The following is a 50,572-nucleotide window of genomic DNA, read 5'->3' as shown; positions in this document are numbered from 1 at the left end:
TTAAGAGTGGACCATGACTAGGATTTAATCGTATCCATTGGTCTAACTCTTAAGGAGATCATACCGCTAGGGGCAAATCCATCTATCTCTGCCCTTGGTCGTCGCCTGCATCGAGCTGGTGGTAGTTTCTGGCCAAAGGGGGACTGCATCAGGCAATCTAACAGCCTGGGAGGACCCCCAAGGTCATCCCTCTTCATCGACAGCCATGGGAGATCCTTCATAGTGATGCCGGATGTCGTCAATGACGTCGTCTGGTCGGTATAAAGAAGATGCTCAGATACCAAGATGATGCCAGACGTCGTCAATGATGTCATCTGATCGGGTATCGAGCCAATTCTCTAATACCAAAATGATGTTGGACATTGTCGATGGCGTCGTCCAATGGGAAATTCACTAAGGAGATGTAACTATGTGATGACGTGAATTCTAAGTGGATGTACGTGCATGCCCCGACTCGAGGGGAAATTTGCCGAGCTCTGAGGTCCAAGTGAACAGCCAATGATGGTGATAGTGACCTTCTGACCCTCGTCGGAGCAATGATAGCGACTAGAGCATCGAACAAAAAACTTTCGTTGGCGCTCGCACGTAATGGACGTGCTCAACCTATACCAAAGAATTCTCACCTATAAATTCTCTCACCTAAACTAACCTGAGAGCAGTAGAGTGAAGCCAAAAAATATTCTAGAAGATGTAATATAATTGACGAGCAGAAGGGAACGACGTACCTCAACAGTGGCAGCATTTGTCATCGACATTTTCATCGATGCACTAGCATGTACGGGTAGGTAGGTGGGCGCATGTTGTTGATGGGCATGGCTTCGCTTGACTGGCAACGGTGACGCGTTGTAGGAGCAGTATAGGAGACGGGAGATAAGGGATGAGGACGAGATGCAGTGATGAGTGGCACGAGCAAGTGACCAAGGCTCGACGGTGCGTCTGTAGTGATGGACTGGTGCAGTCGGAGCAGGTCGAAGGACACTCGTCAGCAAGGATTTTATTGTCGAGCAAAACTTGACCACAGGCAGTGGTGAGAACATAGGCGAAGACACCAGGCGTCACAGGCCAAAAATGCGACCGCGGGGCACACGGTCACCCTGAGCGTCGTCGCATGGTGATAACCAGCAAGTTAACATGAATAATTTATGAATTTTACATTATATTTATGTGTTTTAATGACTATATTTGCATGTTATCATATAAAAATGAAGATAAAACACTTACATTTGATTTTACTATTATTTATGATTTTTTACCATTTTTTACATGGAATTTAACCTCATTTCAGTGAAGAAATATTTTTTACAGGGCCATAAATACTTAGCTAAAGGTTGGTAAGGGCTTTCCTAATTTTTCTGGAATTTTTTCATATTTTTTATATAATTATTTAACCATTATATAGCCAAGAAATGATTTTTATATATTTAATTTATTTGGAATTTAATAATATATTTATTTATATATTAAGGGGTATCCACGTCATTCGCCTGAAATTTGGGCGAATGAATGGATGTTTATTATCAAATAATGAAGAGAGAGAAAATAATAACCATTATTGGCTAAATATGGCATCGCAAATCGCGATGCCATAAAAAGCCAATCATTAGCTCAATATATATATATATATTACGCAACACAGGCGGTGAGGTAATCATTGACAAAGGAATTGATAACCGCGTGCATTTAATGCACGTAGGAATCAATTCCGCATATTCCTCGTACGCGGAATCGAGTAGCCGCGTGCATTTCGATTCCACGTATTTTTTTAAAAAAAATGGTGGCGTCAGCTTTTCGATTTTCCGCGTGCATTTAATGCACGTGGAAAATCGATTAGAAAATATTCTTTAAACACTGTACTTTTTATTTTTTATTTTTTTAACAGCGCCGACAGGTGACGTGGCGTCCTCTCAGCCATTCAAAAGGAGCTTCGATCTCCAATCATTGCGGGTGGCCGACGCGGACAACGACGTGTCGACACGTGATCCGAGGATGGGGAAAATGAGAAAATCAATGCCAGCCAATAGAAAAATCCTATTTTTTTTAAGAAGATATAGAGATCCAATAGCCCAGATTTTTCCTCACTAAAACCTTGATATCTTGAGATCTAGACTTCTGATTGGGCTGAAATTTTGAGGGTAGGTTCGTCTTTTCTCCCTCGACAATCCAGATCGTTGGATCTTTAAATAGAGGTCTAAAAAAGAGCAAAAATCACTTTTTGAAGCTCTCTCCAAGGATTTGGCGAGGAAGGACACAAGGGATGCTTTGGAAGTCGACAGTTCTTGATTCTACACTCAAAGTTGTAAGTTTCTGATTTGCATTTCAATCTTCTTCTTGAACGATTCGAAAACGCCAAGGCATGGGCAAAATGTACATGCCCTAGAAGTTGGTTTTGAATGAAATTAGTACTGCATTTTGATTCTGATTCAAGATCTGATTTTTTATCCTTAATTCTACATCAATTTAGAACATTTCTGCTTCATTAGAATTTTAATTTAGGGTCAGATTTTATCTTTTCCCCAAATTCTTCACTTTCTCTCTCTAGGTTAATTTGTCTAGTTTCTCACTCTAGATTTCGATTTTTATTGATTAAGAATTTAATTTAATATATAAAAAACCTAAAAATAAAATTTGATTCAAAAATTCATCCATCTTGAAGTCCAATTATAAAATCTCTTTCTTGATTATTTAATTCCCAATTTTAATTCATAAAAATTGTCTTAAAATTTTATAATAATTGGGAAAGTAATAAACCGAATTAATCTGATCTTAAAATTGAAATATTTCTATCTTGAGGTTTCTGACCGAAATATTTAAAATCAAAATTAATTCTTACTTAATTTTGATTAATTAAAAACATTATTAAGCATAATAAGATTTATTAATTGCAAAATCAATTGATCTTTGAATTAATTCATTGAAATTGGATAAAAATTCTTATTTGTTGCCTCCCTATGGTTCGACCCCTTGCTTACTCTATATTCTATATTTAGTGATTAAGGGAAATTATAAATTTTATTGTATAAGTCTAACACCAAATCAACGACATATTTACGTGCTTTTTTAGGCTTATCACATGGGTGCAAAGAGGGTGGCCAGCAACATCGAGAGTTGCGTGGCTGCAACGATGGCACACGGCCCTTGCACCGTTGGTGGACCCACCCCGGCAGTTTAGATCAAAGGCTGGCAGGCGATGTTGATGACATGGCGGACTGGTAAACGCCCGCAGGTTTATGCCTCGCGTTAGTGTGCGCACGAGCATAAGCATTTTACCACCACACCACGCTGTAAGTCGACAGTGACTCAACGACGTAGCAGTTCACTAATCACACCGTACTAGTGTGATGACGACTGTAGACGATGATGGACGGCTCGTCACAGACTTCGGGACTCGACAGTTTGCCACAAAAATTCTGCAAATGTGCGGGTGAAACAGCGATCCACACTGTTGATCGGCTATGGCTTCCCGCACGTCGGATTGTTAGACTAGTGGGTGTGGTCGTGGCTTGGCTATAGATGGCCAGTGTTGACCCACGATAGAGTATCGGATCGCCGTGGAACCACACCAGATGTGCGGATATCACCACGAGAGTCCACGTCGGGGCAGCTGAGATTCTGTGTCTCACCGTGCACTCGACCAAAAGGTATCTATGACAACCCACCAACCTAGGACAATCGATGGTAACACTTTGTCATTGCCTTCTCTAGCTTCTCTCCTCTCTTCTTCCTCCTCCATCTTCCTTCTCCTTCTCTCTTTTCTTTTTGGTGAGACCTGGACGGTGGTAATTGCCAAAACACAAATCACAGATCTGAGATCTGGTCGGGCTTATCATGGCCTTATGTAGGGCCATGATGGGCCCTTTACAACTGGTTCAACAAGGGGCCCAACAAGGGACCCCTTTTACAAGAAATAAACTAAACAAAGGGGAATTTAAAGCGACACAAAAATTAAATGACATGGACGAACACGATGATACAGACACGAAAGGGCACCATGACCCCATCACCTAGGCCTTAAAAAGGGCACCATGACCCCAATTTGCACATCCTTCGACCGAGATCAGGGGCGGCAACGGGAGACCCATCCTGGATTCCCAGCCAAATGAGAGAGGGCAACAACTCTTCTAAGGTAGTGCTGGCTCAAGAAGGCACCAAAAGAGTTCAAGAGTGCCAGGGAATGTGCCAGCACAGAGGAAGATGACCTGAATCACACCAAAGTTAGGGGGTGGCGATCGGTGTCCCCATCCTCAACTTGCCGAAATCAGGACGTCTTTGGTGTATTTCTAAACTCAATGCAGTTGATAACAAGTTTACATATCTGAATACATAGATCTAGTCATAATCACAATCGAAGTCAGATTTCATCTTGTTCTAGTACTGCATCCTCTTTGAGGCATTTTATCAAGCATCTTTTAGGCATTGACAATTTCAACCTATTTTATAACAATTGTATCCTATAAAATATTTAAAATACCTAGTAAATATAACTATATATAGATATCATATTTCTATTATCCTAAGATAACTTTAAACATAAAATAACCAAAATACCTACTTACATTCCCTTTATATCAAAGTAAATACATTAAATATTTCCTTCTTCTCTACCTATCTCTCTTAATATTAATCTTAAGCTCTTAGCATATATCAATATTTCTCTAGCCCACTATATATACCTAATTAAATAATCTCTCCAATAAATCAACATTCTACTCCCATCCTTCTTATTATTACATCTTATTACAATAACCATTCCTATTAATTAACTCCTTGCATCTTATTAAGAATAAAATTACTTTTTCACTATCTAATTAAATCTTGACATCCATTATTATTATAACTATCTCGTATCTAATATATAACTCACTATTAATTAAATAAATAACATCCTAGGTCATATTCATACTATTTTACTATTCTATCTATCTTATTAGTTTTCGCTACTTTTCCCATTACCCAGACCAATTTGATCCTTAACTATAACATTCAATATCCTGCTTCTTTATTATGTCTAGTATCTACAAAAAGATATAAGTACAAAATTATATTGTCTCTTTTGCTTGTTCTCTCTCATATCAATTACTATTCATTATTATTGAATATTATCTTAAATTCTCTAATCCATTTGATACTACTACCTAACTACTAATTACTTATCTTATACTATATTCACTATATTTATTCCTATTATAACTCCCCCTTAACTGTAACTTAATTATTAAATTCACATCTAACAGCCAGTCCTTGTGGAGATGACCTTGCTCTTACTATACATCTGAGTTAATTTCTATTTGCAAACAAATTTATTTGGTTTTAGGCAAATAAAAATTGCAACGGCATTAAATATTAATACATGATTTGCCTTCATTACTGGGCATAAATCGTATGAGATCCCAGTTCAGGACAGAACCAGACCATGGTTCAGTTTAGAATGATATATAAATTATTCTCATTAATTTTCTCATTAATATGTAGACTAAACATAATTTAATGTATATTTAATTAATAAATATATTTTTATTTATGAATTTAATGAAACTCAACACCAAATATTATATTCTACATTAAATTTATTAAAATTTAATAGAAATCATAATTTCACTTTATGTTGAAAAAGATATGTTATCTAATCCAAAATTTTAGGGTGACATTGGATGATTTCAGTCCTAATGTTGAAAAGTAGTATGAATAGAAAGTTTCACCGTCTGACTTGTTGCCTGCTTCATAAACTGATAATTGTTTTAGTTCTTACATAACACTCTCTACAAATCTTATTGATAATTTTTTTTAAAGGGGTTATATCACGGCGTGGCCCGAACTTTTTCGAAAATTCGAGTTACAGCCCTTACTTTTTTTTTGCCGCGACACAGCCCGAAGTCCCATTTGGTCAGCAGCCTGTGACGTGGAGTCTACGTGGCTGCCAGGTGGAGTTCCGGCGGAGTCCACCTAGGCGGAATCCACGTGGCAGCCACGTGGATTCCACGTCACAACGCGATTTGAAGAAAGAAAGATTTTAGCCCGCCCAATGTGAGTCACCCGGGAGAGAGCTGAGAAAGGCGACGAAGGAGAAGGAGACGGTGGAGAAGGAGGAAGAAAGGGCGTGAGGGAGAAGGGGCTTCCGCGCTGATCAAAGCCGTCGGCGCCGAAATCGTTGTGAGCACGCCCTCGCCCTCGCCCTCCTCTATCGGCTGAAGCAGCCGCCCTACTCTGTCGCGCCGACGGTCCTCACCTACAACACCGTCATCAACGCCTGCTCTCGGGCCACGGAGGTGCCCTAAGATAAAGAGGAGATGGGCGAGCTAAATTCATGCTCTTCCATACCCATTCGTTCATTTGCGCTTGCTGTTCTAGGGTTCATTGAAATTTGATCTTCAATTCTTCTTCCTCGCCGATTCTTTTTTGCTTTGATCCACGAGTGATGGTAGACTACAGACTGACTGGATCTCAAATTTCAATCTCTCTCTCTGTAGAACTCTCGCATGAAGGAGAAGGGGGGGAAGAAGAATTCCCGCGGATCGGAGCATTGTCTTCAATTTGCCAAGAAATCAATTCTCCAGACGCAGCGAATTTGTTTTCATATGCTTTTTTTGTCAAATTCTGTTGGAAATTTGGTTTCTCGTGATTTGAATCAAGATTTATTTTTAGCATTACAGTTATCCGGCGGAAGGATCTGTTGATGAACATATTCATCTTTGACTGTTTAGCTTCTTAGTTTGATTCATCCTAGGTTTGACGCCTTCTTTCCGCGTCGCCTTTTCTCTTGGTAGATTTGTGCCTTTTCTCTTGCGGTCGTCATGGATTTAGGCTGCTTCAGGATTCAATTTCTTGCTTCTTTAATTGGTGGGTCTCTTTGCAGAGCAGATTCTTGTGAGGATTGAATCATTGACCCCCCGTTTCCCTCTTGGCCAATGCTGCAAGATCTAATGGAAAGAAAGAAGAACACGACGGATCTATTAGCTGCCGGACGGAAGAAGGTTTTTCTTGCCCCAATTCCCTTTCATGTTGCTTTTTCATTGTTCCAAGCATCAGTTTCTTGCTCTTTACGGATATTTCATGCTATTTTTCTCATTTTTTATCCTCATTTCTATTCAGTTGCAGCAATATAGGCAAAAGAAAGATCATAAATCTCCCATGGTTTGTCGAGCACCTTTGAAGATGTTGTTGCTAGAAATTACCTTGAGGAACGCCAAGCCCTCCAGAAGAAAGCAGAATCAATCAAAAAAGGAGAAACACCTCAGAATAACTTCTCCTGCCTTTCCCAGACGACTGATGATGTACATCTGATTGCAATTCTGAAGTCTCATCTTTATTTGAGCAGTGTCACTAAGGATTTTCTCCAGTCGCAGATTTCTGAGCTGGTCGATGAACTATAACTTAGTTCTGCTATTGAAATTTTACAGCCCCAGGATCTGGCCAAGGCGCATTACAGTTGAACATTATTTTTCCTCCTAAAGATGTGAACATGCCTTCATTTTATTCTCTTTCATTTAACGCTTTTAGATATGCATCTATGTCATTTGAGAATTTATTGAAAAACATATTTCAAATTTCCTATCTCGGTTGATACCGAAATTTTCAGGCAAGAAAAGCAAGTGAGTTGGCTGGATTCTGTGTTCTCCACAGATAAAAAACTCCAACGTAGGAGACTGAGTTCCCCACAGCCGGGCTGCATTTTGTGCCAGGTGAGATGAACAACTATATTGCACCATGCGTTTATTATTAATAAACAACATTTCAATAAAGTTAAACATTATTCTTGATTGACAATTTGAATTTAAAATATGTTCTTGCTGGGTGAGAGCAGGGGACGGTGAAGGAGGCATTGAAATGACGGGGAGCATGCAGCTTATCAGCTTATCAGAGAGCTAATGACGGAAAGCATGCAGCTCGACCATGCCTGGAGGTTGACCCAGCACGGACCGGAGGTGGCCCGGAGGTGGACCGGAGGTGGACTGCTTGGCTCGACCTTGCTCACCCCCTTTGATGTGCCCCAGGCGTTCAATGAGGCCATATCAATTAGTCTGCAAGTTTTACACAGAAACAAAAAACAACAGCCCAAGCGATTCTTCATTTAAGAGAGAGACTGCAATTTCCCAATGTCTTGTTAATCAAAAGAGCAGCTCAAGGAAATCTTCCTTTAAGAGAGAAAGAGATCGTAAAATTTTCAACTGTCACTAAACAAGATGTGAAAAATGAGAGAAAGCTGCAAGAATGGAGTTTGAAAGTTTTACATAGAGACAACCAAACAGCCCAAGGTAGTCTTCATTAAAATGGAGAGAGACTGCACAATTTTCCAAATGTTACTGAACAGAATGCTAAAAATTAATAGCAGCCCTGGGTAATCTTTATTTACGAGAGGGACAGAGAGAAGAACTTTCAAAAGTCATTGAACAAGATCTTAAAATTGACAGAGAAAGTTACATATGGGCTTCAAAATAAAGATAGAAGATCATCGGTATTTTGAGAAGTAGTAATGTATGTCCATCTGGAGAGAGAGAAAAAAACCCACATGTAGCTAAAGAATGCGGTAAACCATGAAATCTAGAGGGAGACACAGAAAGTTACATGAATCGAAGAGAGAGCAATAAAATATGGGCTTCAAGATAAAGATAGAAGATCATCGGTATTTTGAGAAGCAGTAATGTATGTTCATCTAGAGAGAGAGAGAAAGCAACCCACACGTAGCTAAAAAAGCAGTAAACCATTAAATCTAGAGAGAGATAGAGAAAGTTACATGAATGGAACAGAGAAACCCTACCTCATGGAACTCCCGTAGCCAGGAAGAAGCTCGCAACGATTCCCGTAGCCAAGAAGAAGCCCCTTCTCCCTCGCGCCCTTTCTTCCTCCTTCTCCACCGTCTCCTTCTCCTTCGTCGCCTTTCTCAGCTCTCTCCCGGGTGACTCACATTGGGCGGGCTAAAATATTTTTTTCTTCAAATCGCGCTGTGACGTGGAATCCACGTGGCTGCCACGTGGATTCCGCCTAGGTGGACTCCGCCGGAACTCCACCTAGCAGCCATGTAGACTCCACGTCACAGGCTGCAGACCAAATGGGACTTCGGGCTGTGTTGCGGCAAAAAAAAAGTAAGGGCTGTAACTCGAATTTTCGAAAAAGTTCGGGCCACACCGTGATATAACCCCTTTTTTAAATTACATAGATTTATTTTTCGTAAAATTTGAGGCAATTTAGAAACTTTACATAATATCTCATTTAGTGTAGATAATATTTTGAAATTGATTTGAGCAGTATAGGCCTCAATTTTAAGTATGTTTTTCACGAAGTCAAATTACAAAATTGTAGGATAATATACAGTTGCAGCAGTGCTCCTTGGCGCTCTCTATTGCATTTCAGATCTCTAATGTCAGGAGGCTTAGCAAGAGATGGTTTTTCCTCTCAGCTCTTTACTGAATGCTGGGTTACTTTTTATAGTGGTATGGTAATAAAAGGATCTTATTTGAATAATTATGAATTAAATAAAATAATAGAATGAAAAATCCCTCGATTTTGCTATGGAAAGTGTCATGACGTTGGGTTTTATCATGCAATGGGTCAATGACATCTTTTAGTAACTTTAGAGTACGGAAGTATTTCCTTGTCGTTTTATGACTTGTCACCTGCTTATAACATGCCACACTTTCTCATATGGAGAAACTAAATGAAAGTAAAAGTATCTGGGCCGTAATTAAAATTTTATTTTTGGTTGAACATTGGGTTGGCTGTTTTGGGTGGCATTTGAGAGTTTGGCCCACTCCATGTAGTTCTAGTTTCCTCCTCGGGGCTGCATTTGGTTCTCTCCTTCATCAGTACCGCACTACTTGTTGCCAGCCTTTTTAATACATTTATTTCTTACATTAATTTTATCACTTATATTTACTGCCCAAAATCACATTAAATATTATAAATCATAATACATTATAAAATTTCTACAAACTCATTAAAATTCCCTTAAAATTCTAAAAATATTATTTTAATTTGATGCATCGACTGTACACAAACAGTACAGAATTGTTCTAATGCATTCAAGGTATGATTGGATTTTGTGAATGAATGCATATACACTAATTTGATCTGTTTGTTTTACAATTTTAAGAACATGAACTATATTTATTATTGGGATTTTGGGAATTGTTCAGTGGGTATCTGTTAGAAGAAGAGAGCCAAAAGCCATGGTATTATGTCCTTGGTGAGCCATGCCAATTTGATGATTGTAGGACTAGTGTCAACATAACTTGAAGCCCTTTTTACTGGAAATGACTCCAAAAAAAAATCTCCGGCTTGCATCTTTAAGTCGTTTCAGCCTATTAAATAATATTGGGATATCTAAAATTCCCAACCTCTATCTAATTTCCATTTTAAAAGTATATTGGAGTAATATATTTTGTTTTGGATGAAAATAATATAGTTTTATTTCTATTCTTTCGTGCCTTTCTAATGTTTTCATGAACATTTGGAAGAGTCTCTAAGTATTTATATATATATAGATATATTTGAAAATTTTATTCAATTAAATGAAAAGGCTCAAAGATTAAAGTCAATTATGTTTATGTTGTTAACTTCAATCACATGGAATGAGTAAACCTAAAACCAATTACTCATACCTTAAAATGGAATAACTAAGGCATGATTCATTTATGTTCATCTCAAATAAATGGAATAAATTATGCTGTCAACATAAAAGGCTCAAAGAATAAGATTAATTATGTTTGAGTTTACAACTCATTTTGCATGGAAAAAGTAAACCTGAAACCTTCTATGCACAACTTTCATTTTGAATCACGAGAGACTTGAGGCAGTCATAATATGTTAATGTGTTGGTATTTATTTATAACCTCTAATGAGGAAATCATCACAGCTGGACAAATGAGGTATTGATGGAAAGATAAAGAAGAGCGGATTCAAAGTGAACAGAAATCGTGCAAATGGGAGGTTCAAGTATTCCGATCCAAGCCCATAAATTGTGACTTCATGAGGATGGGGTAGTTGGATGACTTTCTGTGTTTTGGGGTGGGGGTTGTTTGAAACCTCAACATAAATTCATAAATTTAATATACATGGAAAGAGGACTCAATAAAAAAATCTATAATCATCAGTATCACGAGATTTGGTATAGAAACCAGGGGAAAAAATATCAGAGAAATCGGGAAATAGTGAGTATTCAAATCAAATCACTGTAAATTTCTAATCTAATTGCAAAGTTAATTCTATCTAAAGCAAAATCAAGAAATAATACATTTTTCTAATGCCCTAATTAACTGCACTTAGGGTAGCTGAATTCAATATCTAATGTCCCAATCAATTTCTCTTAACTTACGCAAAACCATTCAAAAATAATATCTCAGATGAATCCCAGTCCCGAGAAGAAGTCATAAGGAGCATCGGGACCTATAATTATAGTTAAAAAATAATTACGTTAAAGATAATAATGCCTGTTATTTTCGTTCATTCATCATCGTCCGCCGTCCTACGCATCCGGACGGGACAGGTTTTCGTTCCGGGACGAGCTCTCCGATCGGGAACGAAGAAACCTTTCCGTTCGCGTCCGCAGTTAATAATTGACGGTTAATAGTCGTCCAAAGAGCTCGTCTGGTTCTTCGCCTGGTATTTTATTTGCCCGACGTGCTTCCGTCTTCTGTCATTTCCTCTCTAACTCAAATTCCGCCGGAGTGTGCAACCGAGAGCGGCGGATGGCGAGCTTCCAGGGTGAGTGGCAACCTTCAAATTTTGTGCATATTTCCTTTCAAATTGATTCCGAAAGCGACCGAAATTGCTCTTTAGATCCTCATTTTGTCGCGTGTATCCGATCCTTTTTGGTCTCCTGCCGTTGTTTGGACTCGGATTTCGAGAGAATTTTCCCTGAAAAACGCATGGATTCATCTCAGGTGACAAGGGAAGACCTTCCAAGAAGCAGAGGACAGCCGGCAGGGTGAAGTTTTGTTGCACGAGCTGATACCTTCATTTTTCTCCGCGGTCAGCCGGAGTGACAGGAATCTAAACGACTTTTTGAACCTTGTCCTTTGTTTAGGTCTTGGAAGATGAGGAGGAGTCGATGGGGCTAATGGAGGAATTCGACGAGGACAGTCGCGATTGTATTTTCTCTTCAAGCTTTCGTCTTCTACATGTTCGATCTTTTGTGGGTATATGATTGATCTGCTTAATTTGTAACGGGTTACGGGCTGTAGCTTATAGAGGGGAAGGGAAGAACAGGGACTTCACGAAGCTAGAGCTGAAGCCTGACCATGCCAACCGCCCTCTGTGGGCTTGCGCCGACGGGCGTATATTCTTGGAGACCTTCTCTCCTCTCTACAAGCAGGCATACGACTTCCTTATTGCAATTGCTGAGCCCGTTTGTCGGTATGCTGCAGCACTCGTATACTTTTTTTTTATAGCTCGCTCATTCTCAAACGATCATATTTCAGGCCCGAATCTATGCACGAGTACAATTTGACGCCTCACTCGCTGTATGCGGCTGTGTCAGTTGGTCTGGAGACGGAGACGATCATCAGTGTGCTAAACAAACTCTCAAAAACTAAGTTACCCCGGGAAATGGTGGATTTCATTTATGCATCTACATCAAACTACGGCAAAGTAAAACTTGTTCTGAAGAAGAACAGATACTTCGTGGAGTCGCCATTCCCTGATGCAAGTTTCTTGAAATCACGTCATACTTTCTGGATTATGAGGCCGATTATTTCCCCCTTTTTTTCTCGTGAAGTCTTAGAAATGCTCATGCCATGTTCTTTCAGGTTCTGAAAAGATTGCTCCGGGATGAGGTTGTCGCGCGAGCAAGGATCTCATTACCCGAGGTCCGATCCATGAAGAATTTTTTACGCTTTCAGATTCTATGGATGCTTCTATGAGCGTACTTTTCTGGGATGACTTCCATAATAAAGATTGGGATGATCAATGAATCACGTATTTTTTTTGCTGATAAAGTTATAGTTCAACGCTGCATCGTGTTTCATTTCAACATAGTTGCAGACATCTTGCATCTGAATGACCCTCTATGTACTCTAGGTAGGTTCCAACAATTACGCTTGTCTGCTTAGAGGAGTGCAGTTAACAGGATTTTTGAGGCGGAGTTATTTTTGAAGGGTTCTTCAATCAAAATTAGAGAAATCCTTTTGAAACAGTCTTAGTTTTTGCGGGAATCAGTTCCTTTATACTACTTGGTTCTCATTGTGTGACGGGCTCGGATGTTCAATCTTTTTTAGGCCATAAATGTGGTATCTATGAGTCTTCGGTGTTCGTTTCAAAAAAAAAAAAGAGTCTTCGGTGTTTTCTGAATATCTTTGTAGTTCATATTCCTCTGAATAACGACTCATCCTACCCCGTATAGTATCTCCTCCCAGTATATTTTATGATACTTTTGTTTTATCTTTGCAGACGTACCATGGAGATGGTGATGTTTTCACTGTAAGCAAGACTCTGAGTGAATCGACAAATGGTCATGAGGATCTATTGGGCGGATCAGACTTAGCTGATGTTGAGGAGAAGGAAAGCCATTCATTTGAAATCGACCCTGCCCAAGTGAGTGTTACTTTTATTGGTTTTTAATCACAAGAGTTTCCATGTCCTCATTTCCTAATAATTGCTAATGCAGGTGGAAAATGTCAAGCAACGTTGCTTGCCCAATGCCTTAAACTATCCCATGCTTGAAGAATATGACTTCAGAAACGATACAGTACGTCATAATCCCGTGTCATTCATCAATATTTTTCATGCAGCCTAGTCCGGGAAAATTTCATTTACTATGACGACATAGCTTCTAAATATCTTATTATGTTCTTGGATTTTAAAATTTTGGGAAGTGGGTGTGGTTGTTCGTTTCAGTCTCATAGTCTATTTCTTGAAGAACCCACAGCGGTATACTTTTGAAACGGAGAAATGGGAAATCGTTGAACTTTTTCAACGAGTTGTCTTTGCTAATGGTTTGGTTGAAGAAAGCTGTATGATGTTTGTGTCTAATATCTTATTTTCTCTTATGACACCTATGACATTTCTTTTCCTCTTCAGGTGAACCCTGATCTTAACATGGAATTGAAGCCTCAAGCTCAGCCAAGACCATATCAGGAAAAAAGTCTCAGTAAAATGTTCGGAAATGGTGAGTTTTTATTGATCTACTTCACAGAATTCCATTTTTACGATGCATACCGGTTAGAGCATTCAGATTACCATTTTATACCTCCTGGAGTATTCCATATCTCATTCACCATTTTCTTGCCATTTTTGCCTGCAATCTTGAATTCCTAACTGATTAAACTTCTAACAAGCACATTTATAACATATTAGCCTTCATTATACATGTTCCGTTAAATTGCAACATTTTCCTTCTTGTTGATGTTGATCTGAGTGTTACATTTCTTTACTTTCTCTCTCTTGTTAGCCCATTAAGGGCCCTCTCTAGTCAGCCCATTAGGGCTTCCTATAAAACCCTGTAATCTCTTTCATTTGCTATGAAGAATAGTTCTTTTCTTGTTTACATGGTATCAGAGCCCTAACCCTAACCCTAATCTGGGTTTCCTGGGCTCGACCTTGCGCTCCGATCTTCGGCGGTTCTCACGACCGCCTGATCTCGCGCTCCGGTCTCTCGCCGTCTCGCCCGGGCCTCCCAGCGCGCCGCTCTGACGTCCGCTGCCCCAGCGTCTTCCGCTCCGCGCCCGCTGCCCGGCCGCGCCGCCTGATTCGTGCCCTCCGGCTTGCGCCGCCCGGCTCGCGCCCTCCGGCTCGCGCCGCCCGGCTCGCCGCCCGCGATCGACGCCCGGCGCTGCCGCCCCAGCGATCGTCGCCCCGGCGCCGCCGCCCTGCGCCCGACGCCTCGGCGCTGAGTCCCGGCTTCGCCGTTCTGGCGCTTTCTGACTGTGGTCTACTCTGCTTTCATCATGACGCGAACCTGGTTGAAGCCCAGACCTCACCGTTACGCCAGACTCGACGCCAGTATCTACGCCACATGCATCTGCGGTGCCTCTCGAGCCCGGGAATTGTTTATCCTCCTCTGGACCATCCTCTTTGCCTCGGATGCCTCCGGATGGTATGTTTACTGGATTCAATCTCCTGCAATGGCGCCAGTACGTCCAGATAACTTTAAAAGGCGTCTCATGCGCTATCTTCTAGAAGACGGACCTTCGGACCGATCCCAAGTATTATGACTGGCTGGACGTTGAGGGTAGTTCATCGTTGGCTCTTGGACAGTATTTCACCTAGTGTTAAAGGTGAATTCATGTCTCTAGAGTCGGCTCGATGTCTGGGAAGCAGTACTTGAGAGCCACTCCAAGAAGCACAACATTGCGACTGCACGAATTGGTACATCGGGCCGCTAACCTGCGTCAAGGGGACCGGTCTATCATGGAGTACAGCACGGAGCTCATTTCGTTGTGGAATGAAATTGACTACTACATGCCGCCCGACCCCCATTCGGTGGACCGCCAATATACTCTTCAACCGGGTTTTCCAGTTTCTTATGGGACTGAACCGGAATATGAAGTTGTACGGGCTCAGCTTATTCATCGGGAGACTGGTCCTACCTTCAAGGATGCGCTCCATAGTGTGCGGGTTGAAGAATCCCGCTTTCAGCAGGCCCAGAACTCGGCTTCGGCACTTGTAGCTCATTCCTCTTCGTCTGCACGCCCATCGTTGACTCCACCACCCGGCTCTTTGCCACGTGATCCGACGGCTCGGACGGAGGATTCTCCAAAGGGTGATCCTTCGCTGTTTTGCAATTACTGCAAGAAGCGAGGTCACTCTAAGGAGACGTGCTACAAGCTTCAACGGAAACGCGCACAACCAAGCAACCTTGCTGCAGCCGCCTCGTCCGTGCCCCCCCCCGGGTCAAGTGCCTATGCTGTACGGTCTTCTCCCGACTAGTGCCTCGCCCGCTAGCTTCACTCCGGAAGAGATGGAGCGTCTACGCCGCTTGCTTGATCCTCCAGTCGTGGGCTCATGCTCCTTGGCCCACGCAGGTATGTCCACCAGTCTTCCCACACCTACATCCCCTCCTGGCCATTCTTTTTCCTCTTCCACTTGGCTTCTTGATTCCGGTGCCACCGCCCACATGACCCCAAATCCTCGAGCCTTTCAAACTTATGCACCCGTTTCTGGCACCTCCAAAGTTAAAACAGCCTCCGGCGATCTTCTCACCGAGGCGGGTATTGGTCGTGTGGCCCTTTCCTCTTCTATGCATCTATCTAAAGTTCTTCATGTTCCTCGCCTTACTCATCATCTTCTCTCCCTATCTAGCCTTGTTCGCGACTTGAAACAAGACCTTACCTTCTCTCCTAATTCATGTTTTTATCGTGATAAGGTGTCGGGGAGGACGATTTCCATTGCTGAGGAGCATGAGGGGCTCTATCTTGTTCGTCCTTGTTCGAGTTCTCTTGCTTTTGCTGCTGCGGCAGTTTCCCTTTCGACTTCCCACGAGCGTTTGTGGCTTCTTCATCGACGTCTCGGCCATCCTTCTTTTGCTACTCTTTATCGTCTCTTTCCTAAACTCTTTCAAGGCCATTCTGTGGACCGTTTTGTTTGTACTGCTTGTCGAATTACCAAACATCATCGTACCACGTATCCTATCTCGTCTTCTCATTCTTCGACCCCATTCTCCCTTATTCACACCGATGTGTGGGGGCCTTCCCCTATTCATAGTACTTCCGGTTCTCGGTGGTTATGCATCTTTATTGACGACGCTACTCGATTCACGTGGGCATATTTCTTGAAGAACAAATCGGAGATATCTCGTGTCATTCCTCAATTTTACTCCCTTATCCAAACTCAATTCTCTATATCCATTCGTCGCTTCCGCTCCGAAAATGCTAAAGACTACGTTAACACCACGTTAAGCACCTTCTTCCAAGACAAAGGCATTATCCATGAAACTTCTTGTCCCTATACACCACAGCAAAATGGCGTTGCCGAAAGAAAATTCCGTCACATCTTTGAAATGACTCGGAGCCTTCTCTTCCATATGCATGTGCCCAAGTATTTTTGGGGAAGCCGTCTCCACCGCCATCCATCTTCTTAATCGCCTTCCATCTCGAGTGCTTGACTACTCCACTCCCATTGACCGTCTTCAGCATTCCTTTCCAACTCTCTCTCTCCGAACTCATCTTACTCCTCGTGTATTTGGATGTGTATGCTATGCGCCCAACCACCAACTTGGTCGTGATAAACTTGATCCCTGTGCTATCAAGTGTGTGTTTGTTGGCTATTCTTCCACCCAAAAAGGCTATTTATGCTATCATCCACCCTCTCGTCGGTTCGTCGTCACCAAAGATGCCACGTTTGATGAATTGCTTCCTACTATTCCTCCTCCTCTCCTGAACCCTCATCGTCCCCATCTCCCTCCGATCCACTCGAATTCCTCATCCTCGCCCCTCGTCCCTCTTCACCGGCCCCGCCCGACGTGTCTCCGCTGTTGCTCCTCCAGCAATTGTGCCTCCCGACCGCCTCCGGCCGCCTCAGTCCTCTCCGTGGAGCCTCCTCCAGTATCTGCTCCTGCGCCGACCCTTCTGCTGCACCTTCTTCGATTCCTCCGCTCCTATCCGTCGCTGCCCGCCTGAAAAACGCTATGGTATTACCCTTGCTCGCCGCAAGCCTCGGCTTCCTTCTTCGCCTCCTGCTGCCCCGTCTCCCTCAACCTCCACCCTCCTGCCACCTCCTCATTAGCCGTGCTGCCCTCTTCCCGTTCCTCTCCCCTCTATCCGTTGGCGGAATCTATCTCCTCTCATCGCCTCTCACCCTCTTATCATGCCCTTCTCACCTCCCTTGATGCCACTTCTCTTCCCAAGACGGTGGACATTGCCCTTTCATTTCCGCATTGGCGTCAGGCCATGGCGGAAGAACTTCAGGCTCTTGCTCACAATGAAACGTGGATCTGGTTCCTCTACCGGCCGAAGCATCTCGTGGGTAGCCGTTGGGTGTATGCTGTGAAGCATAATTCTGACGGTTCTATTGAGCGCCACAAAGCCCGGGTTGTGGCACAAGGGTTCACTCAGAAACATGGCATTGATTATCAGGAGACCTTTGCTCCCGTCGCCAAGCTGAATACTGTGCGGATCTTATTGGCCCTTGCTGCGGATCAGGGCTGGATTTTGCAACAATATGATGTGAAGAATGCTTTTCTGCATGGAGAGTTGACTGAGGAGATCTACATGGCATTACCTCCTGGCTACACTTCCTTAGTGCCATCGTCTCCGCAGTCTGTTGGTTGTCGCCTGAAGAAAGCATTATATGGCTTGAAGCAATCTCCTCGTGCCTGGTTTGGTCGTTTCACGATGGCCATGCAGCGTCGTGGATACCGTCAGTGTAATGGTGATCACACCCTTTTCTACCGCCATTCCACGTCAGGGGGAGTCGCTATTCTTCTTGTGTACGTGGATGACATCATTATTACAGGTGATGATACGACGACCATTACTGAGCTGGCTATGTATTTCTCGTCGCAATTTGCTATTCGCCATCTTGGCCCGTTGAGGTACTTTCTTGGCATAGAGGTGGCCTATTCTTCCAGCGGGATCTTTATTTGTCAGAGAAAGTATACGGTGGACCTTCTCTGTGAGCTTGGAAAGGAGGACGCCAAGCCTGCTTCGACACCGATTGATGCGAACCATCGACTTGGTGCCGATGCGGATGAGGAGCTTGCTGAGCCTGGCCCATATAGAAGACTTGTGGGAAAACTGCTTTATCTCACCCACACTCGCCCGGACATTGCATATTCAGTGGGTGTTCTGCAGACTCCTCGCATGAGCCATTTTCATGCTGCTCATCGTCTCCTCCGTTTCTTGAAGGGCACCATTGGCCGTGGATTATTGTTTCGTCGCCATACCGGCCTGCGTCTTGAAGTCTACACCGATGCAGATTATGCCGGCTCTGTGGTTGATCGTCGGTCCACATCTGGGTATTGCACCTTCTTGGGCGGCAATCTGATTACTTGGAGGAGCAAGAAGCAGAAAGTGGTCTCTCGATCGAGTGCTGAAGCGGAGTTCCGTGCCCTCGCGCATGGTCTGTGTGAAGCACTTTGGATTACCCAGCTTCTTCGTGAGCTACGGTGTCCAGTTCCCTCTCCTGTCCAGCTGTTCTGCGACAACAAATCGGCGATTAGCATTGCTCATGACCCCGTTCAGCATGACCCTACAAAGCACATCGAGATCGATCGCCATTTCATCAAAGAGAAGCTTGAATCGGGAGATTTTTGCACGCCTTATGTTCCGTCCGCTGAACAGCTTGCAGATATCTTCACCAAAGGGCTTCATGCCCCTAGGTTTGAGGAGCTCTGTTCCAAGCTGGGTGTGGATAACATCCACGCTCCAGCTTGAGGGGGAGTGTTGATCTGAGTATTACATGTCTTTATTTTCTCTCTCTTGTTAGCCCATTAAGGGCCCTCTCTAGTCAGCCCATTAGGGCTTCCTATAAAACCCTGTAATCTCTTTCATTTGCTATGAAGAATAGTTCTTTTCTTGTTTACAGTTGAGAAGGATATTAATCATCCCTTTGTGTATTATTCAAATTTTTTTTTGTGCACACCTGCAAGGATTGCATTAGCCATGACAATAATTTGATGAATGTTCTGCTTAGAGGATGACTAGCGCGTGACGATGATGATCATTGTAAAATGCAGAAGAAAAAAATTCTGGATATGTGGTGTGGATAACGGGCATTTAATGCCCGGCCATGTGGGCGGATTTAATCCCACATGAAAAAAGGGAAACAGGGAAAAACGGAAAAACGGGAAAAGGATGTCTCCTCTTTGGTCTATAAAACGAGGAAGGGTCTCACTCTGGGAGTTTAAGACTGGTTAGCCTCTATATGATAGTTGGAGGGGTGATGTGGCTGAGGGACTAGTTTGTCCTTGCACACATCCACTATTTCCACAGTTGCCACCGTGTGCAAGATTCCACATAAAAGTTCAGTTCGCCTTATCCTGTTGTTTGTGTCTAATTTCTTATGATCTTCCAGGGACTAGTTTACACACATCCATTGCACATCACATCCACTCCAGTCTAAGGAAATAGGAGATCCAAATAATCAGCCTTATTATTGGCCCAATAAGGACTCATGTCTGTGAGTAAATAGAGAAGAGTAAGGACTCATCTGTTTTGTAGATTTTGCGATTATGTTTCAGACATTTAATGCTACATCTGAACCAGACATGTTGAAGATTTTTTATTATCTTTCATAGCCTCCTTAAAATTCTTGACGCAGATTCTATGTGGCAGGACGTGCAAGGTCTGGAATTATTGTACTCCCTTGTGGTGCGGGGAAATCCTTGGTTGGCGTGTCTGCAGCTTGCCGGATACGAAAAAGCTGCCTTTGTCTAGCTACAAATGCTGTTTCTGTGGATCAGTGGGCATTTCAGTTTAAGCTTTGGTCGACCATTAGAGATGATCAGATTTGCCGTTTTACCTCAGATAGCAAGGAGTCATTTCGTGGTAATGCTGGTGTTGTCGTCACAACCTACAACATGGTGGCATTTGGTGGAAAACGTTCTGAAGAATCAGAAAAGATCATAGAAGAAATCAGAAATAGAGAATGGGGATTACTTCTCATGGATGAGGTATTTCTTTCCTTCCTAATTGATGGCCTCTGCATTCTGGGTATATTTTAATGAATCTATCATGCTTTGGGGATTGTTAACTGCAAAAATGCCGATTTTTTGGGTTAGGTGAACTATTTTTAAGATAGGTGACCCATGCTATCACATGGTAACTAAACGTTCTCAACTTGTGTTGGATCCTTCTTTTGGGAAATGTCGATCTTAAAGGGCTCGCCACTTGAAAATAAAAATCGTTCTTATGGAATGAGCGGGCAGATTATATGGCCTTGGATAGACGTGTTATTTTGTCTGTAAAACTTATTAGCAAAACACTAAGGTGCTTTGTTAAATTGCAAGTATGATTCATATCTACGAAAATATGATACTCTCTATCCCCTTCAAGAAGTGGAACGAATGTTTCAACTCGTAGCTTTTTAACTGTTCGACAAACTAGAGGTCGTATGCATGTTTTATCACTAAAGCTCCACATTGTTCAATCGACCAAAATGTTGGTAGTGCGAGGATTATCTTCCACTTCCCGATTATAAGGTGACAATCTGATTTAATATGCTAGTGATAACTAGTGATCAATTTCTGAACCCTTCATTGAGGTCGCGTTTCTTGGTGTATAATCATCAATATTATCTTCATGGTAATGTCTTAACTTTAGTTTCTAAATTAGATTGAGTCGCAAGATCGACTCTTTTCTCGTTCTGAAGCATTAAAGTATGTCTTCATTCTTTTTTCTGTTTTTTTATTTTTATTTTTTTGGATTCTATTCATTCAAAGTAATTACTTTGCAGGTTCATGTCGTTCCTGCTCACATGTTCCGGAAAGTGATTAGTATTACGAAATCCCACTGCAAACTTGGGCTTACTGGTATGTTGCTGACTTTCTTCAATATACTCAGTTTCCGTGCTCAACGGCCGTTCTTTTCTGCTCTATGACAGTGCTTATCGCATCAGGAAACAAAATTATATGGTTTATTCATGACCATTAAAGTTTCAGAGCCTTTTGTTATGGTTTTGTGGTCTGCTAGCCCTTGATTTGAAATGGAATTTTGACATCTTTCTCGTAGTCCGAATGCCATTAGTTTTCAATTTGTATTCTTACTAGTGCCATTCTTGCAGCCACTCTTGTCAGAGAGGACGAACGTATTACTGATTTAAACTTCCTCATTGGCCCGAAGTTATATGAAGCTAACTGGTTGGATCTGGTGAAAGGTGGATTTATTGCTAATGTTCAGTGCGCAGAAGTTTGGTGCCCTATGACAAAAGAATTCTTCGCAGAGTACTTGAAAAAGGAAAACTCAAAAAAGAAACAGGTAGTTTTCGTTTATCTCTTTATTTAAACCTCTTTTGTGATACGTTTTTCTTCTTCTATTGTGGTTCGCTGTGATTAATTCTCTCTTTCAAAGGTCTTCTTTTTCGCCTATAAACACTTATCTGGACCCCGAAATTTAGTTCCGAGGGCCTCATCTTGAAATTTACGGGTTATTTGGTATCGTCTCACTTTCAAAATTAAAAGCGTTGATTTAGGAGTTTGTGGTGCCGATTCTTCACATTTCAAGCAGGTGTTGTTCTCGTGTATACAAAAACTGTAAAATATTATTTTTTTGATGCACAACTTTAATTATGTTTATTCCTCTAGTTATTAAGTTCTAAATATTTTACCTTCCTTCTGTAATTCTTATTAATTCTTATGCCTATTTCCTTTTCTCTCCCTGCCAGGCTCTTTACGTTATGAATCCAAATAAGTTTAGGGCTTGCGAATTTTTGATAAGATTTCACGAGCAGCAACGTGGAGATAAAATAATAGTGTTCGCGGACAATCTTTTCGCGCTCACTGCATATGCGATGAAGCTCCGTAAACCTATGATCTATGGTGCAACGAGGTAAAAGTTTATCCTTTTATCCATGAACGTTTCTCTCTCAGTCCTCTTTTTACAAAGTTCGAGTCTTTCATGCAGTCACCAAGAACGAACAAGAATTCTTTATGCTTTCAAGCACTGTCCAGACGTGAACACGATATTTTTATCGAAGGTGAGATTATCCTAGCCTTTCAAGTCTCAAACATTTTCCTTCATATTTGAGTCACGTTTGTCATCTCTATCTCACAACTATCATTCCTGCTCATTGATTGATTTTTATTTGGCAATCGTGCCTGTTCATTTGATTTCTGATTAATGGATCTCAGGGATGTCTGGCTAACTGCTACTTCGGGGGATATTGTTGTTATTTAAGTCCTAGTATCTTGAAAGCCTCTTTCCCCTGTCCCTGCAGGTGGGTGATAACTCTATCGATATTCCGGAAGCTAATGTCATCATTCAGATTTCGTCCCATGCTGGGTCACGGAGACAAGAAGCGCAACGTCTGGGCCGTATTCTGAGGGCAAAGGTACCCCCAACCGGGGAACAGTTTGGATTCGAAAAATTCCTTTAATCCAGAAAAATCTTTCGTGAAAAGATTTTAAGCATTTCTAAGTTGCCCTGTATGCTCTTTTACAGGGGCGACTGCAAGATAGGATGGCAGGCGGCAAAGAGGAATACAACGCCTTCTTCTATTCACTTGTATCCACGGATACCCAGGTTGGGTTTCATCGGTTCTCTCGGCATTTGCGTTGCAAAGTCATGAGAAGACAACTATCATGGACCCTTTACCCACTTCCACTAAAGTTGTCTATTCTTTCTGGTGGGATCAGGAGATGTTTTATTCAACAAAGCGGCAGCAGTTTTTGATCGACCAAGGGTACAGCTTTAAGGTACGTTTAAGTAGGTAGCATTTCCTTCCATCACAGCGATCTGCATCTCGTCCCCATTGCTGCCTCTGGATTTTCAACTTCGAAGTTGACTTTTTCTCATCAACCATTACTGTTGGTTGAGATGATCATTGTGGAGTCTTTGATTGGTCGAGTTGTTTAATTGGGATTTCTGGTTTGGATGTGTGGTTGAGCAGATTATTACGAGCTTGCCGCCCCCTGACTCTGGACCAGAGCTGAGCTTCCATCGCCTGGAAGAACAGCTCGACCTGTTGAACAAGGTTTCAGTTTACATCTAGATCGTTGGGGCTGGGCTGAAGGTCCGCCTTAATAAAAGGGCACCATTGATGCTCCCTTATTTTTCTTGCAGGTTCTAAATGCCGGGGATGACGCTGTGGGTCTGGAGCAACTTGAGGAGGATACAGATGGCATGGCTCTCCAGAAGGCACGACGCACCGTGGGCTCGATGAGTGCCATGTCCGGAGCCAGAGGGATGTTCTACATGGAATACAGGTGATGATGATTCTTGCTTGGATTTAGAAACTTCTCTGTCATTTATAGTTATGGATGTGGGGAAGGCTACTTTCTTGTTTGTAGGTTTTGTCGCTTATACAGACACTTTTTTTTGCAGCACGGGCAAAGGCAAGGGAGCGGGGCAAGGTCAGCAAAAGAAGCCCAAGGATCCCACTAAGCGGCACTCGCTGTTCAAGAAACGGTACACTTCTTAAGGCTGAGTCCATAGAAAACAAAATACCCCGTATGAAAGAAACAACATTAGAAAACTCCTCACATCTTCCGCAAAAGTGTTTGCAAATTACAATGATGTCTAATGTACATTAATTTACAAAAAATTGTGTGTTCAAAATCAACTTTTACTGTCTTCAAGGGGGTATGGTACCTATCATTGAGTGCCATGACTGAGTATCGGCTCGACTCAGTAAGTGTTACCTAAATTTACGAGAGCCCCCTCTAATGTTATCGTTGTATGAAGGCCGGATGTGAAGGCAATGCCATGTCAATCTCTAATTGGGATATTTCTGGCCCAATTGTCAAGGAGGTGTCAATGAGGTGGCAAACACGTGAGCATGGAAACCCATGTCCTCTAAATTATTGCCCGATTTAGGAACTACTTTCACACAGAAGGCCTTGTAAGTCCAAAACAATCATAAAAATATTTTTGAAAATAGGAATTCTCATGATTAAGGTCTTAATGGATTATCTAATCAATATACTCAGGTTTCATACAATATAGTATGTTCTTGATTTTCTGAAAGAACATAGCTTTATATACATGTGATTATAGGACTTATAATTGAATGAATTTACAACGTAATGTTTTATTTAGTCTAAATAAAGGATTTTAGAAAGGTAGACTTTCCGGGAAAGAAATTAATGGTATCCATGATTATTTAGCCCTCAAATTTAGGATTATGTATGGAGATTCAAAAAGTCATTTTAGTTGAAACATGCTACTTGGTTTATCCCAATTTAAATTACATAAAACTTAATGTCATCAACTGTACAAATTAGAACCAAAAAAAGAATAAAAGTATATCTTTGAAATGGACCTTTGAGGAAAATTCGTATTTGAAAAAAAAGACTTGAAAATTCAACTGCGTTATTCGAATGTGTTAGAAAATCAAATAAGATTTAGACAATAAGGTACAATAAAAACCCAAATTTTAAGAGTCTTAAATCCTTTCATATAACTAAACTTATAAACATGATAGAACCAAAATTGCTGTCAAACTCAAGGTTAAAAGCTTCTGACTTATACTGTAATATTTATGCTCTTTGTAACAAGCATAGAGAGAGTAAAGGTCAACTCTACAATCAGCAAGTATTAAAAAAGATAATTCTAACTTTAATTTCTATATTTAGTTTACGAATTAAATCTAATTTGATGAAAAATAATGCAAAATAACACTAGAAAGTAGGGAAATATTTATATTAATTAACATATTTTATCCAAATTCTATAGAATAATTTTGAGAATTTTCTGGAATTTTCTAGTGAGATATCAGGAAAAATATTATTGAACTCATTTGCATAAATTCATTTGCGTAAATGCTCTTGAAATGCAAGAAAATACTTAAACCTCAAGAAAACCCAAAAAAGTAAAAAATGCTTACTAATATTATATAAACTCATATATATATTCTGACTTATAAAAATATTTTCTTTATGAATCACTCCGTTCCAAAAAAAGAATAATTAACACCAATTCAGTCATATTTTCATGTTCCAATTTAACACTTCCCATTTTTTGATCCAGATTGAAGGAGAATATTAGTTACCAAAGATATGCGGAAGAAAATACAATATTATAATATGAACAAGAGATGTTTCTTGATCAATCCCTTTGTCCCTCACCTTAGTCTTCGAGAACAAGAAATATCAATTTTGAGTTTCCAATTGGTTCCTTCGGAATCTGGGGTCTTCTACTTATACTTATTCATTTACGGGAAAATATGTCTGTTGTAAAACACTTTTCACGTTTGGTCCATAGAGCACTTTTTTGTTTCGTCGTTCCTTAAATCCGAACCGAAAAATGGTTTTCATTTTGTGTGAATTCCCCAGGGGCTAATTAATCACTTTTTAGGCCCAATCTATTCCATCTCTCGAGCCCCGAAGAAAGCCTCTTGCTGAGGAAGATTAACACCATTGCATTTTGACAAAAGACCCATAGCCCAGTTCCATAGCTTTGCCGCAGGTCGTCTTATCATTCTTTCACGATTTAACATCATATAATTGGGAACATAAATTGTTAATTCACACTATTAGAATATCATTCTAGAACAATAATAAAACCAAAAAAATTTAAATAAATCTATAATTTTATATTATGACTTATAAACGTATTTTGTTTATGAAAGAACAGAAAATTGGGAAACCTCAGAATAATATTGTAAAAATATAAATGTAATTAAACATATTTAAATAAAAAATATAATTGATGAATTTCATATTTAAATAAAAAATATTTATTTTTATAAAAAATGTTAAGATACCATAAATAGAGAAAATTTAGAAGTTTGTCCTAAAATGCATTTATGACCATGTCAATGAAAATAAGTATATTTAAAAACATAGAATTAAGCTAAAAATATGATGTTATTTATGATTATTAAAACAACATATTGGGTGCCTTAATGTTAATATTTGATAGTTTAACATAACTATTTTTCATGAAAATTATATTATTAAAAAATACCAATCATACATACTTATCAAGCTTTTGATACCTCCCATCAAATTTTGTCTCTATAGCTAGGAAAAAGTTAATATATGCTATCAATACTACCCCTGTAAAAGATACTGTATTCCCTTTCAGTTATACATTAGCCCATCGAAACAAAGATGTTTTACAAAAACAATGTTATTCATTCCTTTATATGGTTATATCATATTATTATCTTATTCCACTATATAATTTCTTGAGTTATTATAAGTCTTTAGGGGTTGAGACCAAATATGACTATATTTTTTATGCAAATTTCATGTTATTTTAATGGAACGAAATTAGATTAAGGATCTACTTATAAAAGTTTCCCAGATACTTTCTCAGTTGGGGCATGATAATTTTATCAAGAGAATCACTCTAATTAAATTAATTCATCATCTATAACTTGTATTATTTTAGTAAACAATTAAGTTAAGTATTTATTATATTATTTTATGAATTATATTATTTTATTCTCTATAATTCAAATTTTGATTCATAAGGGTTAGAGAAAATTTAGACACACTTTAAGGTATCTATTTTTCTAATGTGGTACATAGAGACACTGGTATGTTTTTTGGAATGGATGGACTCTCCCATATGATAGTGGGAAAGTAAGGCTTAGTATTTGGGATGGATTGATCTTTAACAGCTAATATTGGCTGGTTTATGTTGCATTTTGTTGGATGTATTCCTCTCTTCATGTTGATGTTCTATCTAGTGATTAATTTTCTTTATAAAAATTGCTCGGTCTATTTACTTCTACATAGAGAGATAATAAATAGTCCCAAGCAAGTTTAAGTAAAAAATACAATAATTGGAGGAAACAAGATAACACCTGAAATTACTAGTGTAATTGGAAAGATTGAAGAGCTAATAGAAAACCTACCATGCTTTGGAGTATTTGGGGGAATGTTCCATGAAATACAGTAAGAATAATTATTTTTGAAAATATCAAGATTAATTTCTTCCCCAGATCAGTATCATGATAATAATATAATTCATAAATTATTTTAATCATGATGTGTCTCAAAACATATAGTGAAACTAAAAAAAGTGATTAGATCACATCATGATATGGTTTAGTGCACATGCAATCCATATTTAATCATAGAATAATTACAAAGAACAGATTTATCCATGAATACTTGAGGACAAATGATTACTCTGATTTTACTCCTAAGTTGTATGGGGTATTCTTTTCTATATTTATGGTAATTTGTATACTTATCCTACTTTACTTTCTTGAATTGTTGATGTAAAATAATAACTTCTTGGAGTTAATTAGATTACACTGAGGCATGGAAATTGTAAACACAGTATGGAGTAAAAGTAGAAGAAAGAGGTACCTTGATTTTTACACGTACTTGAGGAGAGGACTAATTACCAAGCTAGATCTGAAGGAAACTGATGCCGGAAGTCGTCGCGACGTCGTCCGGTCGTCACCGAGGGTAAGGGCTCGGTATTGTATCAAGTAACTAATCGGACTACGTCGATGGACGTCGTCCGATGAATGCGGGTGGACAGATGATAATGACGAGATAAATGAATGAAAGCCCTAATATAGTACGTGCGTGCGCCGACGAACGGTGATTGCCGTCCCAGAGAAATGACGGGTCACCTGAGTGAAGTCTGACGGGCCTCCTGAACCTCGCCCGAGAGGGTCGAGGGCGAGTACCTCGCCGAACGGGAAATTTCCCGCTGAAGTGCTCACACGCGTCGGGTATTCTCGACTCGTACCGGACGGGTAAAGACTCTCAAGAAATGTCGTCGTTGTCTCAACCTGTCTCACACTCACCTATCTAACCCGAGCGCGGTAGAGGTGAACCGAAAGTGCACTGAAGAAGGTAAAGGACGTAAAGGAGAGTGGGTGAGGGGAATACCGTCGTCGCGCTGGCGACTGATTCGTAATCGGAGGTCCGTGAGGACGCGGGAACCCGGGGCAGCAGGCAGGAGATGTCGAAGGTGGGGGCGCAGGAGAAACCGTCGCCGTCAGCAGCTCGCGCGTAGTTGAGGGGCACCCAATCGGGACGACGCCGACCGTTGGGTACGATGACGGGCACGGGCCGCACTCACTGAACGCTTACTGGCCAGAACGGGTCACCGCCGGTGGGAGGGTAGGGTGATCGGTTGGTGGCGTTTCGGCGAAGGGGGGAGCCGAAGGGCAGATGATGGGGAGAAGGATGCGTAGAGGTGGTGGGGTGAGGAATTAGGTGGGTGATCGTGGTAAATGGAGTTAGCGCGGCGGATAAGAAGAGGAGGGCGTGAAGGGTGAGCTGAGAAAAGAAAAGAAAAGAAGCCTGAGAGGGGGTGTGGTCGACGGGAGGGAGACGGAGCGACGGGCAGAAAGCGGGAAGCGGGTAGAAGGCACGGCCGAGCGGGTGCAACGGCCGCACGGGAAGAAAGGGTGAGGAGAGGGCGTACGGCTGCGGAATGAGGAGGGGGGCGGTGGTAGGAGACGGAGAGGGGAAAGGGCGGTGGTGAAACGGCGGGGACGGCGGAATCGACGACCAGACTGACAGGAGCGGCGCCGGCAGTTTTTTTACGGCCGCGGGCGGCGGCCGGGCGGCGATCGGCGGCGGTGGGGCGGCGAACGTCGGCGAGCGCCGGCGGAGGGTGCTCTTCTCCCTCTTTCTTTCTTCCCTCTCCTCCTACTTCTCCTTTCCCTTCTTCTTCTCCTCCTTCTTCTCCTTTCTTCTTCTTCTTCTCTTCTTCTTCTTCTTCTTCTTCTTCTTCTTCTTCTTCTTCTTCTTCTTTCCTTCTTCCTCTCCGCGAACGTAACTCTTCGACTCCACGTAGAAAATAACTTCCCAATTTGTTCAAAGAGTAGTCTTGGACGCCCACCTCTTTCCCTTATATAATGGGTGAAGGTGGGCCCCCCTTTTAACAACAAAGAAAAAGATAAGAAAATAGGAAAAGAAAGATAATGGGCTTGTCAGGCCCATGTGAGGGGAAGATGTCCTCATATGGGCTCTTCCCCTCACTACACGACAACATGTAAGACACGGTGACGAAAAATAAAAGATGTAAAGAGACGAAAGATAAGATACGAAACGAAAGCGAAGGGGAAAAGTGGGCTGCTCCAATGATGATGTGCACGTACGTCATGCCGAGTATTTGAACTCGGGGTCGCGCGTCGCCGCGGCGGCTCGTCGTGTCGGCTGGACACGTGACGGTGACGGGCTCGATGACGATGGTGGCTCCTCGCGATCTGGCTCGATGACATCCGGTGGCTCCTCGCGTGCTGGCTCGATGACGTCCGGTGAGGTTGCGCCATCAGAAACTCTTGTCGGGACATTGTTTAAGTGTTGACAGAAATCAGGATATGGATCTGAGGTTATATTGATGTAATTCTTACTAGAAAAAAACCTAGAAACAAGGGTGAAATAAGATGAATGAGGGAGGATCACACTAACCTTGTCACATATCCAAGGGGCGGAGTAATCGTTTTTCTTTGTAGCTCTTGATCAAATACCTAAATCTCAATCCCTCACTCTTAGATCAGAATGAAGCTAAGAAGATGGAAATGTCTCCCAATAACAATTGGATAAAAATTCAAGGATGGGTTCTTACTTATAAGCAAATATATAAATATGAAGTTGTGGATGGGCAAAGAAATAGTAAAAAAATCAATATAAGGATCCTTTTATATTATCATATACTACATTTTCAAGTTTGAGAATTCTGGATTTTTGGATTATTTCTCTCATTTATCAATCTAAATTACGGATTGCGAGCATGTTTTTTTTATTGGCAAAAACATGATGCTTGTTACGACCAAACCAAGGGTTGTGGTCATAGGCCGATCCATCGGTGCAATGGATGCCATCCATGGGGGTTTTATAAATGTAAGGTTGAATGTTTATAAGATTTTATAGGCGTGTAGCGAGCATAAATATCCCAATAACATACGGACCCCACTTCTCCACGCCCATGACATAGAGGAAAAATATATGATAGTGATACCGCTACATGTTGCTGTGGAGACCTCAGGTGCCATTAGCTCATTCATGTTCCCTCGAGTTGGCGATGCATGGAGCAGGTGTTATATTCAGACTCATCAGGTATCATCTTGGATCTTCACGAAGGTTACAATGTCTAGACGAGACCTGTGCATTCCAACATGTTAATGTCATACTCTGATGTAACACGACGGTCGGAGTTGACACTTCGTGTTACTTCCGGAGGGTAAACACTAAATGCGATGTTAAATGATGTGAAATGCTGTATGTAATTTAAAGAAAAAATTAACGATAATGTACATTGATTGTTAGTTGATTTGGGATGTAAGCAACTAGGCGACACACGACGGGTTTTGACACGGTCAAGCTCCCAATGATCCTTGTAATTGAATCGAAGGGACAACATGGTGGTGGATGTCCTTTTTCTGTGAGCATCCACACCATCACCGAAAACGACATCAGACTGACATCGTCAATGAGAAACTCTACTACGAAACAATTGCTAATCCTAACACGTAGAAGTTCATTCAAGCAGAGGAGCAGTGGAAACCAGTACAGACAGGGATAACAATACTTAAGAAGGGGAGAGGAAATGACATGAAGATGTCGCTCGCACTTGAGAAGACTGTGGCATTCACAATAGAACAGAGCAATCTGACACCACTAGATCTTCAAGACATGAAGACGTGATGGATGTGATTCCGACACTCTATTGGTGTAGGCAACTCTTTAGTATTTTGAACTTCAAATCGTTATGTGAGTTCAGATCCTGGGCCAAGCTAGGGTAGCTATGTCAGCCTTTGATAGCAGGAGTCCCTAGTGAAGAAGCTCGTTGGAAGGAACATCAGACTCTACTGCAGCGGTTGGGGATCGGCAAAGTTTGAGAAGGGCCAGATGATGGCCCGAGAGGGATCCCCCACACAACAAGGCAATTGATCAAGGGACCCCTCACGGTCGTCCCCTAGTCAATCACGATCACAATAAGAGAATAAAGAACGTCTTGGGCGATGGTCACGACAGGGGAAGTATAAATAATATCCACTGCGAGCTGTAGGAACGGGAACACACAACGAGTAATTTCACCAGAGGATTATAAGAAATTTGTCCGGAGGGTAGAGATTCTGCAAGCGCGCTCATCACGGAAAGGAAAGTGCAGTCGTGACAATCCAAAAAGGTGTCGAGTTCTCGGATAGACCATTAGCGGTGGCTGATTGCAAGTGTCGATGCTGACGAAAATCGTCGATGATCAAGATTCAGCCAAATATGTAGTTTTTGGTCAGAAACAATTCATTCTGAAAAACATAGGATTACGATGTCCGCATGAATGAAGGAATGATCAAAATATTGAACGGCTGGTTTTCTCCTTTTTCATCAGTTAGGAGAGTGGGTGGAATAATCGGGGTGGAATGATGAACGAAGAATGCTCCTGGCAATTGCAAGCTGTGACGAAAGGAAGATAACCCCTTTTTTTCCTTTGGTAGATGATGAATGAAACTGCTGATCAACTTCACGATAACCTTTCCTTGTGCTACAAAAATCCTCTTCTTCCTGAAACAAACACGACGATAACTTCTTCCAGGGAAATAAGAAAATCTAGAATAATTCACTATCCTTCTTCTTCAACACAACTCAATACTTCCACAAAGGCAAAAAAAACTGTCAACACATATGAGATTTATTTTTTTTAAATGATAAGCCTCTCTTGGTCCACGTCCACCCCTCCCCCTTCTTATAAAGAGGGAGTGGCAATTGTGGGTGGCCCAATTGGGCCCCTTTTTAAGGGGAAAGCCTATTGGGCTTCCCCTTAAAAGGGCTCTTTAGGGGGAGAAGAATCCAACATGGATTCCCTCCCCCTAAAGATGACACTAATCATAATTAAAATAAAAACACACGTAGGAGGCTGGTACTCACGCAGGAGGGGTCTCCCAACAATCCAAAGATGACGAAAAATAAAATTACATAAAGCACACGACACGAAGCGAGACCATGATGCGATTATCAAACCTGATAGTGGAAGCATGGGTTCTTCACGTCGGCTTTGACTCCACGAGGTGGCTGATGACGGGTGGGGGCTCGATCAACTGGATGGTCCTCCATTCATCAGATTATCATAAGATTTGGCACACAAAATTCCACAGTTAGAGAGATTTTTATGCTAATTTATCTGTAACACCCTGGTGTCATTTGCATTTGATCACATTTGTAGCCACTTAAATCCTCAAATTTTAACTTTGCCACATGCCATATGCATCTGATTGCGGTTATTGCGACTCAAATCTCTGATTCTTATCTTTTTGTCAGGTTTCCAAGCACAGTGAAAAATAAGAAAAGGAGCTTGATGGTTGGTTGATTCGGGCATGGTGAATGGTGGTGCCCTAAAACCATTTTTTGTAAGGAGTCACTTCCCAAATTGATAAAAGCCAATGGACTTAATGACCTACTTCTTATATGCTCATGTTTTGTGAATTAAAATTAGGTTTACACTCGCATTATTCACAATTCAAGGTTAAAATGAGGAAGTTATAATTTATTTTCAAAATTTATATGTTTATTATTTTATTGATTTTCGTTCTAAACCATTTGGCTTCTTAGAGGCAAGTCGATTCGTCATATTTTCTTGCAATTTTAATTGAAATTAAGGACTTTGGGAAATTAAATAGTGATTTTCTGGATGAAAATGAGAGAAAAATATTAACCCACGCCACACCCAGGACCAAAACCAGAAACCCACGCCTTGGCCCAAGCCATGAAAGACTATGAGTACACGACTAGTCCATTTTTTTGAGGTCATTTAAGGTTTTTCGAGATCTGGGTCAAATAAATGAGATGGGCCAATGATCAGTATAATTTTCGGCTGATTGGGTTGTCTCGATTGAAGCTGACTCTACTCAGTCACGTGTAGCCAACTAGCTGTCAACCAAACTAAACTAAACTAACCCCATCAAACTCAAATCAACTTGAACCAAACCAAATTGTTAGTTTAAGTGGCAAAGGAGTAACCTGGGGGGGGGGGGGAATTGGGTTCTCTATCTATACTATTTTTATTTTTTAATTAACCTAGGATTTTCTACATAGGAAATGAGGTAGAGGAAATGGGAGACACAATTACTTTTTTAGATATTTTAGGCTAATCCTTAATGTTGTTCAGGGGTATCTGACTCGAGGTGATGATGTGCTTTAACCGTGTTTGTGTGAATGCCCCCCAAGAAAATCATTTTAAAATAGGGCTGAACAAGGATGCAAAAAATAAAAAAGTCATTCTCAACCCCCAAAGTCTTACATGGAATAACGCCACTCGACCTATTTCAACTTGGCCCCTAAAGCCTTAACGTGACTGACCACAAAGATCTAGTAGGAACAATATGTTTTTGAATAGTATCTTCTCCGCAACAACACCTAGTATAACCACTCCTTAAGTAGTATTCAAAACAAGGCCTGATTTCATGTATTTCAACGTGAACATTTTTAAATCAGAAATTTATTACTTCAGAAATAAAAAAATTAAATATAATTATGACTTCCCTGCAACAACACCTCCTTGTTTGTGGTCGTACTTTCCTCAAGTCCTCTTCTCCTCCACGTTTCTCTTTGGATGATATTTGTTGATCTTTGTTTGACCTTTGGTACTTGAAACTAAAATATCTTCTTCATTCCGACATCAAATGAGACGATTCAACCTAGCACAGTTTACAAACAACATTTTTGCATATAAAATATTCAAATCAAATCAAATAAATCTCCAAAGGTAAATCTTTTCATGTTCTTAGTCAATTGTTTGATTCCTCTACTTCCAAGTTCAAAACCTTGTAACTCTTTCAAAAATCAACCAAAAGATGTGATTCGAATTTCTATGAATTTTGAGGGATGTTAAAAAGTATTCATAAGTTGAAAAAAATTATAAAATTAATATAAAAAATTATGTTAAGGATGTTAAACTTATCACATGGTTGAGGACATGTGAAATTCAGAGGCCAGTCTTCTTTCCTTTGAATCTTGAATTACCCTGCACCAAAAGCCACAATTCCAAGTTCCATAGATTCGGATTTATTATTTTTAAATATAAAAGGGATGAACACCCAATGAATCCTTAAACCTCCCATTAAGACCTTTACCCTCAATTTCTATCATATTCAAAATCTTCCTTCTCCTCCTGTTGCTCACTAGATCCATGCTGTCGTAAGTCCTTTCACTTCGTGTATAGCTCCATCTGTATAAGTCGTGCATCCCCTAAACATCACCTTGTTTCTATGCAACTAGATGGCTGACAAGACCGCTAGTGCTCAGCCACCTTCCTTGTTTCATCTTCCCTCACAATTGTGTACCGAGACCTATAAAGCCATTTCAAATGTCACCTTTAGCCTTGAGAGTATCTGGCTGGCCCAAATTATGCGAGCAAAGGTGCATTCAAAGAAAAGATGGTTGTAGTCTTGTTCACCATTCAAGCATAACATGCATTACGACGATGAATCCGGTATAGTCTTTTGCGAACGACTCCTATCATTAGTCTTTTTCGTGCTAGCAGCTGTAAAAAAAACCTCACCTTCAATGGGACATTTTGTTGCCATATGAGTCTACATTTTCTAATTAATGTCATCTTCCTTCTGCCCCATTCGGATCTTCGTATAAGCGTTCTAGACCGAGAAGGGGCCATTTTTCCATGCCCAGCTGTCTCATTCCCCATAGTTTGGTCATAACTGGATTAGGAATTTCTCCATATCCATGAACTTAGACACTCACTGGCCAGATAAGAGCCCCTATATGATCAGGTTCCATGCGCCATCTCAACACTCTCTCACCTGGGCATTACGATCATGTGCAAGTGTATACTCCGGGGAATGTCTTGCTTAAGTTGGCAGTGACGATCATGCATCTCTCCTGTATTGAAATGTTTCCCACTCACCTAACTTTACAGAAAAAGAGCCTTGCACTCTTGGAAAGACCTGTCTAAGCCCTTTCTAGAACATCGATGCTCCATGATACAGATCTGCCTTTTTGTCCCAATTCATTCCCCTGCCATACCTGTCTCACAGTAAATTGATGTCCAGATCCTGTCGTGGATTCATAGTTCTCCCTAGGCATCCTGTTTTGATGGGACAACATACTTTATCCATTCCACCAGCGCAAGTCCCCCCTTTGTTTTGGTCTAGATCCTCCCCATAGAAAGCATATCATCATGCATTTTAGTCCCTTTCCAACTCCTGTTGGCATCTTGAACATTGAGAGATAGAAAATCAGAATGTATGATAATAGTGACTTCAATAACAACAATCGGCCCTATCTTGATAACACTTTTGCTTGCCATCCCTCTAGGTGTCTTTCCACCTTCTCAAAGACCCATTGCCAATTTAGTTTTGCCATCCTCCCCTTCATTAGTGGTAGACCCCAAAGATATCATTGGAAATCTCATAGTCGGTGTTCTCACTATCTTTGCACATTGTGTCTCCTGTTAAAGCGATAGCCCGTTGCACATAAAAGCTTATTAGCTCTGTTGATTTGAAGTCCTGATAAATGTGAAAAAAAATCAATCGTTATGGATAAATTTCTTGCTTCTCTCGCTGAACCTTAGATGAAGAAGGTGGTGTCATCAGAAAATTGGAGGCGTGGAATTCCATTTTTTTGCTTAGACAGTTGATAGCCTCGTAGCAGTCCCTTTGTGTGTGCCTGGTCAATACAAACTAAGAATGCATACATTGCCAAGACAAACAATAACAGTGCTAGTGGGCAACCTTTTGTCATGCCTCTTTGTGGTTGGATTCGGCCTCCTTATGGTCATTTGTTTACCAGCAACGTACAAGAGTGTGATGTCATGGATCTCTTCACCCAGACTATCCATTCCTTAGGAAAACCCCTCCTCTTCATGGAGGCCCATAGGAAATCCCAGTCTAATGAGTCCTACGCGTTAGCAAAATTGACCTTCCACGTGAACCCTAAAGTTCCATTCCTCTTTCATGCTGCTAGTATTTCCATTCATGAAGCGACGAAACACTGCCCAACAGTAGTTTGCCAAGAATAAAGGCTGCCTAAGCGAGTATGATAACACCCTAAATTCTGTGCTTAATTCAAGTAATTAGCAAAATTTTCTGTATTTAAAGAGTTTTAAATAGGGTTGTTATCATATATGTACATGTTAATTAATATTCCAAGTGAATTCTGATTTTTTTCCAAATTTTCTGTCAATTTATGAATTTTATTGAATTTATTTAATCTTGGAATTATTCTGTTCAAATGGAAATATAAGGTTTAAAAATTAATTTTAATGTTAATTAATGTGGGAATGAATAGTTGAATTTTCTAGATTCTTCTAGAATTTTATTGGATTTTTTAAGGGATTTATTTGAGGAAGAAATGAATATTTAAATAGAAAAAAGATATATTTATAAGGAAAAATGAGTTTTAAAGCAATTTCTAATGTTGGAGGGGTTTTTCTTAAATTTTTGTTGCAATTATGCTGATGCAGGACGACTAGGGGAGAGACGACAAGGGAGATGGGCATAGCAATGATGGTGGGGTGCAGGATGGGTATGGGTAGAGGGATAAAACAGATCGCAAAATTCACATGATTGAATTCAAAAACCTAAAACCGATGAAATAATGGTGGTGCAATCCTATTCCTCGTCGAGGGGGGGAGTACTGTCTTCAACCACCGCGACGATACCAAAGTACCAAATCCAATACTCGAATTCACGTTCAAGGGAAATCTCACGCAAGGAAGAATTTTGAGGAAAGAAAGAGATATTCAAATCAAATCTGACGGCGGTGGAAGAATCCTCGCGGAACACTGGACGAATAACACTCGACACCAAAGAGTTCAGGCGTACCTCGGCACCGGAGCGCGTGATGAGGTTGCGGAAAATTCAGGTTGTGACGTACTGGGCGATCCGGGCGTTGTATGGCCCACTGGATGAAAGATCTGGGTGTTCGGGGCGTTGAGCGGCCCTGGCGAGGAGCGTGGCGGATGAGTGATGAAAGCAGATGAACGAGCGCGGGCGGGTGCTGGCGCCTGCGTGGGCGGTCGTGTTGGCGGCCTATGCGGGCAAGGCTGTCGCCGGCGCAGGCGGCCGCGTTGGCTATCTGCGCAGATGGAGCTATCGCTTGCGCGGGTGACCACGTTGGCTGTCTGCATGGATGGGGTTGTTGCCTGTGCAGGCAAGGTTGTTGCCTGCGTGGGCGGCTGCATTGGCTGTCTGCGGGAGTGGGGCTATCGCCGGCGCAGGCAGCCGCGTTGGCTGTCTGCGCGGATGGGGATGTCGCCTGCGCAGGGGCCACGTTGGTTGCCTGCGCGGGCGGCCACGTTGGCTGCCTGCGCGGGCGGGGCTTTCGCTTACGCGGGCGGTCGCGTTGGCTGTCTGCACGGGCAGGGCTGTCGCCTGCGCTGACGGCAGCGTTGGCTGTCTGCCCGGGCGGGGTTGTCTCCTGCGCGGGCGGCCGTGTTGGCTGTCTGTGCGGGCGGCCGTGTTGGCTGTCTGTGCGGGCGGCCGCGTTGGCTTCCTGCACGAGTGGCCGGCGCTAGGGCACCGGAGGTGGGCAGCCCTAGTGCTGGATGCCGGCGGACAGATCGTGGAAAAGGAAGGAAGAGGGGTGGGAAGAGAAAGAGAGAGAGAGACAGAGAGTATGGCGGCCGACGACGCAAGGCAGCAACGACGACGGTGGCGGTGATCAGAGATAGGGAAGAAGGAGGCTAGGGCAGGTCCTCATAGAAGAGTTAAAAGAAAACTCAACTGCTAAATTATGACTTGCCTAACTTTTTCTTGGAACATTGGCCTATACATATAGGCCTTGGAGGAAAGAGAAAATACAATATTAAAAATAAAAGTAAAGACGAGCAATGTGACGAGCGACGAGGTTTCGTGTCACGTCAGGGGGCAGTACTGGATCTGCCTTTGGCGACGTGTCAAGACGCGTGAAGGGGTGTGCGTGGGTGGAGACGTGCCTGATGCTGACGTGTGGACTTGGTGTGGTGACGATGGTGGCGTGTCCTTAGCAATGGCGTTGACTTCAGATGAAGGTGGTGGCACTTCCGGTGTCGATGCCTTGACACTGTCGCCACCATATGCCCTTAAACAGCTCTCGCTTGCCCATTGCACGCATCAAAATCCAATTAAAATAGTTTTAGGGTTTTTAATCAAACTAATTTGGATTTTCCATGATTTTTTTTGGTCTTTAAAATAAATATGGAGGAGAGATAAAGTGGAGGGGGCGTAGGCATTAATACTTACGGTTGCTTCAATTTGCGAATGCAAATTTTAGCAAGGGACTTAAGCGCAAAACTCCGAGAGATGGATTTTGGGTGGCCACATGGCCAGATCTTGGCTGTCGGAAGAGATTCTGACGACCGAAAGTCTGTACGCATGTTGTTCTTAAGGGCAGTAAGCTCACCACTTGTGTTGCGCATATAAAGCGCATGCATGGGAGGTGACATGGAGGCGCGTGAGAGGATGGCGGTCTTCAAAACACACATCTAAGTGTATTTAAGATGTATTTCCATAATTTTTTTATTACTCTCTTATTTCTAGGAGGGGGTACGTGGCACGCCAAGAGAGGAGACACCAATCGAAGTTAAAAATTTGCCAGCCAATGAGAGTTCGGCACGTGATTATGTGTTTCAAAACTTAAAATTTAATTAAAAAATTGATCCAAAGGCTCAAATTGGTCAATTTTTATTAATTAATAACTTTTCATCCAGAAGTCAGATTGAGGTCAAATTTTTATGCATTTTCTCATCTCGACCTCCTCTCCTATGATTGGATAATCCAAATCAAGCCTACATCTATGGAAAAAAATTGATTACTTATTGTGGGTAGAATTTTAATTTTTATTATTTAACCTAAGTATAAAAGCTGAAGTTTGAGATGTGGAGGTCATTCTAGAAGGGACTCTTTTACAACTACAAGACAGAGAGGAGAACCAGCTTGGATCCACTATATTAGGTATTTTTTTACTGCATTGTATTTGATTTTTAGTGTGATTTGGATAAATTTCTAGTCAAATATTTGATTATTCTTCTTGATCTTGGTCTGAATTTTTATATCACTTGACTTGAGCAGAATGCTAAAAAATGCCTGGAAAATTGCTCTAGGGATTGAAAGATCTCTCAAGCTTTTGGACTGCCATTTTCAAAGGGCAATGAGATGGAGGTTTGAAATTTTGCCATAAGTACGAAATGCCTTTCAAGAATTAAAAGTAAAAATTAGCCATTGTACCAAACATTTTAGCTTTAAAATAATCTTGAAATTTTTGGTATGTTATCCATATTATATTAATCAAGATATCGCCATTGGTTAGTAGTATCTTCATGCAATTTTTTTTTATTAAACCATTAGTAAATTTAGCCTCAAAAACTTGAAGGTAGTAATTAGGAATTTAAATAATTTATTAAGCAAATCGAATGGAGTCAAATTCAGACAAATATTTCAACAATGTTAGTTGAGCGAATACTTCAGAGAATAGTTGAGAGAATGATGATAGCAGGATGAATCATCGCAGCCAGTTCACCCCCGCATCCTTGAAATTGTTACTAGAAGAACCGATGCCCCCACATTGTCATCTGTTATTTTTTCTGACTCTTGAAGGACTGGTTGTATTGCACTACCGTCGAGGCTGTCATACTTACTCGTGGTTTTCCTCTTCTGTCATGTGCCCTGCCCCTTTGGCCTGGTTGCTCTTCACCTCCTAGGATAGACAGTGATCTGACTTTCAGTCGTGGATCTATTCGCCGCCAAGGAATTCCTTCATTTTCTGCCACATTTGGCCAGATTGCGCCCACTCTAACCATGAATGGTGACCGCCCCCGATCACCTAGGGTTATCCATGCTCTTCTGAAATTCAGTGTCGCCCTCTACGGCCCCACCGTGGACTACGCGCGCTCCTTACGCCCCTCCGACTGATTCGCTAGATTGATCATCTGGCATAGATGACTGCCACAACCATTGATGGCACCGTCCCATCGATCAACCACCAACCATCGCTGGTCAGCGCCGACTGCCATGCCGACGCTCAGATGATTCCCACAGGCACTCCTTAAGCTTCCGCCTGGTCCACGTTCAACGTCAGCTAATCTGTCCGACTTGCAAAAATTGCCTGACTCCCCACCGATCAAGGTGCCCCTTAGGCATCCTCAACATTCCTGGTCAATACTTGGCCAGCCCTCCTATTTCCATCACCGAAGTTGGCTGGTTCCCTCTCAACTTTTATCAATCAGGTTCATTACCACTGGGTTTCTATCGTCAATGGGGTGCCTCTACCATCAGGTACGCTCTCTCGCCACTTCCCTTATTTTCAGCTTGGTTATCTCTATCAGTGCCATCTTCAGCGCTCCTCTGCTGGAGCTTAGTGTCTTTTGGTTACCCAAAATAGTGAGAGTACGATATTTCATTCTTAGTTGTCGAGTTAGGTTTGCTAACGACGATGACTGGGAACACATATGGGTAGTGATTGCCTCCCCGCGACGTTAGTGTTCGAGTGGATTCATTGGGTCATTGGGAGCCTGCCCAGCCCCTAGAAACCTCGTGTCATCCCTCTAATCTATTGTCCTAGTTGCAACAATCGACGTGAAATTCCTTGTTTTAGTAGCTGAATCACTCATTCGCTGCATTGCACCCGTCCATTCCCTATGGTGTAACCCCCGCAGATGATTTCGTCGCATCGTGTAACATCAAACTACGTAGCCTTATAATATAACTAAGGCTCCTATTATATCTTCACGTACAATCAGTCAAATAGTTTAATGAGGACCTATTGTGTTTTGATCGCAACTCGTATTGAGGCATGTATTACTTTGAACATTATTTGAAACACACATTGAAGCATTGTGCTAAATTTCTGGTAAAGCTTAATCTTGAACTATATCGCCCCACTCATGTGATGAGTATGTCCGATCCCTTAGCCATTAGATATAATGGCTAATGTTTGATAGAAAGAATTAATTGAATTAATTGGGATGAATCGGTACATGATATTATAAGAAATTATTAATCATGTTGCTTCACATCACATTTGTGTAAGTGGCGCTTATACCTGATACACCAACAATGTATTGTGCGATGGAAAGAAATGTGGCCTGAAAACCAATCACACATTCCATGTCTTGTTTCATGTTCATTAATAGACCATATTCATTATAATGCATGTGATGTGCTTATAATGAAGTCCATGAATATATGATCAGACTTAGTGAATTATGATGATATCCTAATATGGAGATAACTAGTCTTTATGCATGTGTTCTAAATATTCATATTCGAAGGATACACGAGAAGGACATCCAAGCATTTGGATAGAATAACACTATCTGATGTAATACGGCAACGTCCGGGATCGACGGCTCGTATTACGTCACAACTATGCACGATGGGTGTTCAATTACGACAATGAATGCGCGTTTAAAATTCTCAGGAGCGAAAGGACGGTTCGACGGTGGGGCGAGGGGTACAATAAATCTTAGAAAGGACGAACAGGTCCGAGTCGACTCCATGTGACCCGCGGAACCTACACGAGCGAGCACGACGAGAGGGGCATTTTACGGGCCGACGGAGTTCTTCCCACAAGGCAATGAACGGTTCGTCGATCGCAAAGAAATCCTATCTCTCAACAGAAGTGGATAGCCTATCTGAGCTTAACCATAACAAACGACAGAGGAATACGATAGGGGACGACGGTACTGAAGAAAGTAATAACCTGGTTAAGATGCGTCCTCTATTCAGTTTGACCAATGCTCCAGAATGTCCGATTAATACGCCAAGGGGCGTAGGTGCTGTTGTTGGTTGGTCCGGTGGCGGGTAGTTGGACTCGCCCACTGGAGAGGCCAGAATCGGCTGAATCCGGGTCGAGGCACACGGCGATGAGGTCCCCAGGCGTACCGCGCTGACTGCGCAATGGGTGATTGACCGCGTGAGTGGACCTTCCGAAGGTGGACAATCGATGAATATGACCTCCTCGGGACTGACTAGAAGACCGACGCCGTGAGAACTGGGAGCGGCGGATTCCCGCGCGATGGAGCGCGCGGTCAGAGGTTGACGACGGCGCCCGACCAAGCGGGCTGCGGAGAGCGCGAGGCAGACTGCCGTTTGAGGAGTCTCGCGCTAATACTCCGCCCGACGGTGGAGAAACTTGATCTACAAGGCCTGCCTGATGATGGTGGGAAGGTTTGACGTCGCGGGTTCCGGGAGCGCACGTACCCACGCGGGTGTACTGGCGGGAGGGCGGCGACGTTACCCGGCCAGATCTGGCCGTGAGGAGCGCCGAGTCGCGATCGGTGAAGCGGGGCTCGACCTGGCGATGGCGGCCTGTTGTTTCCCCACGGGAGCTCGTTCGGACTGGCACTCAATCTTCAGCGACGGCCGTCGCTTCTGGCAGTGGTGCAAGCTCAGATCTGGATTCTGTTGGGGGTGGGAAGGCGAACGGCCTCCGGGTGCGGGAACTATGGAAGAGAAACTTTCTAATTTTCAAAATAAAAAAAAAACAAACAAGCAAGATGTTATTTTCTCAAAAGGCTCTATCTTGCCCTTGGGCATGCCTTCCCCTTATATAGGGAGGAAGGGTGCCAAGAGGCCTGACCTAGAGGAGGGGTCCGTCGCATGACATAGTCCTCCTCTCTACACATAATTCAAAACAAAACAAGACGTAAAGAACGGACGAGGCCCAACACAACGGCCCGATCCGATTGTTTATTACAATTAAGCAAATGATAAAGAAACTTACGGGATATCACGTTGAATACTTGAACCGGGGGTCGCATACGTCCGCACGAGCAGCTCGAAGAGGTCGAACGCGTCCAGTGGCGGTGTCGACATCGATGCGATGGTCCCGCATCACTATCCAGACTCACTCAAATAATGAGTATGGCATGTCTCCTAGCCATTAGTATGGAGACACTAAGAATAGATAATGGGTGATGTTTAGTGGAAAGATTTCACTGAATTGACTCGTACGAATCCCTGAATGATATTATACTAAAATGTCAATCAGGTTGATTCATGTCACAGTTGTGTAAGTGGTCCTTAGACTTGAGACACCAAAAGATGTCTTGTGGATGAATAGTTGTACTTTGACTATAACCTACATTTCCTTAATCATGGGATTCTAAATAGTCTTAGTTTGGGTGCATCAAGAAGTTCACAAAGACAATTGAGAGGTCAAGATGGGATCGTCTACCCTCAGTATTAGAGGTGCCTGCTCAAGAAAGGCGATGCGATGAAGTCCTAGGCCAAGGCAGTGAAATATCTGAGAAGATTTCTCCGGTGATTTCCTAATGCATCACTACTAACTTGGATGACCGATTAGGGTTTCAAAATTGGCCATACCCTAAGTCATTCTAGGAGCATAACGCAGAGGAGGGACTATACAGACACATTAACCGATGACAAACAGGTTCCATGAATGAGTCGAAACACACTACTTTGTATCTTCTAAAGCATGAGGTGTAGCTTGGCACCCCACATGCTAGAGACTAAATATATTGGTTGGGTTAAATAGATTTGACATTAAATGATCTATATGATGATATAGTTAATTAATTTATAAGGCTAATAAAAGTTTATGGGGCCATTTGAGTCATTTACATGATTGATACATGGGCTTAGAAGGACACACAAATGGTATTTTGGATGTCAAAAGATATACTTAAGTTTGGGGGGTTTTATGCGAAGTAGCTAATCAGTATAAATAGGGGAAGGCCCTGAACAAAATTCACCTTCTCCACAGAATTTTTCACAGGCATTCCCCTTCTTCTCCCTTCTCCACACACCCCCTCTCCACTCTTGATGCGATCGGGACGGCATAACGACGACAATGGAGATTGAATGGGGTTCATCAAGGAGAAGGAGGAGATTCGATGTGCCGAGGCCACGTGGATACATCTAGAGGCTGCACACTTGAGCAGCTTGGTTTTTCTAGCTTAGGATCCAAGAAATCACATATGCAATCCATGCATAGGTACTTCGTTCAATAATTATGCTGTTTGATTTTATATTATGCTGTTCGATTCCATTTAAGTCTTTCGCTGAAGAATGTTTTGATTTGTTCATCCATGTGAAGGTCTGCAGAACCCAACATTGTGGAGGGCCGGCTGTACATTGACTATGACCTTCAAGTTCCTAACCATGGAATTTTAAACAGTCTTAGTACGGTTGTGGTGAGAAGTTAACAAAGGCAATTGAGTGGTCAAGATGGCATTATCTAAGGCCCACTTATGCAACCGTGATGTGAATCAATTTGATTGGTAGTGTAATATAGTAACATTTAGTTATTCATCCAAACTAATTCTGTGAACTCTTTCCGCTAAAGATTACATACAATCTATCTTGAGTGTACCACTATTAAGAGTAGAGAAGAGTTTTTTGATGAATTTTAATGGATCAGTACTTACTCGGATGACCCATTATAGTGACAGTTGACCTAGCCTAAGTCATACGAGGATGGACTAAAGATACACAGTAATTGATTATAGACATGTTTGATGAATGATTCAATACAATCCTTTGTATCTTTTAGAGCATGAGGTGTGGCTTCGCACCCCATGGCCTAGAAAGTCGTGCGATTGATTTGGTTGAATTGAGTGACCTTGACTTTATTCATTGGCATTCTTAGGTTTATTCATTCTGAATAAAAAAGGTATTTTTCTTTCCCTGGCCATGAACTATGAATTGCACATTCATTGAATGCATTTTTTTCTAACAACCTTATAGAGCATGTTTTGATAGAGCAGCCTCTGAAGTATGCTGCTTAGGCGGATACTTCAAAGCTATAACGCCTAAAAATGTTATTTATGTTTGAAGTAGAGTCCTTGAGCATGGTTGTATAAATTAAGATAAATTAAAACAACTTATGGGTTTTTAGCTTGCACAATGGATCCCTCTATTTCCTAAAGAGAATGCATGAAAAGATTGTTATGCTGGGGACTTTTGGGACAAAATTGATCAAGCCAAGTTTCAGCGTCATATATTTATTGGTTGGAAAAATCCAGATCCTTCATCTAGATTGAATTTTCAAATCAGCCTGGGTGGATGGTTCTCAATCAGAGAAAATAGTATGTATTAGATATTTTAGAGAAGATTTAATATTTTCTTGGCTGACAACCAAAACTTCCATGATTTAGTCTAATTTAGTTTTGGGAACTAGTAACTATTGGGATATGCATAAATATCACTGATCAACTCTGAAACTGATTTTATTTGATTTTCCTAATTGTGGGACAACCTTTTCATTTGATACATCAGCCATACCAGGTAAATTGGCTTGGTGGTCACTGGTTTTGCCATATCCCGAACATGCACTGCTAAAAGGAATTATTTATCAAACGATAAAGCATTTGAAGACTGATTGTTTATTCTAATTTTCATTATGCTAGTGATCAAAATTCTACTTATCATCACCTTTCATAGAAAGAAACAAAATATAGTACCTTAGTCAAGTTCATAGGTTGAATGCCAGATGATGCCTACCACTACAAATGAGATAATGTGGCTATGGTCTCTACTTGGAGAACTAGAAATTCAAGTACAATCTCCTATGCTGATATCTTTGAAAAACCGGGAGACTATCTTCATTTCAAACAAGCTAACTTGACGTAAGTAAACAAAACACAGTAAGGCATAAGGTCATTATGTTCAGGAGAAGGTCCTCAAAGGCCGTATCACTACGCCACATGTCATTATTGAAGCATACATTTTTGCAAAGGGGTGGATCAGATTATCATATGACTTCTTGTGCATCATGGTGGGCATGGTTGATATCCATTCTCCAACTTGACTAGTACTGTGGCATGATATCCATATCTTACATAGTGCCCATATAGGTCATGATCCACTCATGTCTAGACTATGGGAACTTTTTGACTTTTTATTTGTTTTTATGAGGGACCTATCACTCCAATATAAGGGATCTATCTCCCCTATTTTCTTATAATTATTTGATTTAATCATTTTACAGGATGAATATGTTTCATAGATTATGAGAAACACAAAGGAACACTTTGGGATTTAAATCTTAGTGTAAGGATTCCAAAAAAAATATTTATCAGTTTGAAAAGACATAAATGACAAATCTTTTAAGATTGCAAGAGAATTTTACTCATATCTTGAATATTTATATTAATGGTATGACATGATTAAGCTCTTTAAGTAATTATTGTGTGATTTCCAACCATCATTTATACTTTGTAAAATTTTTTTGTTTAATGTGTGCAGATGAGCATGATGCCGATCAATAATATTTTTTAGATAAACTAATGGGAATTGGTAAAGATGTGTATCATGATGCATATAATGATGCACCCATGCCCTGTTCAAGCTGATGGATATTACATGTCTGGAAATCAAATTACACTTCCATGTCATTTAAAATTCATTGAAATAGATGTTATTTATTATTATTCCTATGTAATGTTTATGATGAATCCATGAATGTGCACTATGACCTAGTGAATTATGAGGAAATCATAATACAACGATCACTAGTATCTAAACATGTAAATATTCCTATATTATGGATACCCAAGACGAACATTGAACTATCCAAAAAAAGAACGCCACTATCCCATCGTAGGAATATGATAATATGGCTGATCCTATGGACATTACTCTAGGGACACTAAGGACAGATTATGGGTTCTCTATTGGGAAATATTTTAATCAATTGATCAATATGGATCTTAGACGGGTGTTATACCTGAATGTCGATCAAGTTGATTCATTTCACTGCTGTATAAGTAGTCCTATGACCCGAGACACAAAGGACATCATGTGCATGGATGACTAAGTTTCAACTATGGCGTATGAGTCATTATTGTCATGTAATTCAAAAGTTTCTTAGCTTTGATATAACAATAATTAAAAACAGATAATTGAATGGTCAAGGTGGGATCATCTGTGATATAACACGAAGGTTGGAATTGTCTCCTCGTGTTACGTTCGGAAGGTAGGTTCTACATGCAATGAAATGACGTGAATTAACATATATGATTTGAGAAAATATTAACGAGAAAAATGATGATCGTTGAATGACCTGAGATGCAGACCAACTTTAGGACACATGATGGGTTTGCCACAATTCAAGCTCCCAATGTTCGATGTGAACAGATCGAAAGACGACGGGTGGGGTATGTCAACATAATCAAATAGTCCCAATACAAGCAAAGAAAATAAATTCCTATTCCGGATGTGGTGGCTTATCCTAAAGTCACGTTAATTCACTCGTGGCGATGAGCAAAATAGAGATCAACACTGAAAGATGTAATTAACTGATGTAAATTAGGGAGATGGGAATGGTACCTTGAACACGATCGAAGAGTGCTGAAGTTTGAATTCGAGGGGCGATGATGATCAAGGGTGAATCCAATGTGTCAATACGATTTAAATCTTCAAGCTTCAAGATGATGTCAATTCTGGTAAGCGACGTCCGGTATGCCATTGGAGCAGAGGGGATCCGTTGAATATCTAGAGTTCCAGTTATCTAATTCTCCAGAATGGGAAAGGGTTCTGGTCAACATGCAATTACACGATCACTTGAACACCCGCGAGATAATGCGGGTAATCAACCATCATTAGATCACCCCTTTTCCCCTTCATTGGACAGTGTCAGTGTAGTGGTCTCCTTGGCCAGAGAAGTCGCCGCTGAATACTTGTAAGGATCAGAATGTTTCAAAAACTCCACGGTCGTCACACAAAAGGGAAAAATGATGCAGCGGCGGCAGTAAGGATCAGGCCAATCACAAGTGGAAGAATTGCTTCCCCTTGGACGAGCAATTAGTAAATCACAAATGGAGATGATAGTAGAATTTAATAATGGTCAACTTCGGGATTCCTTCGGGTCCCTTGTCGTAGTTCTTCTTCCGGGGTCAGAATCTACAAGATGAACAGTGACTGTCATGGAGATCTGCACCAGATTGTCGATCTGTGTGAGTGGCGACTGTCAACGCTGTGTGAGAAGTTCAATTGTATTCTCCTTCCACAAGAACACAAAGAAACTTCTGCTGGTACAAGAAAACCAAGACAAGAATAGGGTTAGAGATATCCTACAACAAGCAAAATGCTTTTCTTCCTTGATGAATTCTGATTCTTCTTCTCTCATGGAAAGGAAGTGGGAGCCCCTAAATATCCCTTTTAAGGGGAAGACTCCCCAATATGGATTTCCTCCCCCCTAAAGATGATAGCTAAATCACAATTTTAAAAAAAATTGAATACACACGCAGGAGGTCGGCACTCACACTAGAGGGGCCTCCGACAATCCAAAAACAATAAAAAGAAAAGAACACAACGACTGCTCGGCACGCTCCAAGAAGACATGAATGTTGCTTCAAGCCAGATAGTGGAAGAGTTGGTTCTTTACATTGGCTCGTGCTTCGCGCAGGGACTGGAGACAAGTGTGGATGCGATCAGCTGGATGGTCCTCCATCAATCTGCCATTAATATATGAGGATTTTGACTCGAGCAAGAATCATTATTGAACTCCTGTTTGGGGTGATAGTGATATTGAAGAATGCATTTTCCAATGATCTCCTTTACACATTAATACCAGTTGAAATGATGGATTACGGTTTGATAGAAACCATACCCTAAGTTATTTAAGAGTCTCGCGCAGATGAAGGACTATATAGATAGGGTTATCGGTGATGTAAATGTTGAATTGGAGAGTTTATTCCATACTCTCTATCATCTGAAGATCCTCCAAGGAAATCAAAAAGATTTCAGATGTTGATATTGGATGGATATCAAATGTTTATCTGAATTCAGATGTTATGTCTGATGCCAAAGGGGTCATGATGACGGTGAATGATGGTATAGAATATCAGATAATCAGAGTCTGTACCAAATATCAACCTCCAGATATCAATATTTGTGATCAATACATCTGTTTATTTTTTATAAGGAGGTGTTGTCCCATATGGCAGAAAATGAAAGAAAAATGTAGTATAAATACTTGCTTATGAAACCCTGGTGAAAAAATAACTCCACTTTGGGAAACACTTGCACAATAAATTTTAGGATATTGACTTAGACTGTACAATAATGACCTGGCTAATAATTTCCCAGTTGACTTTGACGATTAGTGTCTCACTTATGTCTCTTGTTGTTTCTCCAATGATTTCAACCTGTTAAAATTATTCACACAGAGAAGAAGATGAAATTGACCGAATAATGATTCATATTATTCAGATAGAGAAAAATATTAACCTCAGATAACTAAATTATATACTTAAATGTTTGATACTAATATGTTATATTTAAAAATTATATTTCAATTAATATGTCAAATATTGAGAAAACTGATATCTGACAACCATGTATTGTCATCCAACCTCTGAGATTAGGTATGGCACGTTGGAGATATGACTGCTTGGACGTAACGGGATGGATGACAACAGGTGACGGCCAGAAGCGTAATGGGAAGTTTGTCACATCTCTTGTCCCATTACATGTCCCTGCATTTTACAAAAATCTGTTTCATCTTCGTCACCCTGTTGCCAAACCTATCGTCCAATCCCTGTCCTGTCGCTAAACAGCATCCCTATCACAGGTGACAAAAGGACATCTCTCGCAATCTTCCTCTCTCTCTCTCTCACGTTCTCCCACTCTCCCTCCCTCTATTGATCTTCCTCTCTCTCCCTCTCTGTCTCGTTCTCCCATTCTCCCTCCCTCTCTCTACCTTCCTCTCTATATCTCTCGTTCTCCCACTCTCACTTCCTCTCTCTATCTCTCTCTCTCTTGTCCTCCCACTCTCCCTTCCTCTCTCTCTATCTCTCTCTCTCTCTCTTGTTCTCCCACTCTCCCTTCCTCTCTCTATCTCTCTCTCTTGTTCTCCCACACTTCCTCTCTCTATCTCTCTCTCTTGTTCTCTCACTCTCTCCCTTCCTCTCTCTATCTCTCTCTCTTGTTCTCTCACTCTCTCCCTTCCTCTCTCTCTCTCTCTCTCTTTCTCTCTCTATCTCTTGTTCTCCCAATCTCCCCTCCTCTCTTTATCTTTCTCTCTCTCTCATTCTCCCATTCTCTCAGTATTCAGACACATTATAATGTATTCATAAATATTTTAACAATTTTTGAAATTTTAATTTCAACCATCATATCTCTCCATTTATTATGAATGTAAATAAATTTTATTAGTCCTTTAACTTCCCTTTTCCAC

General features: G+C 41.4%; 1 protein-coding gene across 1 annotated transcript; it reads left to right on the top strand.

Annotated features, from left to right (window-relative positions):
• Positions 1-11,519: 11,519 nt before the first annotated feature.
• On the top strand, positions 11,520-24,157 carry LOC144714941 (general transcription and DNA repair factor IIH helicase/translocase subunit XPB1-like). The gene is made up of 20 exons (XM_078589755.1): positions 11,520-11,694; positions 11,874-11,917; positions 12,017-12,080; positions 12,174-12,345; positions 12,411-12,633; positions 12,738-12,797; positions 13,378-13,521; positions 13,595-13,675; positions 14,008-14,095; positions 20,199-20,536; positions 21,319-21,394; positions 21,646-21,839; positions 22,246-22,409; positions 22,485-22,557; positions 22,798-22,911; positions 23,022-23,102; positions 23,216-23,275; positions 23,470-23,553; positions 23,643-23,785; positions 23,904-24,157. The coding sequence occupies exons 1-20, from the start codon at positions 11,679-11,681 to the stop codon at positions 23,998-24,000; spliced, it is 2,316 nt and encodes a 771-aa protein (XP_078445881.1). The 5' UTR covers positions 11,520-11,678; the 3' UTR covers positions 24,001-24,157.
• Positions 24,158-50,572: the final 26,415 nt, after the last annotated feature.

Source organism: Wolffia australiana, chromosome 18, assembly GCF_029677425.1.
Source record: "Wolffia australiana isolate 7733 chromosome 18, ASM2967742v1".
In the NCBI taxonomy this organism is placed as follows: Eukaryota; Viridiplantae; Streptophyta; class Magnoliopsida; order Alismatales; family Araceae; genus Wolffia; species Wolffia australiana.
This window is presented reverse-complemented; position numbering and strand designations above follow the sequence as displayed.

Coding starts and splice junctions, on each gene's coding strand:
- LOC144714941 (XM_078589755.1), top strand. Junction 13,522..13,594: donor TTGAAATCGACCCTGCCCAA/GTGAGTGTTACT, acceptor TTGCTAATGCAG/GTGGAAAATGTCAAGCAACG. Junction 23,786..23,903: donor ATGTTCTACATGGAATACAG/GTGATGATGATT, acceptor TTTTTTTTGCAG/CACGGGCAAAGGCAAGGGAG.